Genomic DNA, 67,500 nt, shown 5'->3' with positions numbered 1-67,500 from the left:
CACGTGTGGAAAGTTCTCTTGTTTCAAAGCAATTTTTGTCAATTTAGCGGGTAATACAGCGTAACGATAATTCGTTGCGGGAACGAAGGTATTTATGCTCTTTATGCACTCGAGGTTAATTACGATCAAACGTTATAAATTACAGGGTAGGAGTGGTTTTGGCGTACCTCTGGCTGATTTTCGTCTTTGTCGGGGCTCCCTAAAATGTGCGTCCCTGCGTCATGGACGCACTAGAAGTCAAAAATACCGCACTACACTACTCGTCATAAAAAAACTATACAGATGCGTTTGAGGGCAGATCTTTCTGATGAGGCCGTTTATCGTAAAACCAATTATATGACTGGAAAGGCCGTTGATTTCCGTAACTTATTTAGAAAACAGATTGAGTTTACATGACGTAGTGTCAATACAGTGGAATCTGCAACACAGACAACCCCCAAAATCAAATTCGCAAAATCAAGGTTCCCGCGTTAAAATTGACAAAAAATCAGAACTGCTAAAACATAACATGTTTAGCATATCCTTAGACAGAATATTCAAATCTGCATCACATTCAGTCAGCTTTGTTCACATATCTTGTCTAACAAGGACGCTATGGCATGCTGAGCGGTGTAGGTGTCAATCCTCTCAGCATGCAGGCATAAAAGGCAGTTTTTGAAGCCGTTTTAGCGGGCAATGAGACAAACAATGGTAATGATATAATACCCTGTCTAATTAAAGGAGTAATGTACTATAGACACAGTCACCTTTGACATTTAAAACACAATCAGACCCTTGTTATAAGTTATCTGGCTGTTTTGCTTTACTTGATCTGACTCCTCCGAAAGCGGCGTATGGCTGCCTGAATGGCGGGGTAAAAACGGTCATACACGTAAAAGCCGTGGGAGTTTCAGCCCATGAACGAACAAACAAACAAACAAACAAACTTGACCTGACAAAAGTGTTACTAAAAATTTCACCAACACAAGGCTACCAGCCGAAATTGCAGTAGTATAGACTATGCAGTGACAGTCCGCAATAGTCGATGCAGTCCATCAAAATTATGGTTATTAACTATAGGTCACGGCCAACACATCTCTATAAATAAAAAACAATTATATACACTGCCTTCAGGTACTTAACAAACGAGTGAAATTTTACGTGTATGACAGTTTTTACCCCACCATTTTAGGCAGCCATACGTCGCTTTCGGAGGAAGCATGCTGGGTATTTTCGTGTTTCTATAACCCACCGAACTCTAACATGGATTACAGGATCTTTTCCGTGCGCACTTGGTGTTGTGCTTGCGTGTACACACGAAGGGGGTTAAGTCACTAGCAGGTCTGTACATATGTTGACCTGGGAGATCGGAAAAATCTCCACACTTAACCCACCAGGCTTCCGCGGCCGGGATTCGAACCCACGACCTTCCAATCAAGAGGCCGACGTCTTACCACCCCGCCACAGCGCCCGTCAACATCAAACCAATGTCCACACTCTTCACATACAGCATCCAGGATGTTTATAGTTTGGTGTTTGTCCAAGTCTAGAGATATGCTCTCATCCCATGTGTCACATCATAGACAGATTTATAATATTTTGATACGTTTAACAAAATGCCCTGGTACGAACCTGACTACCTGTGATAAAGCGAACGCGTATGCATCACTGACTACAGATTTAAATTCAATGCGCCACCTCAAAGGGTCAAAGTTGACCCAGGCACAGATCCATCAGAAACGAAACCATTTCTGTAAAAAACTCACATACTTTTTTGCAACAATGTCGGTTCGAATTGATAGAACGTAAACGCTTAAGACTGTTTTTGAATCAAAAAGAATTGCTTGTTCTTGGTTGTTTTCATGGTTTTGTGTTTAGGTTGTTTATATCTTAAAAGAATTGAATGGAATTATTTTTTTAAAATTGATATACTACAGAAATCACAAAATGACACAGCAAAGAGCTAAAAAAAAATTAACAAAATTGACTGACAAGTTAGTTGACTGACTCTCAACTAACTATCCAACGGACTAAATATCCAACAAAGTTACATTTAAGTGACTGACAACTAACTAACTAACTGATTGACTTACGATTACACTGACTAACCCATGTTTCCTTCACTCACTGACTGGCAATTAAATATTGACCAAAATCGTCAAAAGAATAAAACAAAGAGCAAAGACGAAAAAACAAAGGAAGGAACGCGCGTGCGTGTAATCAAGCATCCGGCTTCACTAGAAACCCAGAAAAAGTGTTCCACAAAATTAATAACCGCGGATATTCTCCGAGTTCTGCAAGATGATCGTCCACACTTTCTGACCTTTCAGCACGTGCGTGGTGACAGAAGTAGAGCCTTGCTCGTAAGGGAGCCAGGTGGGTGGCTAGAATAGCATACAGCGATGCCACTTTTGCCGTCTTGTTTGATGTACATTTCTTCCCCCATTGAATCGACGGCCATGCAGTTGGTGAAGAAGACGTACGTTCCAGAAACGGGCGCGGTAAAGTAGCCGCTGTTACGGTTGTAGGCGTTGCCGATGTTGGTGGTGACGACGTTGTAGACTATGGTGCCCTGAGATGCCACGTTGAACGGGTCTGAGGAGTGGTGGGCGTGGAAGGCTACGTTGATGTTCGCGGCGTCTGAAAGCGATGTGAACATTTAACTTTGGAGTGTAAATTGATGAGAGGAATGAATAAGGTTGTGTGGGGGCACAGAGGGCCGGGTGATGGTGTATTATTAGGGTGTGTTTTGGTGTGTGTGTGTGTGTGTGTGTGTGTGTGCGTTTGTGTTTGTGTGTGTGTGTGCGTATGTGTGTGTGTGTGTGTGTGTGTGTGTGTGTTTGTGTGTGTGTGTTTGTGTGTTTGTGTGTGTGTTTGTGTGTGTGTGTTTGTGTGTGTATGTTTGTGTGTTTGTGTGTGTTTGTGTGTGTGTGTTTGTGTGTGTGTGTATGTGTGTATGTTTGTGTGTGTGTGTGTTTGTGTGTGTGTGTTTGTGTGTGTGTGTTTGTGGAGATGAGGGGGGATGATATTGTGTGAGTACAAGAGAGAAAGAAACAGACACAGAGAAAATGTCGAGGAAGATGAAGAGGAAAAAGGGACGGAACAGGAATCAGGAAATGAAAAAAAGGAAAACCGCACACACATGATTAGATAGACAGAGATAACTAAAGCACACTCGCATACATACACATACACACGCACACGCACGCACGCACGTACACACACATACGCACGCACAAACACAGCACACACGCACACACACACACACACACACACACACAGCACACACACACACACACACAGCACACACACACACACACACAGAGCTAAACCATACACACTCACCAAGTTTAGCCTGCATAGCGGTCAGTTTTGCATTGAACGCCGTCATCTGTTGTGACAGTCCAGCTACCACCGTTTGTAAAGCGGATACATCGTCAGATCTTTTCTCTCGCCGTATCTCCATTGCGGTTGCCTCACAACCAGAAAAAAAAGTACTAGCGCCAATAAAACGACTCCCTCAACTGTGCTCATTTTGCAGAATTGGTGGACACAAAAGTCCTACGTATTTTAATCAAGAAGGGCAGGCGAAATTTCCTTGAACTGATCACAAGTTGACTTTCTGTATCTGGACCTTTGTTCCACACACAACCAACTTTGCGTTGCCTTGCCTTGCCTTGCCTTGGCTTGCATTGCCTTGCCTAGCCTTGCCTTGCTTTGCGTTGCCTTGCCAAATAAGCATTGCCTTAAAGACAGTTCGTTTTATGTTTTAAAGCTAATGGTTTATGGTCGTTGTAACGGTAACTAGACTGCAAACGTAAGACTGCTGGCTCGCGATTCGAGTCAGTGGTCAAACAGTCACGCTTACACTGAAGGCTACTAGTGTTAAAGGCGCAACCCTTACCGTGTGAGCAGGTCAGCTCACCATCTCAGATCTGTTTACGTTGGATAACAAAGATCCCTCCAGTGGGACACATACGAAAACTCAACATCCCAACTGCTTTTTTGTGTTACGAATTAAATTCAGAAGAAGAAAAAAAAAACAATAGAGAAGGATGATTCCCGCCTGTTCGACAAAAACATAAAATAAAATAAAATAAAATAAAAAGGAACAACAAACAAATGTAGACTAAGAAGGGTTGATACGGCCTGTGCGCAATAGAGGTCAAATGGAGAAAAAGAAGAAAAAGCTATCATGAATACATCGTGCGCAGAGCCAGAATTTTTAGATGAATTAATTTGGCAGATTGACATCATAGTCAGTTGAGAATTTAATTCATCCCAAAAGTCCCACTCTTCACAAACAGCACCAGTTTGATTGTTGTGTAGGTATCCAAGTGGAGGGATGATCTCATCCGACGTAAAAGTCTGCCAGATCTGAGATGGTGTACAAAAGTGTGTGTGTGTGTGTGTGTGTGTGTTTCTGTGTGTGTGTGTGTGTGTGTGTGTGTGTTTCTGTGTGTGTGTGTGTGTGTGTGTGTGTGTGTGTGTGTGTGTGTGTGTGTGTGTGTGTGTGTCTTCTTCTTCTTCAGCGTTCCGAGATCAGGCCTCAGATTTCCAGTCTAATTTGGGTTATGAAGTTTGTGGTCGTGTCCAGGTCTTGTTTGGTCTGTGTCTGTGTCTGTGCGTGCGTGCGTGGGTGCGTGAGTGTCTGTGTCTGTGTGTGTGTGTCACATGAAATGCTTTACCTTTAACCTGCGTTCTTACTACGTCAAGAAGTTTTCAACTATAAAATCATTGGCTCGGCTTGTCGCCTTGACTTGTCGTTTGAACTTTGATGCAAGATAGGAAACACTAGGAAACCGTGGAATGAGAACGTAGTCTTTTTAACAACGTAAACATATCCGTTGCTGCGGACACAGGTATGGACACCGAAGAGTGTGGAGTTTTAAGAGACTGTAATGTGTCTAAGGACACGAACATATGAGAAAATGTATTACGCACGCACAGACGCACGCATGCATGCACGCACGCACGCACACACACACACACACACACACACCCACACACACTAACCCACTTAAACAAACACACACACACACTACACACACACACACACACACACGCACACACTCACCCACACACACACACGCATACACGTACACACATGCACGAAAACACACTTATACGCGCGCACACGCATGCACACACACACACGCACGCACACACACACTAACACACACACACACACACACACACACACACACACACACACAGATGGTGCACTTTTTCCATCGAAGATGTATTGTAAATATTTATTTTTAACGAAAACACATTCTTCAACTTGTGTCTATAGTTTTGGTATTTCCATTATTGGAGTCAGCAAGGACCCAAAAGCCAGAAAAGGAGTCAAAGCTCTTCAAGCGACCAGTCAACACAAGAGATCCAGAAAAAGATGTTCAGTCTATGAACCAAAAGGCCAGTGCGCACGAACCATAAATTATATAAAGCCAGTAAAGGATTCAGTACAAATCAGAAAGCCAGGGAAGGAGTCAGAACGAATCAGAAAGCCAGAGAAGGATTCAGTACAAATCAGAAAGCCAGAGAAGGATTCAGTACAAATCAGAAAGCCAGAGAAGGATTCAGTACAAATCAGAAAGCCAGAGAAGGATTCAGTACAAATCAGAAAGCCAGAGAAGGATTCAGTACAAATCAGAAAGCCAGAGAAGGATTCAGTACAAATCAGAAAGCCAGAGAAGGATTCAGTACAAATCAGAAAGCCAGAGAAGGAGTCAGTACAAATCAGAAAGCCAGAGAAGGAGTCAGTACAAATCAGAAAGCCAGAGAAGGATTCAGTACAAATCAGAAAGCCAGAGAAGGAGTCAGTACAAATCAGTAAGCCAGAGAAGGATTCAGTACAAATCAGAAAGCCAGGGAAGGATTCAGTACAAATCAGAAAGCCAGAGAAGGATTCAGTACAAATCAGAAAGCCAGAGAAGGAGTCAGAGCAAATCACTACAAAGAATGCGAACCAGAAAGCCAGAGAAAAGGTTCCAGCGTTCACAGTCTAGAAGTCAGCGCGAACCAGAAAGCCAGAGAAGGAATTCCAGTGACCTCCACGGACGTTCTCTGCGTTCTCAAGAAGCTGCACCCTCACGGCCTGTCCTTTCAGCACGTGGACAGTGGCCATACCCGCCCCCTGATGAATCTCAGAACCCTGCGGCTCCCATGAGTAGCACGCGCCCACGACTACACCCCCCAAGGTGATGTACGCTTCCTCGCTCGTTCCGACAACAGCCATGCAGTTTGCAAAGAAGACGTAGGTTCCAGAAACCGGCGCGGTGAAGATGCCGCTTTTGATGTCGTACCCGTCGCCAATGTTGGTGACGACGTTGTCGTAGACTATGGTGCCTTGAGAGGCCACGCTGAATGGGTCTGATGAATGTCTTGCGTGAAAGGCTACGTTGGTTTTGACGGCGTCTGTAGAGACAGAAACGGGGGTTGTTTATTGTTTAAAAGGCGATGGGAGGGGAGATGGGTTGTATCATGTTTTATGATATTCTGACAATGACTGAGTTGCCGAGGGCAGAAGAGGGCGGTTGTCTCCCTACTAAATGTAAGCGTCTGCGTGTTTGTGTGTGTGTGTGTGTGTGAGTGTGTGTGTGTGTGTGTGTGTGTGTGTGTGTGTGTGTAAAGCATATCTCAATTCAATGATCTATTTCTATCAATCGATCGATTAGTTTAATCCTTCGTGTCTGTGAGTCCGGTGAAATGAATAATGTATATATAGAAAACAAGAAGCAAAACTACACTCGGTTTACTTACTGAGTTCGGCTTTTACAGCGGTGAGTTCTGCAATCATGTCCGCCATTTGTTGAGAGTGGCGTTCGACCACCGTCTTCAGAGCTGGGATGTCATCAGACCTTTTCTGCAGTTGTTTCCCTTCGCAAAAAGCCACAGGACCTAGGAAGAGGAGCGTCAGTAGCATTGTTGTCAAATACCAGCTCATTATTGCAGAGTTATATAGTCACAACAAGAAATCTTCTTGTCGCTCGCTTGTCAAATTTCTGAAGGTGAAGTTGGTCGTATTGTGTAATTCCTCCACAGACCCAGGCAGTGTCATCAAAAGGGGTTCTTTTTAAGTAATGATTTGTTGAATCCAGGACCGGGGGCGTTGCCGACCGAAGTCTCTACTTATATCTCCAGCAGCGTTGAAAGTGTTTTGCGTCGCGACAGTACTTAAATGATAGGGAATGCTTCGTGTTGTTGGTTTTTACATTTAGTCAAGTTTTGACTAAATGTTTTAACATAGAGGGGGAATCGAAACGAGGGTCGTGGTGTATGTGTGTGCGTGCGTGTGTGCGTGCGTGTAGAGCGATTCAGACCAAACTACTGGACCGATCTTTATGAAATTTGACATGAGAGTTCCTGGGTATGATATCCCCGAACGTTTTTTTCCTTTTTTTTGATAAATGTCTTTGATGACGTCATATCCGGCTTTTCGTGAAAGTTGAGGCGGCACTGTCACGCTCTCATTTTTCAACCAAATTGGTTGAAATTTTGGTCAAGTAGTCTTCGACGAAGCCCGGACTTCGGTATTGCATTTCAGCTTGGTGGTTTAAAAATTAATTAATGACTTTGGTCATTAAAAATCTGAAAATTGTAAAAAAAAAAAAAAAATTTCTAAAACGATCCAAATTTACGTTCATCTTATTCTCCATCATTTGCTGATTCCAACAACATATACATATGTTATATTCGGATTGAAAACAAGCTCTAAAAATTAAATATATAAAAATTATTATCAAAATTAAAGTTTTCAAATCAATTTAAAAACACTTTCATCTTATTCCTTGTCGGTTCCTGATTCCAAAAACATATAGATATGATATGTTTGGATTAAAAACACGCTCAGAAAGTTAAAACAAAGAGAGGTACAGAAAAGCGTGCTATCCTTCTCAGCGCAAGTACTACCCCGCTCTTCCTGTCAATTTCACTGCCTTTGCCGTGCGCGGTGGACTGACGATGCTACGAGTATACGGTCTTGCTGCGTTGCATTGCGTTCAGTTTCATTCTGTGAGTTCGACAGCTACTTGACTAAATGTTGTATTTTCGCCTTACGCGACTTGTTTCTTCATGTTATTGCGAAAGCGAGGTTGAAGGAACTTTCTTCCCCGTGAATGTCATCTTGTACATTAATTATCACGGATCCGTCCAGTGTTACGAAATAAACTAAGCAAACAAATTATTGCGACATTTTTCGTCCTCCAACTAAAACATTCATTTTGTTTTCATTGAAACGTTATATGCCATTTTAGGCATTCAACTTGGCTGTCTGGCACACATTTCAGATCAAATATGTTTAGTACACATGAATCCTGTGTGGAGACAGGAACATTTTCCCTTCAGCAGATTGACACCAATATCGGGTACTAAATAAATCATGCCATCAACAACAAAATTCCAAAGCTAGGCAATTGGGTTTCAGTGTGTCTTTTTGAATAATGCTTCTTTTTTGCTCATATGAAAGCATGTAGAGTTCTGTCTGGTGGACATGGTTGCATGTCCACATGGGTATAGGAAAGTATCTTTAAGACATGGGATGAATACACTTGTGATATGAGGGGTGTGTTTGTGTGAGCGTATTGTGCCCCATTCCTTTGTCGCTATGCACACAGGTATAATTTTGACAGTGTAACAGTTAACCTTTGTGTTTTGGCTAAGTGCTTGTTATTTCGCAGTCTGTTTCGATATGAAACGAAGAAGATACTTTGCCACTTGTTTTATGAGAATTCCCGAGGGAAACAAGGGACAACACACACACACACACACACACTGCAATCTTTCAAAGAGACAGAGACACACAGAAACAGGCACAAATAGACCCTTAATTAACCAGAATAGTATTCAAGTCACGACAAATTTCATCAAAGACAAATTTACTCACATGTCTATCAATGCCAACAACAGCTGTATGCTTTTTCACAAGCAGAAGACGCTATTATCAAATCTCAATATGAATCTGTTTTTCATAGTGAAAACCACTTAACTATTGTATCATTTGATTGCAGAACAACCCACACTACACGAGTTCTGCTCGGACCAAACTGCAATATCATAGAATAGTACAGGTTAAAAATAAAATCAGCGATGAAAAGAAAGAACACTGAACAAATATAAGGAAAAAGCACTTTGTTTTCAAATGTACAACGATAAATCTGATTTTCTCATTGGTCACATGCTTACCGATTACACTGCCTAAAAGCATATCAATAATCATTTTTCAACAGCAAAAACAAGTGTATATGATACACACAACGATATGCACGTACTTCGATGTAAAAAAGATAATTTAATTCAAAACCTGACATGATCAAAACACACCCGAAACAAATAATTGTCTGAACTCAGATTTGCGTTCAACGTGACAGTAGAAAATGAAAACGAAAACACTATAAGGAAGCAACTTATCACATTATGCATACACACACAACTCAGGTAAAGTTATGCACTAAAACACAGCTTTGTGTTGCTCATTCTGATAAGCATCGCTCCACGGCTATTGCCAGTTGTCTCTCTGACCGGACGCTACAGTCCTACGCGAATCTATCAAAACAAAAATACAGAGTTATCTCCCATATGTTTTTCGCGAGCACTGATCTAAATTTGAGATCAGTGTTCGCGAGACGAAAATGATTGCAGATTGGCCGACTTCGACAGTGATCTCCGTTCTGTTCTTTACAGTTATGATAAAGACATCGTTCTAAGGTCAAAACAAGTCGAAATTTTGGGACTGCTGCCGGAAGGAGACCGTAATATATGGTTTCATCACTGTCAACTGGTTACAGAAAAAATCGTCTGCTCCAGTGAGCGCCGAAACCAAACGGTTGATTATCACGTGACACTTTTGCCATATTTAGAGTTGTTTGCACAGTAAATACAGCCGCGAAAAATAGCTCGCTTGAAACTGTCTTACATATCAATTCCTTTGTAATTTAAAAATTACAAAACACCATGAAAAATCATAATTGACGATCGCGAATCTGCTTATAAATATCAATAATACATTACAAAAAGCTCTAAATATGTAAAAAAAAAAAAAAAAAATCGGTTTCCTTGCCAGACAAGGAAACTCAAGGCATCGGAGAGAATGAGCCGAACTCATTTTGACCTGAGTTCAGGATGAGTGTTGCTTAGAAACTGAGCATAAAATGCACACAGCGCAACACACAGGAAAGACATAGAAACTCTCTCTCTCCTCTCTCTCTCTCTCTCTCTGTCTCTCTCTCTCTCCTCTCTCTCTGTCTCTCTCTCTCTCTCTTCTCCCTCCTTTCCCCTTGACATAAAAACACAGAAAGTTCAAATTCTTAGTCTATAATAAGCTGCCCTTCTGTCCGCGCCCTACGGAATAAGACAGTAGAAACCTATCTGGGTTTTGAATGCGCGCGTGCCTGTGTTCGTAGGCGAACAAAGGGGGGGTGAGGGAGTCAGGGAGGGGTAGAGAAAGGTTTCCTTTACTCATGATTACTATGGAAGGATATTCTTCTACGCAAATAATTTTTTCATGTTTTTTCTCCTCAATTTTTCATTTTCATTACTTTATTGTCCCATCGCTAGCTGTGAGTATTTTCAAGGTATAAAATACAGATCTATATATCATAATTTTACAAATGTTTCGTGTATAGTTCATACTTATTCTTGTTAGTGCTAAAACATCCTATCAATTATTATTAGTTATCGTTAGATTTGACTGTGATATCAACATTTATCAGTCTGAATGTCGAGAATGCTAAAATCATATCAGATCGAGGCGTAAGCCAAGATCTGATATGATTCAGCCTTTCGAGTCATTCAGACTGATAAATGTTGATATCACAGTCAAATCTAACGATAACGATTTTATCGCATTCGATTTCGGAACAGTGGGAATCATAAACCTACCTAAGAAGTCAGACAAACGCAAGGGAGGCTACTGCCTTGTATTTAATGTTGGACTGTTGGGTTGTCTTTTCCTGCTTTCGTAACTTTGCTGCTCTTACTTTTATTTTTCAGTAACTAGTTCTTTTTCTCAGACAAAATAAGGCATTTATAATGAAAAAAGAACAAAAATATACGGTCGAAACAGATCACCAACAAAGGCTAACAAGTTCAGTGGAGTTGCCAGTTCGAAGGAACAGCGAAGAATGTCCCAGTTATTTTAGTCCTCAGTCGTACTCTTTTTGACTGTTCGATTTGGCAATTCTGAACGATGGCAGGAACTGAAGTGCGCCAGGCAGTATCAGCGAAGTCCTCTGGTTCATTTTCTGTGCCCAAGAAAGCTTCCAGGTATTTGTCGGTATCGGCGGACTGCATAATAATGTTGTCGAAGCTCAGTCTCGCTTACGACGCATCCAAAATGGCGTCCTCCGACGGCGCTGTGACTGTGAAAGATGCTGAAAGTTGTTCGGTTGATGTTGTATGGCTACGACTAAGAAAGGTGGACAACGGTTCATGCAGGTGCGAACTGTTTAAATCGGCTGCTCATTTCCTGCCTTTTTGTGAGTGATGTGCGCTGAAACACTGCCAGAGATCTCACAGTTTTCTAAGTACTGCCACTACTGGTACTTTCAAGGTCAGCTTTGTTTATTGCTGTTCCAACTACCTCAGTCGGTAAGATTGTAACATTCTTTTCTACTACTTCTCTGTTAAAGCTTGGTGGGAACAGTTTGATTTTATTCATTGCACAGCTTAATCTTTCCGATTCAATTACTTTTCTTTTATAAATTTGTGATTTTAAAAAAAGGGAGACATTTGTTTCCTTCAGGTGAGATTTTATTCTTCAAAATTAAAATTGATAAACTACTTCCTGCGCGATATCAAATTCGCTGGGAACTTCCTGCGCGATGTCAATTGATATACAGTTCCTAGTTGACCAATGACAACAGCATGTTTTGTCATGTGATCAGTAAAAATGCAATAAAGTGCATTGAAGGTATTCACTTTCTAAAATATCATCAAAGGTTAAGAATGCCACACCACATATTGCACGCACAAACACACGGCCGACCCAAAAAATCCACAGAATCTTAAAATTATAGGATGAAAGTCGCTTGTTCATTTCAATGCTTGTTATTCTCTCAGGTGCCAGGAGAATGGTTCCGAATAACTCTCAATTACTCTATTACACATGTCGTGTGCATTTAGAGCGCTTACTTCCCTTTGTTTATCATATCAATCCACAGACTGACATACGTGGGCCACAGTCTCCCTTCTTCTTCTTCTTCGTTCGTGGGCTGAAACTCCCACGTACACTCGTGTTTTTTGCACGAGTGGAATTTTACGTGTAAGACCGTTTTTTACCCCGCCATTTAGGCAGCCATACGCCGTTTTCGGAGGAAGTATGCTGGGTATTTTTGTGTTTCTATAACCCACCGAACTCTGACATGGATTACAGGATCTTTTTCGTGCGCACTTGGTCTTGTGCTTGCGTGTACACACGGGGGTGTTCGGACACCGAGGAGAGTCTACACACAAAGTTGACTCTGAGAAATAAATCTCTCGCCGAACGTGGGGACGAACTCACGCTGACAGCGGCCAACTGGATACAAATCCAGCACGCTACCGAAAGAGCTACATCCCCGCCCCGAGTCTCCCTTCTTTTCCTGGTCTTCTTTCTCTTGATGGTGACAAGGTGTACTGTCAATGTCCACTGCACTGCCGGTCGCACAGGTCGCTAGTCATCTTCTTGCCTTTCTTTTTGCCTCCCTCGTCCCTCACCTCCAGCCAGTCTCGGGGCTCCTACAATGATAAAATAAAACACACATTACAGTCAAACCTGTAGTGTATATACCGTAAAATCCCCAGCAAACGCCCACCCCGGTTGTTGTTTTAATAGAAACAGGTACCTGATTCTATTGTTGTAGTGGGTTTTTTTTTATTTACAAAATATATACAGTCCAAAAAGAAACCAACAGTGATTTTTAATGTGTCTATATCACTAACCCAAAATCATCACAATCGATGGAAGATCAGGCTATTTCACGAAAATAACTGATATCTGGAGGGTAGAAACATTTAGATTTTGTTTATATTATTGTGACACTGAATTCTTTTTTCAGTGAAAATAAAGTGAGCCCAGCCTCAACATCTGTCAAAGTGTGTGTGTGTGTGTGTTTGTCACTTAGTGTGTGTCTGTGTGTGTTTCTTGTCCCACTGTATTTCTCAGACATGGTTGTATCACTTGTTTTTCTCGTGAAAATGTGATGACACTTTATCTTCAGTGATCGCGCTAGGTATTTTTCAAACCGGTATGACGTCATGAGCTGGCTACAAGGCTCTCACGAAAATCGGTAAGCTTGCCAAGGCAACCAGTAAAAGACAAATGACTTGCAATACATTAAATCAATGTCAGTGATATGCGGACGTCCCCCCCCCCCCCCCCCCTCAAAGCAACTGTTGCACAACGACAGTGACACATCAGCAGCCGCTGAGAGAGAGAGAGAGAGAGAGAGAGAGAGAGAGACTTCCGAAATAAAATAGGAAAGCAAATAGTAACCACGCAACTGGAAGACTTACTCACTAGTTACTCACTGTTACAGTTTCACTTTCGCCTAGTCTTTGTTGTCAAAAAGTTTTCACGCGCAGAGCCAACAGCATTTCTATGACTTAGCGATTTTGAATGGTCTTCGATCGATGAATGTTGAAAATTTCGACAACCTCTTGTGTAAGGCCAACAAAAAAAATAGGTGTGGTTACGGTAACATAGCCCAAAAAAATAGGGTAGGTAGGTAGGCAATCACTTTTTTTTTTTTAACTTTTTTTTCTAATGTGTACACATTAAACCTACTTGACAGGGAAATAAGTGTGCGACTCGGGCGCTTTCGCTTTCACTGCGTTTTTTGCACTCGTTTTTTTGTTTGTTTTTGTGACAAATGTAATAAAAAGTTATAGGATCGGCCCCTAAAAATAGGGTAGGTCGGGTTACCTTAACCACACCTATTTTTTTTTTAGGCCTAACCATTTTTTGGACGTGTTTTTTTGCCGTCCTCACAAAATGAGAAAGTTCTCCCCCTCCCCCTCTGTCCGCAACCACAGAAACTCTTTGCACCATTTTTCCTGAAATCGTTTGACAGTGGAAGATGCCGATGTTGGTTTCTTTGCCGCCGCTTGAGACTCGGGCTCTGCAGATGTACTAGGCCGTGAAGTACTTTCACTTTCAGTTCCTTCATTCAAAGGCCTTTTCTCACCTCTTGGGGGTAGACAAGACAGTAAAGATCGTTGCTTCTTCATCGCAATCGACTCGGCTCACAATAATCAACTGTATGTAGACAAAGATCTAAGCTGGTGTGAGTACGTGATTTCCCGGTATGATGCTATGTCGGCTATAGTTAGACTCCGTCCCTTATAACATAAACTGAAAGATTTTACGATGGACCGGGAACCGAAAGAAATGGCGCGAAAAGTATGATGTCTGATTTTTGACGTCATGTTTGACACCTTGACATCAAGTGTCATCAATGGAGACATAATCGCAACATTGTAGCGCTGTCACAACAAGCCATCCAAATCTCTCTCTCTCTCTCTCTCTCTCTCTCTCTCTCTCTCTCTCTCTCTCTCTCTCTCTCTCCCTCTGTCTCTCTCTCTCTCTCTCTCTCTCTCTCTCTCTCTCTCTCTCTCTCTCTCTCTCTCTCTCTCTCTCTCTCTCTCTCTCTCTCTCTCTCTCTCTCTCTCTCTCTCTCTCTCTCTCTCTCTCTCTCAGTCGTACTCACAAACGATTTTTAATTACTACTTTTTTTTTACCGGTCAAACCAAATAACAATCGGTACGTCTGACCGACATCCACTTTTTTTTCCGGTATTGGCGAATCTTAACCGGTAAAATACCGGAAATTACCGGTAAACGCGATCCCTGATCTTGCAAAGGGGTGTATAACTATACCTAGCAAACGCCCACCCCCTACTTTTACCCAAAATCTGTGCGGAGGGGGGGGGGGGGGTGTGTGTGTGTGTTTACTAGGGATTTTACGGTAATGAGCACCCAAAGGACCAACCCAAGGGTTGTTACAGACAGGTGCTTGCAATGGACAGGTGGTTGCAATGGAAAGACCAATCATTATAAAAGAAAACTTGTCGGAGATCCTTTGGAATGGTTGTGGGCATCTTCGACAGGTGCTTGCTATGGACAGGTGCTTGCTATGGCCGTGTAATGAAATGTCTAACAAAATAATGCAATGTCAGCTTGATTTTTCCCAAGAATGACACTTAAATTAGAATGCTTTCAGTGTACGGGTGAGGTAGGTAGAGTATGTATAATGAAGAAAAAACTTTGCATTCAGCAAATTAATGCAGAAGTTTCAAGTCTGCTGCGTGCATTCTTTTTGGTAGTATTGAAATGACAACAATGAAGTCTGCAGTAACAGTCCAAGGGAAGCAACTGTCTACAGTAAGATTATGTGTGCAAGTTACTCCCCTTCACCTATCATCTGAACAGAGGACAGGAAATGGAAATGGGCAAAAAGGAAGTACAAAATAAAGAAATGGCGGGTTGTTGTTTTTGAACGTCCCTTCAACTGACTGAGCAGAATAAAGAAAAGAGAATTAAGAAATAAATTTAGAGAAAAAACACACAATACCAAACAGAATCTAGAAGAAAAAAAAACTGAAAGCTGTTACTTCTCCTGTCAGCAAAATTCCTTTATTTTTGAAAACAACATTTTTTAAAATGTACTTTTTCATTTTACCTTCTTTGCAGCTGATGCGTAGATCGGTAAATGACTGCTGGATCCTGGAGCCGATAGCAGCAACGATGATCTGAGAGCAGGAGGCGTAGACCGGTCGACCAATCAGGGATAAGCTGCCAACAGGATCTGTCAGCACGTTGTTGCACAGGGGTCGTGGTGGGGGAGAGGCAATCACAGAACCTAAAGGGCACAAACATCCTTAGAGGCAAACACAGGGACCTTTAACTTAGTTTAAGAGTCACTCTTCGTTCAGTATGTGAAGCTACTGCTTCGGGGTTAATTCGGGACTATGCCATGATGAGAATCCTGTTGCTGTTGATGATGATGGTTGAAAGAATGTCGCAGAAAAATGTTAAATTCCACAAGAATAAAAACAATTCTCTCAATACATTGTTTACCAGTGATGGCGCTAGTATTTTTTCAAACCGGTACACAAACTTTTATGATGCGAACTGTCCAGAAAAAAAACCGGTAAGCTGGTCATTGGAACCAGTAAGAGTCTAACTCAGAGTACTGGTTTTGTTGTTTTACCAGTGAAAAAAACCCCGGTAGGTCATACCGGCAGCCAATTTTCCCCCGGTATTTCCTCATTTCAACCGGTAAAATACCGGTAATTACCGGTTAACGCCAATACTGGTTTACAACAGGACAGTAACATCTTACAGATTCTGACCCCCTCTCCCACCCTCCAACGCACACACACACTCACACTTACTCTTGCGTCTGCTTAATCCTCTCTTGTTGCAGGGCTTCTGTTGCAGGACTTGAGGCAGTTGGCCGTGGCCCAGTCAGCGCAGCTGGTACACACGTCTGCACCGTACCTGGCACAGTCCCCATCCAACAGGTCCACACAGTTGCCTGGCAACAGCAGAATGAAGAATAGTTCAATAAAAAACAGTATCACAACACATCAAATCCATGATGGTATCTCAAGATCAAACTGTGCTGAAGGAACATAATATATATTCACAGTTTTGTTACATTATTATATTTATAACAGTACCGCTGTGTTGTTCCTTTACTTTTCCGTCCGTCCTCGTCATTACACTGATACCTTCATGATGTGGCCCCTCTGACCAGAGGACATATTTTTCTGTCCCTTTATCTATTTACATGACCAAAAAATACCTGTCATGATGGACCACCTGCATTGCAAGGACACTCTTGGTGTCCTTTCATTGCAGACACCACAGTAATAGGATTCTTCTTTTTCTTTTCCTTCAGCGTTCCAGAATTGTTGTGCTTACGTGTGAGCTCGTTTGTCCATTTGGGTTCCCCACACTATACTCTGAGAGCATAGTCAGCTTCACTCCGCTTTCGGTGAGTAGGCATGCTATTTTCGTGTTTCCATAACCCACCTAACTCCGACATGGATTACAGGATCTTTTCCGTGCGCAATTGGTCTTGTGCTTGCGTGTACACACGAAGGAGGTTAAGTCACTAGCAGGTCTGCACATCTTTTCTTTCTTTATTTGGTGTTTAACGTCGTTTTCAACCACAAAGGTTATATCGCGACGGGGAAAGGGGGGAGATGGGATAGAGCCACTTGTCAATTGTTTCTTGTTCACAAAAGCACTAATCAAAAATTTGCTCCAGGGGCTTGCAACGTAGTACAATGTATTACCTTACTGGGAGAATGCAAGTTTCCAGTACAAAGGACTTAACATTTCTTACATACTGCTTGACTAAAACTTTACAAAAATTGACTATATTCTATACAAGAAACACTTAACAAAGGTAAAAAGAGAAACAGAATCTGTTAGTCGCCTCTTACGACATGCTGGGGAGCATCGGGTAAATTCTTCCCCCTAACCCGCGGGGGGTGGGGTAGGTCTGCACATAAGTTGACCTGGGAGATCGGAAAAATCTCCACTCTTAACCCACCAGGCGGCAGGGAGGCCGACGTCTTACCACCACGCCACTGCGCCCGTCAAAGTAACAAAAGTAGAAATAGGATTCAAAATGTACCTTTCAAGTTAGCAAACTACTTTCTTCTAAAGTACGGGGTGAAGACCACTATCAAGGCAATTTCAACACAGAGAAACTCTGCAACACAACAGCCTAAAACTATTTCAAAACTTTCATACCAATTAGTTACTGTAATAACATGCAATGATTCATACATAGCTCACACACATGCAGACCTGTTTACCCCCAAAACTTGACAAGAGTAATGGTCAAGTCAAAAAACAGTAATCTGATGACCAAAATAGTAACCCAGTGGTTACAAACAACAACATTAGTAACACAAAGTGACAAACCTTAGTTGAAGCACATTTGAAAATCGTAGTCTGAACTCAAATGTGACCCTCCACCACGGAATTAGTCGCATGTCACCTTTGCATGATGTTCATATTTTTGCATTTTCCTAAAGAGTTTTTTATGCTCTATCCAGAGGTGAAACCCGTTTTAGAAAAGAGCGAAAACTGTTGAGTTATAAGCCTGTGAGTGACTAAGGTGACCCTCACACTGTTACCAGACACTCCCTGGACTTATATTAAGCCTAACGCAGAACCGCGCGAGGTGGCATGCGACTCATTTCGTGGTGGAGGGTCACAAATGGAGTACTCCCCCCCCCCCCCCCCAAATCCTAAAAAATAGTAATAAATTACTCCAAAATAGTAAGGGTAAACAGGTCTGCACATGTCATTCGCAAACTATTCAACCACGACTTAAAACTAATCCACGTGCATCCCGAATCTCTTGCCACAAGCATACTCTGACTCGGCACGTTCATACCCCATTCATTCCTAACACTCACACTTGTGACATACGCCAAGACGGACATACGCCAAGACGGACATACGCCAAAACGGACATCTAAAATCCTAAAGTTCATCAGACCTGATAAGAAAGAGCTTGTTATAAATTGATCTTCCGTGAGGCGCCCCACGCCCTTGCCACCAAGTTCTTCATCCTTTGCCAGCTTCCTGAGGGCAGTACCCATGCGTTTGTGGGCGTGGTTCACGCAGTCACACTTCTTGACCTGCACACCGGGGTACGGGGTACGGGTACAGCTCCACCACAGCTTTGAAGGCGGATGGGTCCCCGTCACACAACATCTCGGTGTAGCGAAAGTCATGCAAACTGACTGACCAACCCCACAACAGCTTGGCGGCTTCCTGCTCCATGGCTTTTAATTTGCTAGAAGCATGATGGTTTTTGCAACACTTTGGAGCATGGGCTGCACGCCAGGAGCTGGAAGGTTCCTGAGCTGGAAGGTTCTTGGCCTCCTGAAGCTTGTAGGCATGGCAGTACTTCGACATAACGTGAAACTTACACAACCAATCCTGTCAGGACATCGATGACTACCCTAACTCCGTAGAGGGATGTGAAGCCCCTCTTCTGCCATGTGCCATCAAAGGAGACACTCATGTCGATGGTCCGTGTTTCCCTTCAGTTCACCTCCTGGTCAACCTCTGCATCATGGGCCTTGCGGATGTTGTTGGCACTTGGGAATAGAGCCTCTTGCCCAGCTCCCACCTCATCTTCTGTAAAAAAAAATCCCATAAACTCTAAATTGATCTTTTCATCATGGAAATATTCACATAAATTACCACCACCCCCCTCCCCCAACTATCTTAAACAGAATACTTGTTCTGATACAAAATGTTTGTGCATGTGTGTGTGCTGGCGCCTGCAAGCGTGTGTGTGTGTATTTTTTTTTTTTTTTTTTTGCTTAACGCCCAGCCGACCACGAAGGGCCATATCAGGGCGGTGCTGCTTTGACATTTAACGTGCGCCACACACAAGACAGAAGTCGCAGCACTGGCTTCATGTCTCACCCAGTTACATTATTCTGACACCGGACCAACCAGTCCTAGCACCAACCCCATAATGCCGGACGCCAGGCGGAGCAGCCACTAGATTGCCAATTTTAAAGTCTTAGGTATGACCCGGCCGGGGTTCGAACCCACGACTGTTGTATAATGGTTATCCCCAAACGGTTCGATACAGATGTTGTATAATGGTTATCTCCAAACGGTTTGAGTTGGGAAAAAGATTGAGCTCGCATCTTGATGGCGTGCAGCGTCCCTGTTCATTTGTCTGGCAGTTGAGTGTTTATTCAAAGCATATACACACACACACACACAGGCCATAACATAACAACGACCTCCCAATCACGGGGCGGACGCCTTACCACTAGGCCAACCGTGCCGGTGTGTGTGTATGTGTGTGGACAGGTAGGTAGTGAATTATTAGTTAAATGTTTATTAGAAGGTGTATTTTGGGGAGTAAATGAGCTCCAAAATAACAGGTATTTTCCAGAGTAAGTGGGAGTAACTGGGATACACCAGACCTGGGAACGCCCTGTTTTGCACTTGGACTACTCTCAAAGAAACTTGGCGTATTTTCAGAAAAATGAGTGCAAGTCTCCACACAGCATTTGAAAAACCATAATACTAGATTGGCTTTAAGATGTGCCTTAGGAAGAAAAGTAGTGTAGGAATTATTTTCATTGTATATTTTGTTCCAACGACCATACTAAAGTCGTATTTTAGGTATTAAGATAGGTATAGGTAGTAGGGACAATGTCGAGTAGGGCTCGCAGCCTTTGTACGTCCCCTCATTGTATTCAGTATCCAAATCTTGCCTGGGAGATCGATAGTTCAATATCTGTTCAGACTCGATGACAATGTGGCTCATGTTGTAAGATACTTTCAGCCAGTATCAAAATCTAACCCTGGACTGATAGTTTAATGTTGAAGAGATAACTGCTGCTATACTATTGGGTAGTATGCTAACGAATAATTCCCCTTGGTTAATTATGTATGTGGACATGCGTATTAATAAAGACCTTCCTTTCCTTCTACCACAATGTCGGCTGTCCTTCTGTATGAATGACTATTATCTGCATCCATCTGGTATATTACATAAAAGAACCCAGACCAACACGTTACATTTGATATCTGTTGAGACTCAATGTGGCGCATGTTGTAAGATACTTTCAGGCAGTATCAAAATCTTACCTCGGACTTCAGGTTACTCTCAATGTGGCGCACAAGAGATACATGCACTCATTTGAAAAAAAAAAAAATTCTCAATAATTTATAGACCAACTGTATAAACCATTAATTTATAGAGCACACTGATAAGATTATCTCTGTTCGTTTTGTTGACCTTCAAGGTCACAGCTCAACATTTTTTATTGGAGAATAACTTAATCAATAACTGAATACCATCAACCTGGCTAAAAAGGGTAGCTTAGTAATATGATTATAATTATACGAACTTCCTTTACGCTACGATGTCACTGTTGGATTTGAGGTCACAGCTTGATGTTGGAGTTTTTTCTCTTTCACAAGACTTGTAGTTGTAATAACAGTGTCACAAGACTTGTAATAGTTGTAATAACAGTGTCACAAGACTTGTAGTAGTTGTAATAACAGCGTTACAAGACTTGTAGTAGTTGTAATAACAGTGTCAAAAATCAGGTCAGGAGAGTGTCCATTTTTTTTCTCTCATTAATTCTAGGGTGTATGACATTGTATCAGACCTGGCGCGTGTTTCTTTCAGGCGAGATATTCTTTTGGCTAGCCGCTCGCGGAGCGAGGAGGCGAGTGTCTATGAAATGGTTTTATGGCTAGCTACGCAAGAATTAAACACCATTGGTTGATACCGAAAAGGTCGTCTGCACTGGTCGGTAAAAAAACATGGACAGCCAATGGGATGGGCAGCTGCGTGGCCGCCATGTTTTCTCGCCAAGCGAGCAAGCCCAAAGCTACCTAGCGTTCGAGGCAAGAATCCTAGCATCACTCGCGACGAGATGTGCCCAAGAAACGGTACTTCCTCGCCCCACTCGCCAGTATGAAACAGGGGACAGGGATCCATGCAAGAGCTAGAGAGTGAAAGTGAAAACATGTCCGACTACAAACTAAAGTATGTACATGTAATACTGTTATAATATCAACTACCTACAAAACATTGTTTCAATTTGTACCAACTTTTAAGTCATAGAAATCAAAAATAAGGATGTTATGATGCATTTTCAAAGTCAAAGAGCTCGAGAGCGAAAGTGAACCCAACCGCCCGACCTCAAACTAAAGCATGTACATGTAATACTGTTCTATATCCAATATCTTCACAACAATGTCTCATTTGGTGCCAACTTTTAAGTCATAGAAACAAAAAAATAAGGGTGTTATGATGCCATCCCCTTGACTGCCTTAGGACGGGTATACCCGCCATGCACTGGTGCATTATTTCCATGATTAGATACTAAAAACAGATTCTTGGTTCAATTTCCTTTAAAAATAACATAGGTTTTACTTTCCTACCTACTGCCTGTTTGGAGCTAGAATTTGTTGTGAATTATTACACCCCGAACTCCAATATTCCCTGGCAGTCAGGAAGTTTTGATTGGCAGCGAAAGGGTTTTTCAGAGATAGAAAGCGAAAGTGAAAGCATGTCCGACTTGCTTTCAGACCCGACCCCACCGCCCGACCTCAAACTAAAGCATTTACATGTAATATATTTATATGTCTACTATATTCACAACACCGTCTCACTTTGTACCAACGTTTAAGTTATAGAAGTCAAAATTAAGGGAGTTGTGATGCATTTTCCAAGAGCTAGAGAGCATCACCTTACTCCCTTCGCCGTCTGCGAAGTTTGTCGGTATGTAGAGCTAGCATTGCTCGTGCATGGTGATTAGAACGGAAATGGACACAGTTATGTTCCTTTAAAGTAATAAAACGATAAATAGTTCTAACCTCATGGTTTCTGCCAAAGTAATTTGTTCTTTGCACCTTATGAATAATAAATGCGAAACTAATTTGACCGAGTTTATTAACAAGGGAGATAACCCAAAAAACTCGAAAAGCCATGAACACAGATCAAGTGCAAGTTTCACAATGTACTCAAGGTAATTCTAATACCCACAGATCCCATTTGTTTGTTCGTTTGTTTGTTTGCTTAACGCCCAGCCGACCACGAAGGGCCATATCAGGGCGGTGCTGCTTTGACATTTAACGTGCGCCACACACAAGACAGAAGTCGCAGCCTTTCTTCTTCTTCTTCTTCTTCTTCTTCCCGTGGGGGACCGGATCCAATTTCTTGGATGTTGAAGGTCCCGCGGTGATGTCCATACACTGTTGGCCCCCATTGCGGTCTGTGCCAGTCGTGTAAGGAAGTTAAAAAGCCAAAGCTGGGGGAGGGGGGGGGGGTGGTATGGGGGGTGCAGGAGGGCAGTGGAGAGGAGCTTGGCTAGGTTTTGGGGTAATTAAAACTTTGTACAATCCATCAACGGCTATGGGAGGGAGGTGGATGGCTGCAGGGCTCTGCTGCCACCGAGTCGTGACATGAACGACTCAAGGGAGGGGGCGGATGTGGTGGAGATCGGGAGCTTGTTCCACTCTGATGTTGTCCGTGGAAAAAAGGAGTGGGACAGTGAAGGGTGGTAGTCCTGTTCTTGATGGATCCTATTCCCTCTCGTTCTCGTGTCTGATGGTTTGAGAAACGCGGTCTTGTCAATGCCGACCATGTCATTTTTAATTTTAAACATCATCGCTAGCCGACTGTTATGTCTTCGTTCTTCGAGGCTCTTCCATCCTAAGTTTGTCAGCATGTTGGTGACGGTGCCAGGCTCTTTTTCCCTGTAGTTATTGTGGACATATCTGGCCGCTCTTTTTTGGATCTTTTGATCAGTTGCTATCCTAGCCTAACTTTGAGCTAGGTAACTTACACGGTCTTTTGACCGTGGCCTATTCTATCAACTTTTTCTAATTCGTAGTGAGAGGCATACTGACATTTTGGGCTATACATAATTAGTCTTTCAGTGCATTGTCCAAGCGATTTTTGAAACTGTTCATTGTCGGCGCTTCTACCACATTCTTGTCCAAGGAGTTCCATGTGTCTATGATTCTGTTCATGAAGAAAGATTGTCGGAGAGCTGTTCTGCATTGTTTCTTCTTGAGCTTGAACTGATGTCCACGGGTATTACACAGGCTATTCAGCTCCAGTGGGTTCTTGCAATCGTAGTATCCATGCACGAATTTGTATGCTTCAATCATGTCTCCCCGGATACGCCTATAGCACATGCTTGGAACTTTCAAGACTCTCAAACGCTCTTTGTAACTCAAGGTCTTCAATCCTGGGATACACTTCGTGGCTCTTCTTAACACACTTTCGATCACCCAGTCACATTATTGGACCAACCAGTCCTAGCACTAACCCCATAATGCCATTCGCCAGGCGGAGCAGCCACTAGATTGCCAATTTTAAAGTCTTAGGTATGACCCAGCCAGGGTTCGAACCCACGACCTCCCGATCACGGGGCGGACGCCTTACCACTAGGCCAACCGTGCCGGTACAGATTCCATAAATTCTTTACTTCAAGAGTTACGAGTTTGAATAAGACACCAGACGTACAATGTATTCCGCAAGATGAACGTCATCGCTTCACTATGCACTGCACGTGTATTTGTTCTGTAACCGGAGCCCTAGAGAGGGTCCGTATCCTCATTATTTGTTCTCAGGGGGAGATTGAAGATTGCCGAGGAGAGCAACTATTTATCTTCTTTTACTCTAGCCCTATGTAATGTAGTTGCACAATCAGTTTAGTCTATCCCTCGCATTGTGTTCAATACATGTGCCTACAATACTAGCCGACCTCGGTATTCAGAGGAAACCCTGTGTGTTTCTTAGTAATCTCGACTGTGTGTTACATAAATATTGTGATGTGTGTTTTGGATATTAGAATTTGCTACATACAGTTTTAACAACACATATTTACAGGACAATAGTCGAGGAGAGGCAGAAGTTACAATACATGACACAAAAGCAAGCTCGCACACTTACGTTCTTTCACCGACACACGCATGCTCACGCTCACCTCTCGTACGTACAGTGATGTTCACCATAACTCATAGAGACAGTTACAAGGTTTTATTTACACTATTATACATGAAAAGCAAGTAAACAAACCCATCAAACAAAGCACCAAACAATCCTTCAATTTTACCTAGCGTTTATCCCCAACTCCGATTAGTAACTATAGCACCTTTTTTTCTAACTAGAGGAATACCCGGCTTCGCCGGTTTTTATCCACCAGTTTGTGCCCGGGGTCCACCTGAATATGCCCACCAAATTTGATGCAGAATATTTACGATATCACAAACAGAACTCTACAAGCCACAGGTGTTGCTTTGCGAGCTATAAAGAGCTATAAATATCTCACAACTTCTAAGGCGCACAACTCTGCAGAGTCTGCTGTGAAGGGCGGCGGTAGTCTCCCTGTCACACCCGCCCCCCGTTTGAATGAACCGAACCATGGATCCTCCAAGCTTAGGTCCCTCCCAGATTCGTGGAATGGGAACAGCACGAAAATGATTCAGTGACCATGATGCCATTCATGATGATGTCATGTCGAGCGACGCCGAATGTAATCGAGTGCCGAATCACCATAATCACCTTTGGAGGCGAAGTTGACACTCACACAGGAATGAGACATTTAGAGCTTATCTCTAAGCCCTTTTTAGTCTGTTGTGGCTTCTCAGAGGAAGGTCAGAACATACAGACTCAGAAAAGCAGCCATACCACATCACAAACAGAACTCTACAGTCCACAGGTGTTTTCTACAGACACACACAAACACACACACACACACACACAGAAGCCGTATATATATATCTATATGTATAAATATATAGAGATAGATGACAGTGTATTTTTCGCGTGGCTATAAATTGATTCGACCTTTGCACTTTTACAGTGAGGACAACTTACGGGTCCAAGGAAAGCGTTCTGGACACTGCGGTGACCTTCTAAAAATAGTAACAGAACGCCGGGAATATCCGAAGATGCCCCCAATACCGGACTGCACCATACGAAGGAAGGGAGGTAAACGCTGAAAACACGGAGAAGCTAAGGAAGAGTTATGGTACTTGATCCCGAAAAAAAAACCAAAATCGGTTTGCGCTGCGCGCTGAGAGCACGTATTTGAAATATCTCATCGACCAGATTTTGTCTGGGGTGTATCTGAATATGGATACGAAATTTGAAGCAGATCCATCGAGAACTTTGGCCGTGCATGGCGAATACACACATACACAGACAGACAGACACACAGACACAAGCCGTATATATATATAGATTCCTGCTCTGTTTCACACACAAGACAGACACGGCAACAACACGTATACTCAACACTTAAAGACGGAATGAACATGCAAACGTTCACAACGCAGAGAGACGAACGAACAAGAAAACGTTCAGCATTTAAATACGACTCTGAGGGACAAAACGAACAAGCAGAACACACAGCATTTTATACCCTCTCAAAGACTCAGTATCCTCTGTGATCGCTGTGGGCTGGCTGTAAGGGAGGGGATGGGCCCGGTATCTACAGGAAAGGCGGGGGTGACTAGAAGGAAGGTGGGGTCGCTGAGTACCTGCAACTCTGAGCTAGTAGGGCTCTCCCGCTACAGTTCATCAAGTTGTTGAAACAGTAACACGTAAGACTAGAGTTCTGAAATGAATTCTCCTACAGACATAATCTAACTCTGATTAGAGTTTCAGTTTAAACGTAAACATAATGACGTACACGTGTCCTGCAGTCATATATATTTTTACTACCCCATACTCATTTACTGACTTCTGGGCTCACTTGCTTAAAGTGCATCTAAACCCCATTTTTCAAACCAAAACCCGTATTACCAATGCTAAAATTGGGGGGGGGGGGGGGGGGGTGAGGAAAATGTCTTTTTTACCCGATCCAAACGAATTAAATTTTAGTCTCAGAATGCACCAGATTGCACAGATTTTAATGTACCATTTAAAAAAAATTCGGGGGAGCATGCCCCCGAACCTCCCTAGAAAAAAGGGATTTCCTCTTTTTTCATCACAAGAGAGTCCCAGACTCCCACCCCTGATAATAATGATAATTAAATAATGCATTATATTTCTAAAGTGTATATATTGTATTCATGATTTAAGTTTAATTTAAGCCTGCTGAAAGCGCTGTACAATCATTGGAAGAAAATACAACAACAACATAACATTATTTATCAACTTATCAAGAGCGACCCTCTATTATATGCACAACACATTCATAGTGTTAGTATTCAAAGGCATTATTAGTCAGCTTGGTTTTGACTAAACAGATTCTCTCTCTCTCTCTCTCTCTCTCTCTCTCTCTCTCTCTCTCTCTCTCTCTCTCTCTCTCTCTCTCTCTCTCTCTCTCTCTCTCTCTCTCTCTCTCTCTCTCTCTCTCTCTCTCTTAGTCCCTCTTTAGGGCGAGGGCCAGATGCAAAAAAGTATACCAATGCTTATTCTGTTACCCTCGTAAAATAAAGAATTGTCATTGTCATTGTCATTCACAACATTGTCTCTCTCTCTCTCTCTCTCTCTCTCTCTCTCTCTCTCTCTCTCTCTCTCTCTCTCTCTCTCTCTCTCTCTCTCTCTCTCTCTCTCTCTTTCTCTCTCTCTCTCTCTCTCACTCACTCTCTCTCACTCTCTCTCTCACTCTCTCTCACTCTCTCTCTCACTCTCTCTCTCTCTCACTCTCTCTCTCTCTCTCTCTCTCTCTCTCTCTCTCTCTCTCTCTCTCTCTCTCTCTCTAACGCATGAGAAATAAATCATAATTTGTTTTGTTTCAGAGCTGACACTGACAGAGAAGTCTTGTCCCTTGATGTGACCTAGACAACGCAATGTCTTGAGGTGACCTACAAGTCTACAGAACTCCTTGCATCAAAGCACCCTGCGCTTAAGCTTTCTACACCTGGTGTCCTGTAAACATGGTTGACCTCGGACACAGGACAGGGTCATCTTCAGGCTGCAACAGTGTGTTTTATACACAAGACAGTAGATCTTCAGGCAACAGAGTGTGTGTGGTTTAAATTGAACGAGAATAGCCCTGACAGCTCTTCTCCGAAGACTGATTGAGTTTGTTGGGACCTAGTGAAGATTCTAGCAGTTGCGGCTGTCGCAGTGACTTCTGGCTAGAGATTTTCAGTGAATTAGCGGAATTTGGTTGAACTTTCAGTAATCTCCTTTAGTTTGACTATTGTTGTCAATGTCAGTATATAATAATTAAATAATTATATGTCACCATTGTCATCTGTACACACTGGATCCAGGCAGTTAGTTCACTTGTGTCATCATCACAATATTAGCAGCGGTCTGGTTTATGACATCAATCAAAGCCACTAACTCGTTTCACTTACGATGTCTTGACATTGTGGTGAACTATTCAGTCTGTTTGTTCTTCATTATACTACAGCAGCAGATGGGGGTCTATTCAGTCTGTTTGTTCTTCATTATACTACAGCAGCAGATGGGGGTCTAGTTCAAATACAGACAGAGAGGAACAGTGCTATTGATATCGTGAACAAAAACACACTAGCACAATCAGAGAAGCATCATCATCAGCTACAACAACAACATCATGGAGACGTCTGACTCTGAAATAAAAGAGGAAGATACAGCATGCGATAACAAGCTTCACAGAAGTAAACCCGCAGACGGCTTTTCTCGGGAGACAGATGCCAAGTTTGAATTTGAGACCCTTGGCAACCCGCATCGGGAAGCCCTAGCAACGGAGGGCTGTTCGCAGGATAGTGACATCAAGCTGGAGGCTGAGACATATTGTAACCATGGTAACCAGCATTGTGAGACGGGTAGCAGACAGTGTTGGTGTCAGAGAGAGTTGACAGCAGAGGACGGGGGCAGACAATCTGACACTGGTGCTGAACTGAGTGTAAAGCAGGAGCGAGACAACAGCACTTATTTTGTAGAACTAGCTGATGCAGCCCACAGGGCCACCACCACTAGCACTGACAGCCACCGGTGTTGTTGCCACGGTGACGGCGGTGGTTGTCACTGCGACAAGAGCGAACTCTGCTCTTGCTGTGATAGTCATGAGGTAAAGAGCGAAGGTCCAAGCACAGATGTGGAACCAAAGGTTGAATCTTCAGAGAACAATTCCTTGGCCTGCTCCCCTCAGGAGACGGAATCGCTTCCCAGAGACAGCTCTCAGCCAGATACCGTGCCAAGCAAGAAAGGAACAATAATCAGGACTCTGATGTCCAAACGCAAAGAAGTGTCAAGAAATACGGAGCCTTGCTCTGCTGAAAACCAGCAACCAATGGGTCCTGCTTCAATTGTCCCTCCATCTGACCGTGAGATCAGGCTCTATTACACACAGCGGCGAGGCCACCTGGTTGGCCTACCTCAGCCTTTGCCAGCAGCAGAGGGAGTCTCCCACCACGAGCGACGTCGACTTAGATCATCAGCAAAGAAAGTTCCACCTCGAAACATTGCAGAAACTCCGCTGACCAAGAAAGAAAGGGGCGGGCATCAGTCTGCACCAGAGACCAGTTCCTGGCAGGCTGGGGGCGCCAAGCCATTGCTGATCCCTCTTCTGCCCAAACCTGCTCACAGAGTGAGTGTGTGTGTGTCTGTGAGCATGCGCCAATGCATGCAGGTGGGTGGGTGCGTGCGTCAGTACGTGCGTCAGTGCGTGCGTGTGGATATATATATATGCATGCGTGTGAGTGAGTGTGTGTACGCATTTCGGTGAGAATCTGTTTGGTTGTTGTGTTTGAATGTATTTTGTGTTGAATGTCCTCCAGCCAAGCAACATTCCTGTGTACTGCACATGGTTGTAATAAAATGTTATGTCTTATGTCTGACAGTCCGGGGGTCAAGCAACAGGCCTGTCACTGTCCGGGGGTCAAGCAACAGGCCTGTCACAGTCCGGGGGTCAAGCAACAGGCCTGTCACAGTCCGGGGGTCAAGCAACAGGCCTGTCACAGTCCGGGGGTCAAGCAACAGGCCTGTCACAGTCCGGGGGTCAAGCAACAGGCCTGTCACAGTCCGGGGGTCAAGCAACAGGCCTGTCCATCCCACTGCTGTTCCTACCCTCACACCTGGCGCCCGGCGGACAGACGGCAGTCGTGCACGCTCGGATGACTGTGCGTCTTAAACGAATGCCGTCTGATCAGCCTGACCAAAAGCATCGGGAGTTGTCGTTGAAGTCCCGGGTGCAATCTCTAAACGCTCTCAGAAAACACGTGCATATGGCGAAGAGAAGGCAGAGACTTGTTAAAAGCAAAGAGGCAAAGAGCCGGGACACTGACACTGAACGTGCTTCACTAATCAATGTGTCACAACCAACCCCGCCAGCGAGCACAGTACTTATGTTACAAGGGGGAGCAACTCTCTCTGGCTCACCAAACAACGCGTCACAACACACCCAGGCAATAAGCACAGTACTTACGTTACAAGGGACAACGACTCTTTCTACCTTATATAACACTTTGTCAAACCCGACACACACACACAGTGCTGTGAGCAATCTAGGATTAAAGGCAGCTGTCAGCCAGGCACCAAATCTCAGATCCATACAGCCCAAAATGATCACAGTAACTACACTACAAGGAGCAGCTACTATCTCTAGCTCACCAAACACCTCGTTGAACCCAACACACAGTACCGTCGGCAATCAAGGAACAGGTGTTGCTGTTGGCCAGGCACCAAAGTTCAGATCAATACAGTCCAAAATGATCACTCAGAATTCACCAAACACGGACAATCCTTCCTTGGAATCACGGCCAGTCAGGCGAGGAGGGCAGAGTTCTTACAGGTGTAAACTCTGCCCCAAGACTTGCCCCAACCAGAAGGGGCTGGCTCAGCACATGGTGATCCACGACCGCCAAGAACCTGTCAGCTGCAACCTTTGCTCAGCTACATTCCCCAACCATCACCTCATGCGCACTCACCTCAGCCTAGTCCACAGCTACAGAAGAAGGAGAAAGTCCCACAGCCGCTCAGGATACACACGCAGCGGAGATCACCACCCAGGTGACGACTCGTCAGCGGATAGCATAGAGCTGGACTCCAGTGATGAAGAAACAGATGCAGGCGACTTGGCGTCAGACGATGAAAGTTGCAGTCAGGTCATTTCGGACCCTGAAGGCTCGACGCTCACTGAAACAGCAAAAAAGACTGGTTCCGCGCTCCCTGATACAGCGAGAAAGACTTATTCGGCAGAGAATCTGTATGTGTGCTGCATGTGTGACGCAGCGTTCCACACACTTGGAGACGTGCAGCGCCATTGCCTGGAGTTCAGACACAACATGGGGGCCAGGTGTGGGCGATGCAGTACACTCTACGCAGCAAAGCATGTCGCAAGGCTGGAAGTGCATCTCCAGCTCTACTGCCAACAGAAAGGCGCTCCGCGTGACGGGGGCCGTGCCTCTACTTGTGTTGCTGGCTCGTTGGACACAGTGGGACAACAGATAGTCGGTCCACGTGAGGGTGTCTCTCTGGGTGATTCTGCCACCTCGGGTGATGGTACAAGTAGATCTTTGGTTTCAGTGGACCGACCGTCAGTGCCTGCGTGCTACTCATCAAACGTCACTGACCCTCTCATGCAACCCACTGGCACTCTCACTCTCAGTCTACCAGAGGGGAACGTCACTGCCAGCGTCGCACCAAAAACTGCGTCAGGACCGATTCAGCAGTTCGGCTCCCTGAGGCCGGAACCGGGTGGCGATAGCTTCCCCAGTGACGTGGTTCTAGAGCGGCAGAGAGATTACAAATGTCCGCACTGCCCCCGGATCTGTCCCAACAAGACTGGGCTAGTTCAGCACATCGCCATCCATAAACGCGGAGGGGCAGTGAAATGCGGTCTCTGTTCAGCCACGTTTATCAGTGACAAATGCAGGAAGAAGCCCTTGAAGAGTGTTCACCGCATTAGCCGGAGATACCTGACTGTCAACGGCATCAGCACGCGATACCTCCTGGGGTCGTCAAGCACGGGAATTGATACTGACAGCACCGAGGCAACGGACTTGGTTGGCTTGGGCCAGGGTGGCGACACAGCTGACGGCCCCACACACTCCGACGTCAGGGAGACGACTGGTAAAGATAGTGACCTTCATATGACCTCCAGTGACCTTGATTTGGCCCCTGTTTCTGGTAAAGAGATTGTCAAAAACAGCAACTCTGATGGGATCCCATTCTCCACAGACACCGGATCAGGCACAAGCAGAGAGAATGCAGAGACTTTTGGGGGCAGCATTCGCCACCAGATGAAATCCACTGGCCGGGTGAGATTCTGCTGCGATCAGTGCCCCTTGAAGTTCCTCAGGGAGTACCGCTACCACCTTCACATGGTGTCTCACCTGCGACACGAGGAGATTGAAAGGTACATCTTCGTCTGTCCCTTCTGCAAGGAAGCCCGCTTCAAGACGGAGCGCGCTGTGGATTATCACGTTGACAACAGATGGTGTGGGGTTGTCAAGGCGATCCTCAAGATGACCAAGCAGATGCCACGAGTGCCGGAGAACATTGAGGTGATGTGTGCAGCGTGTAGGGGCGTGTACTCCAGCCTGAGGGCGTGCAGTGAACACGCCAAGGGCACGGGCTGTAGCAAGCGAGCGTTCCGGTGTGCGTCGTGCACCAAGTCTTTTTTCTACAACAGCAGCCTCCTTGCGCACCGGAGACTGTGCCACCCCGACACCGCTACCGGTACAGCGAGTGCTACAGCAGCCAGCCAGTCCATTGCAGGAGATGAGGATGAGGCAGAGGGAAGTGGTATGGGTTCAAAGCATTAGTCTGACTCTGAGCAGAGTATGATTGAAGAAGAGATGCAGTCCCGTGATTCCTCATCCATGAATGGAGGGGAGGAAGACAGGTTACCGGGAAATGTCACGGCTTCTCATCATCAGCGTACAGAGAGTACAAGTGCGCTTAGAGGAGGAGAGCGGCAGTCCCGTGATTCCACAGGGGATGAAGACAAGCTTCCAGGAAATGTCACAGCTTCACAACAACGGCATGAGGGGAGTACGATGACGCCGAGTGCAAGAGAGACGCAGTCCAGAGAAATCGTCTCGATGCTTTCAGAATCTGTGAGTGTGATGAACACTGCAGGAGAGGAGAAGTCCATGAGTGCGATGCTTTCAGAGTGTGAACGTTACGCAGGACAGACGTCACAAGACAGTGACGGGATGCATGCAGCGTGTGAGGGGGTAGAAGACAATGGGGAAGAGTCGCTGTCAGATGGGGACGGTGGGCTCGTTCTGGAGTGTGAGACGGAGCCTGGTTCTCCTACAGAGAGCTTGTTTTTCTCCGGTACAGCCCAGGACGAAACGGAAATCTGGTCGCGTGCAGGGCAGGAACCTACTCACCAGGACTGTTCATCAGATGAAGGTGGAGAGCCACTCGCCGGGGAAACACAACACAGAGACAATGACCTGCAGGTGTCAAAACCAGGTGTGAAGGGCAGTGCAACAGTGCCAAGGAGAAAACGGCATACAGCTGGAGCTTACTCCAAAGCGTTGGGTAGTTTGGATGAGCATGCTACTGATGTTACTGAGGATGATGATGATCGTAAAAAACAGGATGATGATGATGCTAAATTGAAAGCAGCAAGTCTTCACCAGTGAAGCAGAGAAGGAAAGGCGTGCAGTCGCCATGTGGTCAAAGGCCGAGAGGGGAAGATGACGACTGGCTGCCCGACAGCGAGGATGTAGAACCCGACAAGTCAAAGTCGCAAGGAGGGCATGGCAAGGCAAAAGCTGACCTACGACAGCCAGGGTCAAGGTCACAGAAAGAGCTCCACAAGGCGGGTGCTAACCCTTACACAAGCCACCAGGGCTTGTACAGAGACCAACGCTTTTCGTTTGTGCGCCTGGCTCTGGACCTCTACCCTTCCTGCCGAGACCTCCGCCCGGTATCCGACCTCCCCCCACCATCCAGCCCACATCAGTCACACCCTTCCCCGTCTACCTACTACAAAACCAGCTGGTCGCTCAAACCCCGCTACCCACACAGAATCTTGTTTCAGGTCACAAGCCGTTCAACGAGCTGAACCCTCCAGGTTCGCCAAGACTGCTCGCTACACAAAACACAGGGTTCTCACTCAACCCTCCAGGTTCGCGAAGACTGCTCGCTACACAAAACACAGGGTTCTCACTCAACCCTCCAGGTTCGCGAAGACTGCTCGCTACACAAAACACAGGGTTCTCACTCAACCCTCCAGGTTCGCGAAGACTGCTCGCTACACAAAACACAGGGTTCTCACTCAACCCTCCAGGTTCGCGAAGACTGCTCGCTACACAAAACACAGGGTTCTCACTCAACCCTCCAGGTTCGCGAAGACTGCTCGCTACACAAAACACAGGGTTCTCACTCAACCCTCCAGGTTCGCGAAGCCTGCTCGCTACACAAAACACAGGGTTCTCACTCAACCCTCCAGGTTCGCGAAGACTGCTCGCTACACAAAACACAGGGCTCACACTCAACCCTCCAGGTTCGCGAAGCCTGCTCGCTACACAAAACACAGGGTTCTCACTCAACCCTCCAGGTTCGCGAAGCCTGCTCGCTACACAAAACACAGGGTTCTCACTCAACCCTCCAGGTTCGCGAAGACTGCTTGCTACACAAAACACAGGGTTCTCACTCAACCCTCCAGGTTCGCGAAGCCTGCTCGCTACACAAAACACAGGGTTCTCACTAAACACGCCAGGTTCGCGAAGCCTGCTCGCTACACAAAACACAGGGTTCACACTGAACCCTCCAGGTTCGCGAAGACTGCTCGCTACACACAACACAGGGTTCACACTGAACCCTCCAGGTTCGCGAAGACTGCTCGCTACACAAAACACAGGGCTCACACTGAACCCTCCAGGTTCGCGAAGACTGCTCGCTACGCAAAACACAGGGTTCACACTGAACCCTCCAGGATCGCGAAGCCTGCTCGCTACACAACACACAGGCCTCACACTAAACACGCCGGCTTTGCAAAGCTCTTTTACAGTGCAGAGTCCAGTGACAGTGATCAGGCAGCCAGTTGCACAAAACCCATTTGTAGTGCTTAGCCCTTTGACGGTACAAAGCCCAATGTCGATACAAAGCCCTTTGACGGTACAAAGCCCAATGTCAGTGCAGAGCCAGCCTGTGTTAGAAAGCCCACAGATGGTACAGAACCAACCTCATCCGCGTTCCTTGCTACGCTGGGGGAAGAAATCTAGACCCAAATAACCCTTTTTCTGACTAATGGGAAGCCCCTTCACGCCCGTCTTCGAATGGTACAAGCAGAAAAGCAAAATAATGTGCACAGCCCTGTGTTAGAAGTGTACAACCACTTGAACTGAAAGTATGAACAGTCTTGTTGTATGTATAATATACTGGTTGACCCGCTTTGAGAGACTTGCTAGGAGTGATGGTTGGTCCTTGGTGAGCTGTGGCCTTTACCGATTTAAACTGCTGTAAGATTGTGATTTGTGGCCTTTACTGGTCGACATTGCAGTGATTGACAAAGGACTTGTTGATCCATTGTAAGAGTATGAACAGACTAAGTGTACATAATAACATTGTAAGAGAGTATGTTCTGGCCTTGTTCCATACTTTACCTCGCAAATGTTCTGTTACACTAAACAAAACAACAAATACGAGCATGTACACAGATGATTTTACATTACTTTACTCAATATTTGACTAAATGTATTCGTGTCGAATTGAAATAGTTGTATTAAAAACAGTTTATGATGTCATAGCCGGGTTATTACAGAAAGTAAGGGCATTTTTAATCAAATTCAGTCATTGAAATTTTGATCAAACATTTTATGGCTAAGTCCTTACTTTGGGATTGCATTTCTGGGGTGGGATTTCTTCCGTCCTAGACGGAATTCCCTCCCAGGAAGAATTTGGCAACTTTTTTTTTTTTAATACTTTTTTGTGTGTTCAAGGCACAGTGAGCCTCCCGTAAACCATCACAGATACTGTCAGGCTTTTACACACAGTAAGCCTCCCGTAAACCATCACAGATACTGTCAGGCTTTTACACACAGTAAGCCTCCCGTAAACCATCACAGATACTGTCAGGCTTTTACACACAGTAAGCCTCCCGTGAACCATCACAGATACTGTCAGGCTTTTACACACAGTAAGCCTCCCGTAAACCATCACAGATACTGTCAGGCTTTTACACACAGTAAGCCTCCCGTAAACCATCACAGATACTGTCAGGCTTTTACACACAGTAAGCCTCCCGTGAACCATCACAGATACTGTCAGGCTTTTACACACAGTAAGCCTCCCGTAAACCATCACAGATACTGTCAGGCTTTTACACACAGTAAGCCTCCCGTAAACCATCACAGATACTGTCAGGCTTTTACACACAGTAAGCCTCCCGTGAACCATCACAGATACTGTCAGGCTTTTACACACAGTAAGCCTCCCGTAAACCATCACAGATACTGTCAGGCTTTTACACACAGTAAGCCTCCCGTAAACCATCACAGATACTGTCAGGCTTTTACACACAGTAAGCCTCCCGTAAACCATCACAGATACTGTCAGGCTTTTACACACAGTAAGCCTCCCGTAAACCATCACAGATACTGTCAGGCTTTTACACACAGTAAGCCTCCCGTAAACCATCACAGATACTGTCAGGCTTTTACACACAGTAAGCCTCCCGTAAACCATCACAGATACTGTCAGGCTTTTACACACAGTGAGCCTCCCGTAAACCATCACAGATACTGTCAGGCTTTTACACACAGTAAGCCTCCCGTAAACCATCACAGATACTGTCAGGCTTTTACACACAGTAAGCCTCCCGTAAACCATCACAGATACTGTCAGGCTTTTACACACAGTGAGCCTCCCGTAAACCATCACAGATACTGTCAGGCTTTTACACACAGTACAAACACCCTTCCATTTGAACGCTCACCAAACGGGAACATCCTAGGTGCCCTACGTAAAGAGCGAGCAATTTTCAAAGACTTTATTTTTGCGTGGTTTATCTTACCCCTGAGCCATCGTGAACCCGTGTGATCCAGTTTCCCTGGCCAATGAAAGGAGCAGCGACATAACATTACCTGATTAAGTGTCGGGTCTGGCAGGCCCATTCTTTGTAATTCTCTCAGACATTCGATTTTAATTTGTTTAAAGAAATAGGCTTTTACGCTGAATACGAGTATCCTCCGACTAGAATACACACCAAAAATCAACACTTCGGCTGCTTTCTCTGCAGAGAAGGCAATTTTCGCTGAATCAAAATTTCGTAACCATCAACAATGTCAGCCTGCAAAAAGAAAATTTATAAAATACAACCCCCCCCCCCCCCCCCCCCCCCCCCCCTCTGCTTTTTCAAGGGCTTGAGACCTTCTGTTTTTCAGAGAATCTCTGTAAAACCGGTAGCATTAGAGATTGTTTATGTTTTGTGAAGTGGTTGTTTTAGGAATAGGGACAGAGAACAGTGGTACTAGTAGAGACAGTCTGGAGGTTGTAGACATGCAGGTGTTACCAGGAGTCAGGAGTAGACAGGCTCGTGGTTGTAGGCATGCAGGTGTTACCAGGATTCAGGAGTAGACAGGCTGGTGGTTGTAGGCATGCAGGTGTTGCCAGGATTCAGGAGTAGACAGGCTGGTGGTTGTAGACATGCAGGTGTTGCCAGGATTCAGGAGTAGACAGGCTGGTGGTTGTAGACATGCATGTGTTGCCAGGATTCAGGAGTTGACAGGCTGGTGGTTGTAGACATGCAGGTGTTGCCAGGATTCAGGAGTAGACAGGCTGGTGGTTGTGTACATGGAGGTGTTGCCAGGATTCAGGAGTAGACAGGCTGGTGGTTGTAGGCATGCTCAGGTGTTACCAGGATTCAGGAGTAGACAGGCTGGTGGTTGTAGGCATGCTCAGGTGTTACCAGGATTCAGGTGAAGACAGGCTGGTGGTTGTAGGCATGCAGGTGTTGCCAGGATTCAGGAGTAGACAGGCTGGTGGTTGTAGACATGCATGTGTTGCCAGGATTCAGGAGTTGACAGGCTGGTGGTTGTAGACATGCAGGTGTTGCCAGGATTCAAGTAGACAGGCTGGTGGTTGTAGACATGCAGGTGTTGCCAGGATTCAGGAGTAGACAGGCTGGTGGTTGTAGACATGCAGGTGTTGCCAGGATTCAGGAGTAGACAGGCTGGTGGTTGTAGGCATGCTCAGGTGTTACCAGGATTCAGGAGTAGACAGGCAGGTGGTTGTAGGCATGCAGGTGTTACCAGGATTCAGGAGTAGACAGGCTGGTGGTTGTAGACATGCAGGTGTTGCCAGGATTCAGGAGTAGACAGGCTGGTGGTTGTAGGCATGCTCAGGTGTTACCAGGATTCAGGAATAGACAGGCTGGTGGTTGTAGGCATGCAGGTGTTACCAGGATTCAGGAGTAGACAGGCTGGTGGTTGTAGACATGCAGGTGTTGCCAGGATTGAGGAGTAGACAGGCTGGTGGTTGTAGGCATGCAGGTGTTGCCAGGATTCAGGAATAGACAGGCTGGTGGTTGCCAGGATTCAGGAGTAGACAGGCTGGTTGTTGCCAGGATTCAGGAGTAGACAGGCTGGTGGTTGCCAGGATTCAGGAGTAGACAGGCTGGTGGTTGCCAGGATTCAGGAGTAGACAGGCTGGTGGTTGCCAGGATTCAGGAGTAGACAGGCGCTGTCAGGCTACAGAAGGAGAGATTGCTGGTTGTATGCATGCAGGTGTTGCCAGGAGTAGACAGGCGCTGTCAGGCTGCAGAAGGAGAGATTGCCGGTTGTAGGCATGCAGGTGTTGCCAGGAGTAGACAGGCGCTGTCAGGCTGCAGAAGGAGAGATTGCTGGTTGTAGGCATGCAGGTGTTGCCAGGAGTAGACAGGCGCTGTCAGGCTGCAGAAGGAGAGATTGCTGGTTGTAGGCATGCAGGTGTTGCCAGGAGTAGACAGGCGCTGTCAGGCTGCAGAAGGAGAGATTGCTGGTTGTAGGCATGCAGGTGTTGCCAGGAGTAGACAGGCGCTGTCAGGCTGCAGAAGGAGAGATTGCTGGTTGTAGGCATGTAGGTGTTGCCAGGAGTAGACAGGCGCTGTCAGGCTGCAGAAGGAGAGATTGCTGGTTGTAGGCATGCAGGTGTTGCCAGGAGTAGACAGGCGCTGTCAGGCTGCAGAAGAAGAGATTGCCGGTTGTAGGCATGCAGGTGTTGCCAGGAGTAGACAGGCGCTGTCAGGCTGCAGAAGAAGAGATTGCTGGTTGTAGGCATGCAGGTGTTGCCAGGAGTAGACAGGCTGCAGAAGGAGAGATTGCTGGTTGTAGGCATGCAGGTGTTGCCAGGAGTAGACAGGCGCTGTCAGGCTGCAGAAGAAGAGATTGCTGGTTGTAGGCATGCAGGTGTTGCCAGGAGTAGACAGGCTGCAGAAGGAGAGATTGCTGGTTGTAGGCATGCAGGTGTTGCCAGGAGTAGACAGGCGCTGTCAGGCTGCAGAAGGAGAGATTGCTGGTTGTAGGCATGCAGGTGTTGCCAGGAGTAGACAGGCGCTGTCAGGCTGCAGAAGGAGAGATTGCTGGTTGTAGGCATGCAGGTGTTGCCAGGAGTAGACAGGCTGCAGAAGGAGAGATTGCTGGTTGTATGCACGTGCTTTCAGACGTGTTAAGACATTTGGCTACTTTGTCTTTCTTTTTTATTGTCCTGGATTTCTTTTGCTCCGCCAGCTAGGCTTCATGAGGTATCCCTGACCTCTCGGGGCACCACCACTTGCCATAGGCATAGAACTGCGTGAGGTTGATGCTGCTACGCTCTTTGCCACACAGCCTGCACACAGGGGTTCGAAATTCACTGCCTGACTGCCATCTCTTCTTGTTCCTCCATACCGTCCCGCGGGACATAGGAGTGCAAGAAGCTGGGGGCACAGGCTTTTGTACACCAGATGGAGCGACAAAGGAAAAACAAGCGACTGGAGGAGAGGTGGCAGAGACAGGCTTGGGAAGAAGTGATACTGAAGCAGAGGCGGTAGTGGTAGACACGAGAACTTGCTTGAGGAAAAGAGGTACTGGAGAAGAGGTAGTTTTGGTGGACACAGAGGCTTGCTTGAGAAATGGTACTGGCGTAGAGGTGGTATTTGTAGACACAGAGGCTTGCTTGGGCAGATGTGGTACTGCAGCGGAGTTGCCATGAGTGGTAGTGGTAGACACAGGCGCTTGCTTGAGAAATGGTACTGGCGGAGAGGTGGTATTTGTAGACACAGAGGCTTGCTTGGGCAGATGTACTGCAGCAGAGGTGTCATGAGTAGTAGTGGTAGACACAGGCGCTTGCTTGAGAAATGGTACAGTTGGAGAAGAAGTGGTAGTGACAGACACAAGCGCTTGCTTGCACACAAGTGGTACAGAAGCAGAGGTAGAAGTGGTTGACACGCGCGCTAACTTGATAAGTGGTAATGGAGAAGAGGTGGTATTGGTAATAGTGGTACACACAGGCGTTTGCTTGAGAAATGGTACAGTTGGAGAAGAGGTGGTAGTGGTACACAGGTGCTTGCTTGCACACAGGCGCTTGCTTGAGACGTGGTGCTGCGGCAGAAGTTGAAGTGGCAGACAAAAGTGCTTGCTTGAGAAGTGGTGCTGCGGCAGAAGTTGAAGTGGCAGACAAAAGTGCTTGCTTGAGAAGTGGTGCTGCGGCAGAAGTTGAAGTGGCAGACAAAAGTGCTTGCTTGAGAAGTGGTACTGGAGCAGAGATGGTAATTGTAGACCCACCCACTTGCTTGGCCGGTTACAAGTGGAACCGAAGCAAAGGTGGCATGAGGAGTAGTGGCGGACACACAGGCTTGCTTGTACATCAGTGGAACTCGAGAAGAGGTGATAGTGGAAGACACAGAGACTTCTTTGGGCAAAGGTGGTACATGTAGTGGAGCAGAGTTAGCATAAGTAGTAGTGGTAGACACAGACGCTTGCTTGTACAGAAGTGGTACTGAAGAAGATGTGGCATGAGTAGAATAGTTAGACAGCGAGGCTTGCTTGAGAAGTGGTACTGGAGAAGAGGTGGTATTGGTAGACACCGAGACTTGCTTGGGAGGTGGTGGTACTGCAGCAGATGTGGCATGAGTCGTACTAGTAGTGGCAGACGCAAGCGCGCGCGTGAGAAGTGGTACAGGAGCAGAGGTGGTATTGGTAGACACCGAGACTTGCTTGGGAGGTTGTGGTACTGCAGCAGATGTGGCATGAGTCGTACTAGTAGTGGCAGACGCAAGCGCGCGCGTGAGAAGTGGTACAGGGGCAGAGGTGGTATTGGTAGACACCGAGACTTGCTTGGGAGGTTGTGGTACTGCAGCAGATGTGGCATGAGTCGTACTAGTAGTGGCAGACGCAAGCGCGCGCGTGAGAAGTGGTACAGGGGCAGAGGTGGTATTGGTAGACACCGAGACTTGCTTGGGAGGTTGTGGTACTGCAGCAGATGTGGCATGAGTCGTACTAGTAGTGGCAGACGCAAGCGCGCGCGTGAGAAGTGGTACAGGGGCAGAGGTGACATTAGTAGTAGTAAACTCAGCAGGTTGTTCTTCCAGAAGAACAGGAGGTCAGACAATTAGAATGGGTGGAGCTTTGGGATCATCCTGAGGCACAAATAAACACATCTGGCCATCGGATAGTGCAGGTAATGCTTGCTTGAAAACTTGTTCATAATCAGAAGGTATTTTAAAGTCAGGTTTTTCATTTAGAATACTGTTTGTATGCAGACTAGGATTAAGTGCTACAGGCTCACACATTGCCGGAGAGTTTGGGGTATCATGTTCAGTTACCACACCAACACAAGTGTGCACTTCTCTGAAATCTCTTCTTAACACATTTCCTTCACATGTTGTCACTTCACCTTTTTCAGGAGGTAATGGTTCGTGCTTGATGCTGGGTTCTTCAGCCAACAAATCACATTTATTTGGTTTCACTTCAGTTTCACACGTGCACAGGCTTTGCAATTCCTGCGCCTGCATAGTTGAGTCTACAGAATCTGCAGAGTGGTTCTCTGTTTTGATTAAATGTGAAGTGTCTGGTTCCTGTTTCTTTCTCTTTTTTGATGTTGAATGATGCCATATGCTGACAAAATCTGCAATGCAAAATTTAACTCATTAATTGCAATGTGAACATTAATGCTCGTACGTGCACACAAACAATGATACAGTTAAGCGTGTGTGTGTAAATGTGAGTGTGTGTGTATGTATAGTAGCACTGTAGTATGCATGCACTTAAGAGAGAGAGAGAGAGGGTGCTAACATTCGCCCGACCGGGTTATCGACTACACACGGAAGACATTGTGGGGCCGTGCGGACCCATGCTTATCAAAGAAGGAAAAATATGTAGACCCATGCTTTCCAAAGAAGCAAAAACGTGCATCCTCTTCCGTAGACGCCGTGGTTACATTTCCGCGAGAAGTAATTAAATTAAATTATTAATTTAATTATTACCGTGCGGACTAAAGCTTCTCAAAAAAGGAAAAACGTGAATACCCTCCTGTAGACGTCGTGGGGCCGTGTGGACCCACATTGTTATGTATTAATTTCGCTCCACACGACTTGCTTATTAACTCCAAAATTAAACAGATCGTAGAAAATGATGTTTAGAGCCAATTTGTACCTGAAGGTTTGTGACTTCTCTCCCTAGTCTTTATGTAAGTTCCTCCAGATTGAGAAACATGGGTCCGCACGGCCCCACGATGTCTTCCGTGTGTTGTCTAAATTTGACCTTTGTTTTTTTATTACTTCTCGCTGAAATGTAACGATCTTTTAGGACATAAGAGCTTTTTAGGTGTCTGATGCATTCTTAAAAGCTCATCATGTTTGTGTGTGTGTGTGTGTGTGTGTGTGTGTGTGTGTGTGTGTGTGTGTGTGTGTGTGAGAGACAAGGATATATGTTGCAATGGTACAGTATACCTATAATATCTTGATGCACGCTTTGACTAGCTGAAGAGTGAAGGGAATTTGCAGGGGTTATTTTGTTAGGTGCCAATGGCACATGAGTAAACTGTACCCTGTGCAGATTCGCTGCTGCTGGACATTTTATTTATTTTTGTTTTAGATTTTGTTTCTGTGTGCACATGGCATGAGGGGGGAGGGGGCACACATGATCACCCGTACACATATTAACCTTCCTCGCCATCGTGGGTCCGTGTGGACCCAGAAGGGTGTTTAATTGCAAATATCTCTTAAACCAGTTTGGTTTCGGCGTTCACTGGAGCAGACGATTTTTTCTGTAACCAGTTGACAGTGATGAAACCATATATTACGGTATCCTTCTGGCAGCAGTCCCAAAATATCGACTTGTTTTGACCTTAGAACGATGTCTTTATCATAACTGTGAAGAACAGAACGGAGATCACTGTCGAAGTCGGCCATTCACTGATGATCTGCAATCATTTTCGTCTCGCGAACAGTGATCTCAAATTTAGATCAGTGCTCGCGAAAACCATATGGGAGATAACTCTGTATTTTTGTTTTGATAGATTCGCGTAGGACTGTAGCGTACGTCCGGTCAGGGAGAGAATGAGCCGAACTCATTTTGACCTGAGTTCAGGATGGGTACTGGTAGTGATGCCTGGTGAGCGAGTGGCACACTGTGACTTGCGTGACTTAGTTGATGCAGTCTCTTTGCAGCTGAATCTTAATAGCGTGGGTACTGAACAAAACTGACTTTACGAGGTTCAGGATAAGACCCTGATGTGGCACTTCCTGCGAAACGTAGATTGATGGCAGTCGCTGAGATACAGACTTTTTTGCTCGAACTCGATGCAGATCGCCGAAGTTGCGTGAGTGTGTGTGTGTGTTATAGTTTTGTTTTAAAGAACATTAATGGCTGTAAAGGAAACTGTTCACTTGGCCCCCTCTGATGAACATAATAACTTCAATGAACTGAATCAACATGAGATTCATGGTACATGTACAGTCCGTGAATCTATCATCATCATCATCATCATCATCATCATCATCATCAGTCATCATCATCAGTCATCATCATCATTATGTTAGCATTCTTTCTTCTTCTTCAGCGTTCCAGAATTGTCTGGTTACGTGTGAGCTCGTTTGCCCCATTTGGGTTCCCCACACTTTTCTCTGAGAGCATAGTCAGCTCACTCCGCTTTCGTTGAGTAAGCATGCTGGGTATTTTCGTGTTTCGATCCATAACCCACCGAACTCCGACATGGATTACAGGATATTTTCCGTGCGCACTGGGTCTTGTGCTTGCGTGTATACACGAAGGGGGTTAAGTCACTAGCAGGTCTGCACATAAGTTGACCTGGGAGATCGGAAAAATCCTCACTCTTAACCTGCCGGGCGGCAGCGACCGGGATTCGAACTCACGACCTCCCGATTAGGAGGCCGACGTCTTACCACCGCGCTACTGCGCCCGTCATGTTACCATTGATCCGCGGTACCATCGTTAGTTTAACGACACGCATCCTCTTTTTAACCGTAGCCATAAAGTTATTAGCATGACTTTGTGTTGTTCATAATGATTATGAATATCAAAGTCTCGGTTTTTTTCCCGATGTGTTGCTCAGTTGTGCTTTTTCTTTTTTTTCTAAATCACTTCATTAATGTCAAATCAGTTTTGGCGGAGTCAAGTTCTGGACAGGTTTGTTAAAAAAGACATGGCCTTAAACCCTTTCCCTTGACAAAAAAAGGGGAAAAAATCCATTTCTCAACGCATATGATAAAGGGACATGCACACGTACCATCAAAAACTAATCGAGACTGTGTGTTTCCCAAGCAGCTGACAGTAAAATAGTGGATTTGTGCTCCGTGCTAGCTTTAGTAACTATCGTGAGGCAAGACGTTGAAAAAGACGAGGAGTGAAAATGGAATCATTGTGTCAGTTGGTTAAAACAATATTTTATTTATGTCTTACATGTTCATGAAATATATATGATCATAAAGTGAAAGCAACAACAAGCCTACGGCTTATTTATGGTGTTATGGTGGTTTCTTCAAATGCAAAACTTGCAATCAGAAATAAGAACACGGCAGACAGGTCCGAACACAATATGCAAAAAACAGCCAGTTTAACACAAAATATCATCCAAATTTAGAAGATAAACAACAACAACAAAAGAGAAGAAAAAAAAGAAAACAATTCAACACACACACACACACACACATCTAACCAAAAGTATGCGTAAAGGATAGTAATCAAACATTAAAGTCACAGTAAGCCTCCCGTAAACCATCACAGATACAGTCAGGCTTTTACACACAGTACAAACACCCTTTCATTTAAACACTCACCGATTGAGAACATCCTAGGTGCCCTCCGTAAAAAGCGAACAATTTTCAAAGAATTTATTTTTACGTGGTTTATCTTACCCCTGAGCCATCGTGAACCCGTGTGATCCAGTTTCCCTTTTTCACAATGTAGTCGTCAGTTTGTCATTTGAATGCGACTCGATGTGAGCTTATCTACAATAGCACGTTTTTATGCACGAAACAAACGGCTGTGGTTCACAAGAACTCTAGCGATGGCTTTTGACTGTTGAGAGGAACAGCGATATGCATAAACCGTCGTCTGCTACGACCCTTGCGTGACCCTGCTTCCGGGCTTTTCTTTTTTCAAACTTTCACAACTTCGAATTGTACTGATCTTGTCTTGATGAAAAAAGAATTATTTTATGATTAAAGAATGTTTGTGTAACAAGCTGTCAATTTATTATTTAGATTTTAAAAGTTAGGTCTAGCGCAAAAACGCACCACGGTCCAAAAACATTCTGATAATGATCGATCCACGGCTATGGCCAGTTTACATCGATAGAATGAGACCCGAAGGGAAGTAACTCATTTTTGACCTGAGTTCAGGATGGGTCCAAAAAGTGTTCGAGACAATCTGCAAAATTAATTCTTTAAAAATTGCTCGCTCTTTACGTAGGGCACCTAGGATGTTCCCGTTTGGTGAGCGTTCTAATGGAAGGGTGTTTGTACTGTGTGTAAAAGCCTGACAGTATCTGTGATGGTTTACGGGAGGCTTACTGTCCGGGCGTGATTTCCGGTATTGAATATATTCATAACAGCCGTCCAGCACCAAAACGAGGCGCCATTGTTGAAGAGGACCAAGTCCACGAAAATAAATTCTTTGAAAATGTCTCACGCTCGACAGAAAGCATCCAGGATGTTCCCGTTCGGTGAGCGTTCAAATGGAAGTATGCTTGTACTGTATGTAGACGCTCGGGGAGCTCTGTGATGGTTTACGGGAGGCTTACTGTGCCTTTAATCAGAGCAAGAAAAAACAATTTAAGAACAAATATTCAGACTGGGGGTGGGGAGTAGGGGAGACAGACACAGACAGACAGACAGACAGACAGACAGACAGAGAGAGAGACAGACAGACAGACAGACAGACAGAGAGAGAGAGACTGAGAGACAGACAGAGACGGAGAGAGAGAGAGAAAAAAAAACTCGAAAACTGCATTACGGAATGATAATAGCATTAGGTCCATATTGTCCTTTCTTACAACTAGTCCTCAGTAAAATACACACATGAAACGACGAAGGAGAGGGAGAGATTCTGTCAGTTGTAGTTTGACCCATGCAATATTGGGCGCCACGTGTCATTCAATAATTCTATGTATTTAGACATTCTATGTAAATAGAATGAATTTGGCAGGAAACTGTTGCCCTGGTCCAGTCTAAGAGGTCTACAAGCAGCATTAGAACGGAATAGGTGTGTGTGTGTGTGTGTGTGTGTGTGTGTGTGCCAGTGTTTCGTTTCTTTGTGTGTGTGTGTGTGTGTGCCAGTGTTTCGTTTCTTTGTGTGTTTGTGTGTGTGTGTGTGTGTGTGTGCGCGTGTGCGTGTGTGTGTTTTGTGTGTGTGTGTGTGCGCGTGTTTGTGATTGTGTGCGTGTGTGTGTGTGTGTGTTTTGTGTCGTGTGTGTGTGTGTGTGTGCCAGTGTTTCGTTTCTGTGTGTGTGTGTGCGCGCGCGCGTGTGTGTTGTGTGTGTGTGCGCGCGCGTGTGTGTTGTGTGTGTGTGTGTGTGTGTGCGCGCGCGCGTGTGTGTGTGTGTGTGTGTGTTGTGTGTGTGTGTGTGTGCGCGCGCGCGTGTGTGTGTTTTGTGTGTGTGTGTGCGCGCGCGCGTGTGTGTGTGTTTTGTGTGTGTGTGTGTGTGTGTGTGTGTTGGGTTTATAGGTTTCACTCTGTCTGGTTTTTTTCTCAGTCATGATTTGGAAAGGTCGCTTGTTGCAGAGTGCTTCTTATGGAAAGCCGTTTGGCTCATAACTATTACAGCTGTAATTTAAAATAAATACACCTGTATTTAATGATAAATACAGCTGTATTTATTTCTTAAACGTATACAATAAGTATCATTATTAATTACAGGTGTATTTTTTTTTTATTAATTACAGGTGTATTTTTTATTAAATACAGGTGTATTTATTATAAATTACAGGTGTATTTATTTTTAAATACAGGTGTAATTATTATTAAATACAGGTGTATTTATTTTTAAATACAGGTGTATTTATTATTAAATACAGGTGCATTTATTATTAAATACACCTGTATTTATTATAAAATACAGGTGTAATTAATGATAAATACACCTGTATTTAAAAATAAATACACCTGTATTTAAAAATAAATACACCTGTATTTAATAATAAATACACCTGTATTTAAAAATAAATACACCTGTATTTAAAAATAATTACACCTGTATTTAAAAATAAATACACCTGTATTTAAAATTAAATACACCTGTATTTAATAATAAATACACCTGTATTAATCAGTTATTAGTCACGTGGTTAAGCGACTTAAAAACTTGGACTGGGAATCCACATGAAAAACACTAAGCTTATACGCGTCTTCATCGCCTCGCTTTGCCGCCTTTTGACAGACTGAACAGCTCAAGATGGCGGGGGTGGCAAATGTCCCTGATGTTTTGGAAGGTTTGCGAGTGCAGTTTTAATTAACGCTGTTGCCCAGGCTCGCACAGCAGGGTAAGTTAATTGTTTTATCAGACGAATTCGGTTCTTGTGACGATCTACACCGAGTCAGTGGGGCATCCACATCCAGAAGTTGAACTTGAAGGGAGGCCTGTACGCGTTTTTGACCAAAGATGCAAAATATTGGAATTCGGTGCGAGAGACTAGCTGCTATATCGTGTTATCGGTAATCTTGAACTTTAGCGTGTTAAATTCATAGCTCTTAATTCAGAGGCATTTAAGTCTCCAAATTTGTAGAACCTGTACTTGTAATCATAACAAGTCATTTTAGATCCCTTTGAAGTTACGGAATGAACTCCGATGATGAACTGTACGAATGCATTTGACCCATCAAAGAAGGAATTATCCGTGTGACCAGACAAGGGAGACAAATCTTTCCGTTTCGTGTAGATGATGTCCCATGGTTGACAACGTACACCATTTTCGGTGCATTTTCGTCACGCTAAAGTTCAAGATTACCTTGTTATCTGTGTGTGTGTGTGTGTGTAATCCGTTGTAAAGTGTATATTATGATTATTTGGTGGCGGCGGCAGTGGTACGTATATAATCTCATATGGAAAGCCGTTTGGCTCATAACAAACCTTGATTGATATGGGTTAAAGCTGTGGTCTATTTATGACTTTCCGGGGCTACGAGTTTGAAAAATAGGGACAAAATCATGTACAGATTTCTGTACAGCAAACACTACCCGAAACCCCACCTATACGGCGTGTATGACCTTGAGAGCTTCAGTCAACGCTTGAATTTTGCAGTGGTAACATCTGGTTTGCTCTCGCAGAGCTGAGCATATTTGTTGTCAAGAAGGATCGAGCAGAAAAAATAAACGACTTGGCAGGGATTCGAACTCAAGGCATCGGGGCCTCGAAATGTCAGGGCCGATGTCTTAACCGCTAGGCCACTTCACCAGTATTGTCAAAGATAAAAAAATTGATAATTTTATATCATTCTACGCTTGAATTATCATTTATGCGTTGCAAAAACGTAAAAATTGACATTAAAATTTGCCTTTATTTGCAAACATGTTTTACAGAATCGCAGTACATGTTTACACCGTCATGCTACACGACATTCGCGCCATGCAAATAGCTGCGATATCTCTATTTACAACATGCAAGAAAATGACAAGAACAGTAATTGAATCTCTCCAAAGCCAGTTGAAACCAGACATCTAAGAAATAGTTATACATGTATTCACTTCTGAACAACCGGCACGGTTGGCCTAGTGGTAAGGCGTCCGCCCCGTGATCGGGAGGTCGTGGGTTCGAACCCCGGCCGGGTCATACCTAAGACTTTAAAATTGGCAATCTAGTGGTTGCTCCGCCTGGCGTCTGGCATTATGGGGTTAATGCTAGGACTGGTTGGTCCGGTGTCAGAATAATGTGACTGGGTGAGACATGAAGCCTGTGCTGCGACTTCTGTCTTGTGTGTGGCGCACGTTATATGTCAAAGCAGCTCCGCCCTGATATGGCCCTTCGTGGTCGGCTGGGCGTTAAGCAAACAAACAAACAAACTTCTGAACAATGGGCGGATAGAGATATAAATCATGCTGCTTCAAGAATAACATAACATGAATTCATATCAATGTTTTTCCTTCATTTTCTCAATTGGCGCAGTAGCCTAGTGGTTAGGACATGAGACACGAAGTCGAGAGTTCGAATCTTCGCCGGGGCGTTTATTTTTTCCCCTTGATCTCTCTTGAAGATAAAATATGAGAGAGCAAACCGGCTGTTATCCCTGAAAAATTCAAGCGTTGACTGAAGCTCTCAAGGTCATACACGCCGTATAGGTGGGGTTTCGGGTAGCGTTTGCTGTACAGAATTCTGTACATGATTGTATCCCTATTTTTCAACCTCGTAGCCCAGGAAAGTCATAAATAGACCACAGCTTTAATCTCCAGAGCTGTGTACCAGGGAAAACCATGTTATAAAGTAGACTTTTTATTAAATTTAACTTGAGACATTTAAGCTGTACAAATTAATTTCATTCACAAATACTAGTTTCATAAATATCCTTGGCCTGCAGAGATAGAATAACAAATACTTGCACATTTTGTTTGTCTTAGTGTTCAGTAAATATACAAAGGTTTTAAAGTAAAGCACCTTCATAACATGGAAACCGGAAGTTGTGACATGAATTTGAATACTGCTAACACTACCAAGAAAATAATATATATATATTCTATGTTGTTTTGTTGCAAGTCTGCATCATTAACAACCTGGAGTATTACTGGAAAAAAAATTATTACTAAAGAAAATATGTATACTCTCGATACTCTCCATGCACATGATTTTTGTGCAGACGAGAATTTTTGCAATTCAATAAAAGGGCGACCACCCAGTAAAGTCTTGGTTCAATTATGTTCTTTTTATGGGTTAGTTGTTAGCAACAATGTAACCGACAAACTTCAAACAGAATTTTGGTGCTTTCCTCTAACATATATTATATATTTGAAAAACATCAATGTTTACCTGTGTCAAGTTTCTTTTTTGGGAGAGTATACATTCAAGTTGCCATTTAATACATGTTTTAAGGACTGAAAATACATGTCACAAAATGGGAAACGGCCCAGGAGAATAACTTGTATGTAAAGCAGCAAATGATAAACACATGGTTTTACCCCTGAAAGCTCCAAAGATTTGGGAAAATGAATCTCGTTTGCCTTCACATATCAAACTGAACGTCAAGCAGCTCAAAAAAAGTCTCAAGAAAAGTTACGCTTTCAAAATAGCATTTCATTCTGTGTCGCAAAGCATGCTTAACATTTCTACGCTTCTACAAATGAACACAAGCATGCAATAATTCCCTCTCTTTTGAGTCCTGGTACTTGTATGCTTATTAAGAAAGCGGGATGATGTTTCCTTTATTTCAGAATTTCTTTTTTGTCTTGTTTCAGATGGAAAGTGCGGAGAAACCACCATCTCAGATTTCGTGTTTTTCATGTCTGGGAGCCGGTCCACAGTACCAGGAGGGTACCAGAGTCCTCTGACCGTGGTGTTTGTGGACACACCCGAAAAGCCACTCCCCAGAGTGTCAACTTGTGCCCTCAGAATGCAGGTGTCTGCCCGACAGGTCAAGAACTGAGGCAGAAGCTGTCCCAGGCTGTTCTTGAAGGGGGTGGATTTTATTTATTGTAAAAACTTTCCTTCAATGGTGCGTTTAGTTTCTGCTTGGTAGCCGTAGCTGTTGGTGTTTCTATCTGTACACACCCTTGGGGGGGGGGGGGGGGGGGGGTGTTAACGTTGAACTTTGAAATCTTAAAATTATTAAGACAAGGTGTGTGTGGTTTTTTTCTCTCCGTAAAATAAGCTTTATTTTAGGTGCCTGTACCGTACATCATTTCTTACTTGCTATTAAATGCAAGAGAGAGACTTTCGAAGATTTGATGTTTGTGTTTCGCATTATTTTTGCTTGGTAGCCGTAGGTGTTGGTGTTTCTTTCTGTACACACCCTGCGAAAAAATGTTTGTTCTGCAATTTTGAAGAGAATTCACAAATGTATTCAAACTGAATTATTTGAGGTCATGCTGCAAAGGGAAAAAAAACCATGACCCTGATTTAACCGGTTTCCTATACTCCTTTACATACCTTGTTTTTGTTTTGATTGTTTTCTTTGCTTTTTGCAGGGGGGGGGGTGTTTAACGTTGAACTTTGAAATCTTAAAATTATTAAGACAAGGTGTGTGTGGGTTTTTTCTCTCAGTAAAATAAGCTTTATTTTGGGTGCCTGTACCGTACATCATTTCTTACTTGCTATTAAATGCAAGAGAGAGACTTTCGAAGATTTGATGTTTGTGTTTTGCATTATTTAAATTGCCGTTGTGTTTCAAGAGTGTGTTCTGTTCTTATTTGTTTTTTTTGCACCACTGTTTGTCATTATGTTGCCTGCTTTTCGTGTTCCGTGTAACGCTGTCCATGGAAAACATGTAAAGCATTGTATTTCTCTCGACTATTGATCAAGTAAACTAAGCACTTCACATCATATCAGGTATCAGTTACCTAATGTACAGAATAAATGGTTCAACCCCCCTACTACACGAATAACACGTTGCCAGCAAAATATCAAAAGCACTCGGACTAGCGTTACAGTGTCCCATACAAAACTTGGCAATATACACCATAAACCGGATACAAACAAATCAATTGCACGCTAACAACTTTGTTATACTGTCTCATAATGGTATACAAATTAATAAACTCAAAAGCGTTTGTAACAGTTATGATAATGTGATATTCGTGCCCTGTGTAACGATAGTCTGTTTTTATGTTTTACCAAATTAACCAAAACTGGCGTTGTCTACTGCTTTTCCTTTTATAGTTTTACACTCCTCTGTAGTGAAGGTCACTGCTCACACAAGGGCGGGGATGTAGCTCAGTCCTGTTGGCCGCTGTCAGCGCGAGTTCGTCCCCACGTTCGGCGAGAGATTTATTATTGCTCACAGTCAACTTTGTGTGCAGACTCTCCTCGGTGTCCGAACACCCCCGTGTGTACACGCAAGCACAAGACCAAGTGCGCACGAAAAAAGATCCTGTAATCCATGTCAGAGTTCGGTGGGTTATAGAAACACGAAAATACCCAGCATGCTTCCTCCGAAAGCGGCGTATGGCTGCCTAAATGGCGGGGTAAAAACGGTCATACACGTAAAAGCCGTGGGAGTTTCAGCCCATGAACGAACAAACGGCTCACACAATTTCAGTTTTCTTGTTTAGTTTATAAATTTCAGCCTCAATTCCTCGTCTCTGTAACCAGTATTAAATAGTGACTGTTTTGCTAACTGTTCAGCTGTCACCTGCCAAGTAGAACCGATGTATTCTTTATGATGTGATAAAATTAAAGTATTCATTCCACTTTGTGATGGATGAACTCGCAACTGCCAAGTATTACCAGTCTTATGATGGGATAAAAATTAAGTATTCATTCCATTTTGTGATAGGTTAACTCTCAACTGCCAAGTAATACCAGTCTAATGATGTGATAAAAATATTCATTCCATTGTGTGATGGGTTAACTCTCACCTGCCAAGTATTACCAGTGTGTCTTGTGATGTGATAAACATAAAGTATGCATTCCATTTTGTGATGATTTTCCTTATTTAAAGTGGATTTTCTGCATGACACTTGTTTGATTAAAATTAATTGTATTTGTGGCAGACAACTTGAGTTATGTTTTGTGTTTTTGTAAAAACAACTTGTTTTTTTTAATATGACTGGAAATGAGACTAGCAGCCATGAATCCATAACTACATTTTGCTGTCCATCATAGACATCTCACTCGCACATGTTCATTGCCTCACCATACAGGAATCAAAATCCATACAAACAATTTGTATTATCCAATATTCAAACTTGTCATACACATTTATTCATACACAAGAATTATGTGTCATACACATTCAAGCAATCAAGATCCAATAAATGTATATAATTGATGTTCTTAAAAAGACTACACACACACCTAAATATATAGGTGATCTTTGAAATGGGACATTTACATGCAAAATTCAGAATGCAAACAGAGCTTTGGCTTGCAAATTTAATAGTCATTAACCAGCACATAATATGAATAATTTTTGAGTCACTTGAGAAAAAGTGACTATGTAATCGGTCAGTGTTAGTCTGTCCGGACGGCCGGCCGTCCGTAGACACCACCTTAACGTTGGACTTTTCTCGGAAACTATCAAAGCGATCGGGCTCATATTTTGTTTAGTCGTGACCTCCAATGACCTCTACACTTTAACGATGGTTTCGTTGACCTTTGACCTTTTTCAAGGTCACAGGTCAGCGTCAAAGGAAAAATTAGACATTTTATATCTTTGACAAAGTTCATCGGATGTGATTGAAACTTTGTAGGATTATTCTTTACATCAAAGTATTTACATCTGTAGCCTTTTACGAACGTTATCAGAAAAACAAGGGAGATAACTAGCCTTTTCTGTTCGGCAACACACAACTTAACGTTGGGCTTTTCTCGGAAACTATAAAAGTGACCGGGCTCAAATTTTATATGAACGTGACTCATTGTGTTGTGAATAGCAATTTCTTCCTGTCCATCTGATGCCTCATATAATATTCAGAACTGCGAAAGTGACTCGATCGAGCGTTTGCTCTTCTTGTTGAAATTGTTGTGATACTGATTCAATTTTTCACATAAAATCAGAATTTCATTTATTTTAGTTTCCTGATACAAATGATTCGTCTAGCTTACCTTGAATAAACATACCAATACGTCAAAAAGTAGGACATCTGAGCTCAAAGATTAATAGTTTGGTTTGAAAAATCTCTAAATACACATAATTACAAAAACAAAACAAAATTCCGTGATAGAACATGTACTGATCTTGCAACTAAAGTAAAAAGGGGACTCGGGTGTGCTGTTAAAATTGTTGGCACATTTTAGTATCTAAAACTCACCTTTGATTTTAGGGGGTGCCTATTCTTTCTTTATTTGGTGTTTAACATTGTTTTCAACCACGAAGGTTATATCGCGACGGGGGAAAGGGGGGAGATGGGATAGAGCCACTTGTCAATTGTTTCTTGTTCACAAAAGCACTTAATCAAAAATTTGCTCCAGGGGCTTGCAACGTAGTACAATATATTACCTTACTGGGAGAATGCAAGTTTCCAGTACAAAGGACATAACATTTCTTACATACTGCTTGAGTAAAATCTTTACAAAAATTGACTATATTCTGTACAAGAAACACTTAACAAGGGTAAAAGGAGAAACAGAATCAGTTAGTCGCCTCTTACGACATGCTGGGGAGCATCGGGTAAATTCTTCCCCCAAACCCGCGGGGGGTACCTATGCGACTGACCACAATGTTTACTTTCATCAGGCACAAAGTTCTTCAGCAGAAGAATGATTAATATTCTAGCAACAAACATGCAATAAATTCATACATGATTATTGATGTTCAAAAAATGCTCTACACTACTTCACCAAACTAAATGGAGAACTGAAAATGTTTAAAACACTTTCTTTCTTTATTTGGTGTTTTCAACCACGAAGGTTATATCGCCACGTGGAAGGGGGGGGGGGGGGGGGGGGGGGGGGGGGGGGGGGGGGGGGGGGGAGATGGGATAGAGCCACTTGTTAATTGTTTCTTGTTCACAAAAGCACTAATCAAAAAATTGCTCCAGGGGAAAACACTAACCATAAACAATAAACACCACTATGAGGTTTGATAGGTAACTTAAAGGGACCTTGACCTTCAATGAACGTTGCAAAAAGCTTATGTTCTGATGAATATGGGTGAATGAGGCACCATTGAATATAAAAAGAAAAATAACTGATTTGACTCTAGTTAAACTATGGCGCTCATGGCATCATACCAAAGTTTGAACGAGTATCCCTTTCACTGTTCTGTACAGCTGTGAAAACACAGTGAGACATAATAATAATGAACATAAATTAATCACCCCTTCTCGCCAGAGCTCACGGCAATACACAATAGCAAAACAAATCAGAGCATTCACACACCGACACACACAAAGTCGTTAAAGGTTTATTGGCTGCGGCAATAATAGCCGCAAGAATAATCCTTTAGTTCGTTCAAAGTACCCAAGCATGTCCTGTATACAAAAGTAAGGCGATTGAGATTTTATTTTGTTTTTTTTACACAAGCCAGAGAACACCAGTGCTTGTGAGAGCAAAATGTTTGCCCGTAGGGAAGTGAACCTTCCTTATCTTTCGCACCAGAGAGCTGTTCAAAAGGGGTATTGTGCAAGTTGGCTATTAAACCATTGTAATTCGGAAAATGTCTTTAACCTTCGCCGGCACTCGTGGGTCCGTGCGGACCCAGAAGGGTGTTTGATTGCAAATATCTTTTAAACGAGTTGGAATTTTTTAATGAGCTTTTAGAAATGCCTCAGACACCTAACAAGCTATCATCTCCTAAAAGCTCATTAAATTTCAGTGATAATTAATTAATTAATTAATGGTCAAATTTAGACTACACACGGAAGCATTTGTGGGGACGTGCGGACCCATACTTCTCAAAGAAGGAAAAGCGTGTATACCCTTCCGAGGCACTCGTGGGTCCGTGCGGACCCAGAAGGGTGTTTGATTGCAAATGAGACAGTGACAAAAGGTCAGGTGTCATGTCTACTGTCCCGAATGACACACGATTGCTGACATTTCACCATTGCCAAAAGAATAAACAAATAAGAAATAGGTAGAAAATGAATGTGAAAACTGACTTTGATTGTTGATCAGTATTTTCTATACCACTAACAAATAATCTACTTACACATAGCTGTTTGGCAAATGTATGTTGCATGGGACACACTGACATGAAAGTGGAAGATGTTTTTCCCTCTAGAGAAACTACATATCAAGTTACACTTTTTGTGCTCTTCCATTCCAGTTGGCAATCAATTGTTAACGCATGTTATTAGAAAAAATAGAACGAAAACAGATTAGATAGAATGAAAAAATGTACTGGTGATGTCATTTGGGACATACTGACATGAAAACGTCACCTTTTGTCATTGTCTCAAATATCTCTTAAACGAGTTGGAATTTTTTAATGAGCTTTTAGAAATGCCTCAGACACCTACAAAGCTTTCATCTCCTAAAAGCTCATTAAATTTCAGTGATAATTAATTAATTAATTAATTAATGGTCAAATTTAGACTACACACGGAAGCATTCGTGGGGACGTGCGGACCCATACTTCTCAAAGAAGGAAAAGCGTGTATACCCTTCCGAGGCACTCGTGGGTCCATGCGGACCCATACTTCTCAAAGAAGGACAATTGTGCAAACCCTTCCGTGGCACTCGTGGGGCCATGCAGACCCATAATATTTTACCAAATACCGTGTGCAGTCTAAATTTGACCATTAATTAATTAATTAATTATCACTGAAATTTAATGAGCTTTTAGGAGATGATAGCTTTTTAGGTGTCTGAGGCATTTCTAAAAGCTCATTAAAAAATTCCAACTCGTTTAAGAGATATTTGCATCAAACACCCTTCTGTGTCCGCACGGACCCACGAGTGCCACGGAAGGATATGCATATTTTTCTTTCTTTGAGAAGCATGGGTCTGCACGGCCCCACGTAAGGATATGCACATTTTTCCTTCTTTGAGAAGCATGGGTCTGCACGGCCCCACGAATGCGTCCGTGTGTAGTCGATAACGAGTGCCGGCGAAGGTTAATGGCTGAATAACAATGAGTTCCTTTATACGTTGGATTGGGCAAGCCATATATATATATATATATATATATATAAATATATCTAGCATCAATAAACCTAAAAATACACTAAGGTCTTTTTCAAAAACAATAGTCTGTTTTAAAAACTTTCAGCAATTTTCAACCTTATAAATCTATACTATAGATACATCAAAAGAAATTTGGTCAGACATGGGATTCAGAAAAAGTGATAATTAAGGGAAAAAAAAGTGGGGGTCTGGGGGCCGCAGAAGGCCCCCAGTAGGGTCCAGGGGCAACGCCCCTGGTCGGGGTCTGGGGGCTTCACCCCCAGAAGCTGAAGGTTTTTAGTATTTTAGACACACAAAAATGGCCCTGAAATGCATATTTCAGCTTAATCATAGCCCCCCCCCCCCCCCCTCCCTTTCTCTTCCTTCCCATGTTTCTCAAATTAATTTTACGCTAAAGACTCAAAATAAGGAGGAGAAAGAGAGAGAGAGAGAAAGAGAGGCGGGGATGGGGGGGGGGGTGGTGGCGTGTGACGGTGTGGTTTCAATGTTCTTACCTTGTCGGTGCCAAACGACTCCAGTGACTGATTACACGACTGGGTTTTCAGGATAGTCAGGTGCTTGTTGCTTTTCAAGTGGCTTTTGAGGGCAGTCTTTCCATTGGAACCGTAGTTGATAACATTAACATCGTTGCACAAAGTGCACTAAGCTTTTCCCGGCAAGTTGATTTTAGCAAAAGCATCGCCAACTTTCAGTTTCACGTCTTGTGTCTTCTGGCCTTTCTCGTATTTCCAGCTCAATGATACAACTTCATCGAGCCAGTCGAATCTCAGAGATTTTTCTTGTACTTCTGCTGGTCAATTTCCCGGGATAGAACGGTTTCGTCTCGCTTTAGCTTCCTCATCATTTTGGCAAGTGGCTCGAAGCGATGTAAAAATGGCGCCGAATCATTCTCATACGGTATGCTTTAGCTTATACTGAATCCCCGATAGCTACGTTGAAACGGTGACTGTAGGAGACAAAGACACAGAGCGCGTTCCCATACGGATCGACCAGCAACAGTCTGACCGTTTTAGGAACCAACCGTTCAAGAATAGTATGGAATGGAGCGTCGCGATCAGCGGACCGGCCGAAAAACTTGGGTCTTTACCTACATATATCCCAACATTTTCTCAGCGGATTTGCACGAATCTCAAGAATGATCCCTGGAGCCTAAAAATTTACGGAATTCCGTAATTTTACGGAAGAATCCCATGTCTGTTTGGTGCAATTAAACAGGTAACCTAATGGCAAATCATTGTGTAAAACTTTCTTTACAACTTTCTTTCACAAAGTGTACATATTTTTTTTTTTTTTTTAGCAATATTGTTTTCGTGGTGCAGTACCTGTGTTTAAAAATAATAAAATACACAGCGGACATAATTTCGCTTTATTTGAATGACTTTCCACTTTACAAAGATTGGTTTAGAATTAGAGCGCAGATTTAAACCAATTTGAAAAAAACAGTTGCTTATACCTTCTACCATGCTTGGTACTTTGAACAAACTTTATGATTGTTTTTGAGGCTTTCATTGTTGCAGCCCAATGCTGCTCAGTGCAAATTAACTTTTTTGAAGGCGAAGTGTCTGCACCCAGACACATCCTTACTCTGAGGTCTCAAAGCAAACCCGCAAATTGAGGCACACCTCCCAACGCCATGCAAGATATTGCAGATTTATTGCACGATTACGTGGCTGGAGCGGATAGGGCAAGTAGCCTAATAAGTTTACAATTTAAAACGAATGCTTCTTTCATTGACAAAAGCAGTAATCATGTGTCAAAACACTGGATCGGCTTTGGAATGCGCTTGTAAATAAAAGTAGACAATGAATTTTTCTTGTGATTCCACTGACCAATCTGCTTGTAGTCTGGACAATCAAGCGTACAAAATATGGCAAAATCGTATGGGTTCACAGGTCTGCTATACACTTCAGGTTTGGGGTGTCCACAAGCTAACTTTTTTTTTACTCGAGCATGTTGGCAACGAACTGGAGAACAACATCTGACCATGTTGATTGGTGGGTGGCCCACTCCGAGGGTCAATGCGCTCCGTTAGTTGCACGAGCTGTTCCTCAGAGAGGGGGCAAGCCGTGGCAGGCACATCCTAACGACTGTCTGGCAAAGGATGGTCCTCGATTATCGATTGAAGGCTTCTCCCTTTCCAGAAGTCCTGTACTGCTGTGGATGTGCTGGCTCGTCTCTCCAGCATCCCCCTGAAGAAGAGCTGCAGGGGAGTTCTGTTGCGCTCTGTCCTCAGGGGTTGGTGGTTCTTCTGTTCCACAATCCACTGTAGGGACCGGTTCGGCAGAAAAACATAGTGGAGGGCCCACAAGTGAATGGGATTGTCCATGTTCAGTATCCCCAGACCACCTTCTGCCTGTGGTGTTCTCATTGCAGTAAACAGGTCATGGTAAGGGTTCACCACATCTTTCCAGACGTCGAGCCAGAGACGCTCGATCCTTTGGTTATGGTCACTGCGGCCTTGCATCGCACTGCCTCTCCCTTCTCCCCTGTGTTCATTCATGAGGGCGACGACATCCAGATTCTCGCCACCATGGTCCATGCGGAGTCCAAAGCGTTGGGTTCCACCCAAAAACAGATCCCGAACGGTCTCTGACCTGTTGTTTCGGTGGCATGGAGGAAGGTAGTGGCCCGGCTAAAGCCATCGATTGCCCCATGAATCACCATTTTCCACCTGCAATATAACAAACAGAGATCCGTTTCCATATGTGATTTCACCACACAAATTCTGATTAAAGAGTTATTGGGAAATAAGTACAGGTAACATGCTCAGTAAATATTAAAAAGTAATGGTCAAAGTGCTTTTTCATGACCGAGAATCAAGACCATTATTTTTAATATATATCATTGAGAAAAGGTGTGTAACCCATTTAATCCACCTTTCTTCAATTTTGCAAAGAAATAAATCAAGAAAAGCAATTGCTTTATATGACTTTTCTTCGTCATGTCCATAAGCCTTAAGGGTCTTGTAGGTCTTAAAAGGAGGATTCCACTAACTGCTGGGACTCTAAAATTTGATAAAAATAAGCAAAATTTTGGTAATGTCAGCTGGTTAATAACACATACAATTCAGTGAAATTTAATAAAAATAACTGAGAAAACCGCAATGTAAAGCTTTTACAAACTTGACCCCACTGTGACCCCAAAATGTGACAGGGATCAACCAAACTAGGGTCACGTAGGTAGATGATCAAATCCTTCAAGTGTTCAAAGTTTCAAAGCTCAAGCTTCAAAAACACCTGAGATAACATCAATGTTAAGATATTTTGATTCGAACATGACCCCCTGTGACCCCAAAACTTGACGAAGGTCAATCTTCTTCTTCTTCAGCGTTCGACGATGGCTGTGTCTAGATTCTTTGGCCCGTGATGTTGACGAAGTGGGCTGTGACGAAGGTCAATCAACCTTATGTCGTCTTCTTCTTCTTATGCACTCGTGGTTTGCACGAGTGGAATTTTACGTGTATGACCGTTTTTACCCCACCATTTAGGCAGCCATACGCCGCTTTCGGAGGAAGCATGCTGGGTATTTTCTTGTTTCTATAACCCACCGAACTCTGACATGGATTACAGGATCTTTTTCGTGCGCACTTGGTCTTGTGCTTGTGTGTACACACGGGGGTGTTCGGACACCGAGGAGAGTCTGCACACAAAGTTGACTCCGAGAAATAAATCTCCCGCCGAACGTGGGGACGAACTCACGCTGACAGCAGGCAACTGGATACAAATCTAGCGCGCTACCGACTGAGCTACATCCCCGCCCACAATCTTATGTCAAGTTGGTAGATTATCAAAACCTAGAAGTGTGCGTACTATTAAAGCTCTAGCTAAAAACACATCTGAGATAACATCAACGTTAAGTTTTTATTAAACGAACATGACCCCGCTGTGACCCCAAAATTTGATGAGGGTCAACGAAACTGGGGTCACTTCGTGAAATCATCAAACCCTAAAAGTGTGCAAAGTTTCAGAGGTCTAGCTGTATAAACTTCTGAGATAACAGCTCAACGTTACATTTTTTGTCCTTGGACAGACAGACAGCCTGCCCACAGCACACATAATTATTTTGATCAAGTATTATTCACTCAGCCAGTCTACCTGCACAAGCATGTGATTAATCCATGGTTGAAGAGTTCTGTGAAAATTGCGCAATTCTGCAAACTCTTTATAGCAGTTAATTTAATTTCGAATAAAATAAAGTACATAGTTGTTCTGCTAAGACGATAAGGCAAATATTTTTGCGTTCTTTTCATGTTTAAGTATCTCGGGAAAAAAAGTTCTATTTATGAAGTGAAATATAATTGACCTACAGATTACTGTCTTTTTGAGTCACTTGAGAAAAAGTGACTCTATGTAATCGGTCAGTGTTAGTCTGTCCGGCCGTCCGGCCGGACCGTCCGGCCGCCGTCCGTAGACACCACCTTAACGTTGGACTTTTCTCGGAAACTATCAAAGCGATCGGGCTCATATTTTGTTTAGTCGTGACCTCCAATGACCTCTACACTTTAACGATGGTTTCGTTGACCGTTGACCTTTTTCAAGGTCACAGGTCAGCGTCAAAGGAAAAATTAGACATTTTATATCTTTGACAAAGTTCATCGGATGTGATTGAAACTTTGTAGGATTATTCTTTACATCAAAGTATTTACATCTGTAGCCTTTTACGAACGTTATCAGAAAAACAAGGGAGATAACTAGCCTTTTCTGTTCGGCAACACACAACTTAACGTTGGGCTTTTCTCGGAAACTATAAAAGTGACCGGGCTCAAATTTTATGTGAACGTGACTCATTGTGTTGTGAATAGCAATTTCTTCCTGTCCATCTGATGCCTCATATAATATTCAGAACTGCGAAAGTGACTCGATCGAGCGTTTGCTCTTCTTGTTATTTGTACAAATGCAAAATGGGAACAACTCTATTTTCTACACAAAATATGAGAGTTACTTGCCTTGAGACCTTGTGTCTGGTACAACGTAGATTTTGATTTAGAAAACAACCAAAGTCATGGATCTTATATTGGATTTTATATGTTCAAACCTGAAATGAATAGTGTAAATGCAGTATGTATGAGCTCTTTCCTCTTTCGAATATTTGAGCATTCAGATCTTTTCAGTCACCAAGCAGTGACCACACAGTGTGGTTTCTCAACCTATGAGCTATCGAGGATTCAGACTGGTTGCTGGGTGGTTATTTGTTAGGACTAGGTAGCTTGGTATTCACCGAAAAGTATTCCCCCCTCTGCTTATTTCTCTGTTAACTTGAAGGGGTGTTTATTGTTTAAAAAACACCAAGCAACCAAATTTAAATAACCACCCAGTAGAAATGGTAAGGTATAACCAGAATATGTTTTGTATTCCGTGGGAAATCATCAATGGACCAGTCTTTCATTACATATCCAGAAAATGACAAAATAAAAAGAAAAGAAAAGCAAATACTTGCACACGACTCACCTTCGTTACCCACCTACCCCTTAGAAGACGCCCTTCCTTTTACGATCCCAAACAAGACATTTTCAAGACCCTGTTTCATAGCTGCCAACCCCTGTGAAGCCCAAAGAGTAGCATTTTGGAACTTTCACCCAATGTCAGAGTTGCAATTGGTGTTTATAAGCGTAGCACTCGCATAATCTTAAATTTGAATCGCAAGCCCGCATTTAAAATGCCATCAAAAACGTTTGTAAGATTCTGAGAGCTCTACGACATTACAACCGTCTAAACATAGTTCAATGTCACACGCTTTCCTTCTTTGCCACTACTAAAGCAAACGTATGCAAGATTGTATGTTACACGCTTTAGGAGCATGGCAAGAACGGATTCAAACTCAAAATCGTCACTCCAAAAAAACATAAAATGCACACACGACTTTTATTTCTCCTGCTGTTATCGTTTCTTCTCTTTACAGATTCTTCAACGCTCAGAATACTGAAAACGGCACCCTAGACGACAGTACTGTTTCCATACGCGAATTTAACTTCCCTTGGAAAGTGGTTCGCTCAGGAGGCCTGTTTGTCTGACACTATAAGGACAGAGTTCTGAACATAGATGACAAAGATTCCGGAATGAACAAACATTTTGCGGATGCAGACACAGAAAGACGTCATGAAGAATGCGATGCTTCAAAAGATACAGACTGTGACGATGACTGTGACGTCATTCCCATATAACGAGACGTCATTCACAGTTGTTCGGTCACTTCCGTCAAAAAGTAGATTTAGACAATCAACGTAATCTCGTGTGGAAGAAAACGTCTGTCACACAACCCAAGTCGGAATAGCAGGTATTATTACCTATACACGCAAAGTCTGTCAAATTCTTCGGCAAAAATCGTTGAAAATGATTTGCCCGCATCGGCGTGGAACTTGCACCATAATCTTCACCACCCTTACGTTTCCCCGTTTTTATCCTGTCTCCCTCCGTTTCCACTTCTAACACCGTCACTGTGCACAGCTTACAACTTAACAAGTGCATTGCATATTCTAATCAAATTCACAATTGGCGCATAGAGTCACCGGAAATGCGAATGCTTGCAATAAAATTCACGATTTGCTAAGCAAGTCACGTGGACAATATCGAGTCATAACGGAGTGGTTCCCAGCCATCGGTACTCGACTAGTTATGCAATGTTCATTGTTGATTGTCAAGCAATAAGTGAACATTTTGCACGCTTGTCATTTTTTTTTTTTTTTTAGCGTAGCAGCTCAGGGCTTAGAGTAGCAGCGTAGCAATTCCTGCAAAATCGGAGCATGCTGCGCCAAAATCGTAGCAATTGGCAGGTATGCTGTTCTCTAAGATATTCTGCTCATAACCTCTGTAAGTTTACCCCCATTATAAGACATTATTATCTCAGGGTTATGTAGGTCTTAAAAGAAAGATTCCAGCGTCATAAAATAATGTTTAAGAGAATTCCTTATGCCACCTGTATCAATCCACTCAAATTCCATGTTCAAACTGGCACAACCCCCAACATCCTCCCCACCACCGGACACACACTCACATTCACCAAATTTTGAAAAGGATTTTTTTGTGCCCAGTGTATGTATTTGTAGCTGTACTCACGATATCAACTTGTGGTATCCGTCTAGATGCCAGAGAGCGTTTGGTCCTGATACTTGGTACAGACGACGTCTCGTGGGCCTCAACGCCAAAGCTCTGACAGCTACTCCACCAGGATCAACCCGCTGGATGGCTCCCCGTACTCTGTGCCTTTGTGGAGCGTGTAAGAATACAACTTATTACACTAACGTGACATACCACTCATGTCATAACAATACCATTCACTCTACATTGCATGTGTAAAGAGGTCTTGTCTGACAAGGACCTCCAATACCGAAACAAGCGTCCTTCTTTGAACACTCGGAAGAATTTTAAGAACGTAAACACCACACCAGTGACATTTCCTTGCTTTGACATAAAAGATTACACGAGGCATTCGGAGATATCCAGGTTCAATTTTTAAGCTTCTTCAATCTGGGCGCTTCGACAAAGGGACATTTACAGCAATGAACATGCAACAGTATGTACAGGGTCCCCACTGGTTTTTAGAAACAAAATTCCATGACTTTTCCATGAGCCTCAATAACATTTTCCATGACTAGATCCACAGGTCGCCATTTCGAACACGCAAACTTTTTACGTCTTGTCACTGCCAGTTTTGACACTGGCTTGCTTTGCACTGAATTTGAGTCAGTTTCTACGCAGTGTCTCTTTGACAAGCAAGTCAAGCATTTGCTACGCAGTCAGATTATCGGTAATGTTTGCTGGTCCTGTCATTTCCACTAAACTGGACCAGCCCACTGTTTGTATCCATCTGCACTTTCGTAAATTCCGTTTCATAACCGTCACTAACACTGTGACTTGACGAACTGTCATTTTTTTTCACCGCGATACACAGTTCATTGCGAAGATCTTCCTTGGTAATTCGTTCCAATTCCGCATACTTTTTGTTGTCAGAAAACACTCGAAAGAAAGCTGGCGTGCTAAGGTTAATTTTTTTTTTCTTTCTTATTTATGTTAAATTCCATGACTTGAATTGAAATTCCATGACTTGAATTGAAATTCCATGACTTTCCAGGCCTGGAAAATTAAAAATCAAATTCCATGACTTTCCATGACCTGTACGAACCCTGTATGTAGGATAAACAGAATACTACATGGCTTCCTGTTTGATACCAGTTTTTACACTAGTGTTTTGAAATATTGTTCGCAGTTTAATATTTAAAAGCACAACTTGTGTAAAACTGGTATTTCATAGGAAACCATATAGTATTCTCTATGTGGACACAATGTCACAGGCTTACCCACTAAAGTTCTTTAGGAGCTTCTGACATATTTGCCTTAAAACAACATGCAAAATAACTTGTGGAATTCAAAGCACCATGCCGCATTAGTGGCCCAATTAGAGCTGCAGACTATTACGCTTTCGATGTAGCATGCTACTTGTAAAACAGAAATGCTACTTCGTTATACAGACACTCTACAATGTTCATTTGTTCCTGCTGCTGTTTTCTTGTCTGAACACAGTTATTGCAACATTTGTGTCTTGACATATAAACATGTAGGTGCAGTGGATTATAAGATGATGCAATACTTAAAGATAAACCCATTTGCTACACTATAAATTCAAGATTGCTACACATGAAGCTTCATAGGGGCTGACAGCTCTGCATCATACCCTGCACATAAATCTTACTGACTGAGTTGATGAGTATTTACACATTGCACACCTCCCACATTGAAGTAAACATTGAATATCTTCAGTTAATCGAAGTACACTTAAAGATGAAGTTCTCTCCATAGGAATACTGTGCATCACCCTTGCATGTAAGTGAACTCAAAGTACTATGTGAACAGAACAGAACCAATTCTGGTCTGTTTGCAACCGCATGAACGCAGGAAGAGATCATTGTCAGATTGAATTACAATTGGACGCTTCCTTTTTGAAACTTTTCAGTTGTGTCATTGTGGATTGACGCCCCGGGCCCCAGATCCTGCGTTTAACTTTATCCTCGACGAACAAAACAACAGGCACCAATTGGGTGGCCGCCTCACCTGTGATTGTGTTGACCAGGTTGGCAACCGAGCCAGACAGGGTAGAATTGCTGGTACCGGTTGTCATCGATCCCGATGTTGAGGCGATGGCCTCACGATCACCCGAAACAGCTTCTTGCAGACGTTGGTTGTCTTTCTGGAGCGAGACAATGGCCACTTGCCGCTCCCCCAGCCTGCGTAGTTCTGCCAATACCGCGGCCAAAGCAGTGGCGCTTTCTTCCCCTCCTGCTGTGGCTAACTCAAACCCACCGGGTTGTCGCTGCGAGCTGTCTGGTTGCTGGCCCTCGGCCGACCTGCAGCGGCTCGGGTCACTTCGGCTACCCGCCTTGACGCTGCCCTCCTGGGAGGCATATTCCTGTGCATAAAAAACAGGATATGTGAACACAGCCTTATTTGTCAGATTACTGAGAATTACACATAAGCCTTGAACTTGTCTGCTGCTCCTTGCAGGAGTTAACAACTCCTTCACTGTTCAGCCTGTAAAAGGTGTTTAATATCCCATACTTCTGAAGTTGTCACCAGATTTTGGGAGTCTGAATACACAACCAAGAAATTGATTAAAATCTGGCCCAAAGTACTTCAAACCAATTGTGTTTTCTGTGTCAAACTCAAATCCTGGCACCCAGTACCCCCACCAAACGAGTTTGGAATCTCTGAGGCTCAATACATTTATGACAAACAGAACACCAACAGGAAATTACATCATGGTTCTCTGAACTGTCACACACCAACATAATACCTGGCTACAAAATCCACATACTAACTAATGTTGGAATCTCTGAGGCCCTATAGCTTAATTTGACAAAAAGAACAACAGCGAACCATGTTTTCTGATTCTCTGAAAAATCAGCCCCACCATGAAATATTACCTAGCCCACTGTCAGTCAGTCCGCAGATCATCAAGTGGATTATCGACTTCCTGGTGGGTCGATCTCAGTACGTGGCAGTAGACGGGGTCATCTCAGACAGCCTCGAGATCAGTACAGGGAGTCCACAAGGCTGCTGTTTGTCTCCGACAATCTTCACCCTGTACACCAACAACTGTAGAGCCACCAATGGCAAACTTTCGAAGTTTGCTGATGACTCAGCTCTGGTAGGCCTGATACAGAATGATGATGACACAGTGTACAAACAGGAGGTGGACAAACTAGTAGAGTGGTGTGACCAGAACAGCCTAGACCTCAATGTGGGCAAAACAAAAGAGATGATCACAGACTTTACAATACAATACAATACAATACAATAACTTTATTAATCTCTAAAAGAGAAATTACATTGCTGAGCGTTTGTGTCCGTAATAATAACATACATAAAACATTCAAAAATAAACTTTGTTCTTTGTCCTGAGAAAATATAGCACATTGGTTATCACATAAGAAAGTATATTAAAAATAAATTAACATGCATTCACCATCAACAATGCACACAAGAAAGTCAGCACCTTGCCGGTTATCACATATTGTCTAGGAGAGTAGAATGCAAAACAAAATCAACAATACTGAAACAATACAGCACACTGACCCCGTGCATCAGAGCGACAACACCAGCATCTACCGCCCCACCTGAGAATTGAAGATGTGAATTGCAGATGGAATGAACGAATTTCTGTAGCGTGTGGATCTTGCGGTTGGTTGTCTGAATCTGTTTGCTCCTGTCTGTCCGTCTACTGTCAAATTCCGGTCTGAGTGGGTGCGAGTCGTCAGCCAAAATCTTCTGTACCTTGTCAGTCAGTCGTCGTTCATGTGTTGATGTGAAATTGTCCTGCTTCCTCCCAACCACCCCACTTGCTTTCCTGATGAATTTATCTAATCTATCCCTGTCTTGCTTGTTGATGTTGCCACCACCCCACACACACGGAGCCAAAGTACAACACACTATTGC

The 67,500-nt window shown here is 43.7% G+C and overlaps 5 protein-coding genes and 2 long non-coding RNA genes across 9 annotated transcripts; 3 read left to right on the top strand and 4 right to left on the bottom strand.

Moving 5' to 3' along the window:
* Nucleotides 1-403: 403 nt before the first annotated feature.
* On the bottom strand, nt 404-3,445 carry LOC138946817 (uncharacterized). Its single transcript, XM_070318219.1, has 3 exons — nt 3,325-3,445; nt 2,378-2,619; nt 404-418 (listed from the first exon to the last, which is right to left on the bottom strand). Exons 1-3 carry the CDS (start codon nt 3,443-3,445, stop codon nt 404-406), a joined length of 378 nt encoding a protein of 125 aa, XP_070174320.1.
* A 1,757-nt stretch (nt 3,446-5,202) lies between these two features.
* Nucleotides 5,203-7,168, bottom strand: LOC138946639 (complement C1q tumor necrosis factor-related protein 3-like). Its single transcript, XM_070318077.1, has 2 exons — nt 6,745-7,168; nt 5,203-6,399 (listed from the first exon to the last, which is right to left on the bottom strand). The coding sequence occupies exons 1-2, from the start codon at nt 6,926-6,928 to the stop codon at nt 5,987-5,989; spliced, it is 597 nt and encodes a 198-aa protein (XP_070174178.1). The 5' UTR covers nt 6,929-7,168; the 3' UTR covers nt 5,203-5,986.
* A 1,673-nt stretch (nt 7,169-8,841) lies between these two features.
* On the bottom strand, nt 8,842-19,752 carry LOC138947020 (uncharacterized). 3 transcript variants are annotated; one of them, XR_011449518.1, is made up of 4 exons: nt 18,918-19,154; nt 16,353-16,495; nt 15,638-15,817; nt 8,842-12,696 (listed from the first exon to the last, which is right to left on the bottom strand). XR_011449518.1 is itself a non-coding variant. In XM_070318452.1 (4 exons), the coding sequence occupies exons 1-4, from the start codon at nt 18,717-18,719 to the stop codon at nt 12,672-12,674; spliced, it is 669 nt and encodes a 222-aa protein (XP_070174553.1). In that variant the 5' UTR covers nt 18,720-19,752; the 3' UTR covers nt 8,842-12,671. The 3 variants fall into 3 exon arrangements, 1 of the variants encoding a protein (XP_070174553.1); XR_011449517.1 differs by having other exon boundaries at nt 18,482-19,153; XM_070318452.1 differs by having other exon boundaries at nt 18,399-19,752.
* An 8,270-nt stretch (nt 19,753-28,022) lies between these two features.
* Nucleotides 28,023-32,223, top strand: LOC138946815 (uncharacterized). The gene is made up of 2 exons (XM_070318216.1): nt 28,023-29,018; nt 29,272-32,223. The coding sequence occupies exons 1-2, from the start codon at nt 28,023-28,025 to the stop codon at nt 32,194-32,196; spliced, it is 3,921 nt and encodes a 1,306-aa protein (XP_070174317.1). The 3' UTR covers nt 32,197-32,223.
* On the top strand, nt 32,215-33,027 carry LOC138946814 (uncharacterized). The gene has a single exon (XM_070318215.1). It carries the CDS (start codon nt 32,215-32,217, stop codon nt 33,025-33,027), a length of 813 nt encoding a protein of 270 aa, XP_070174316.1.
* A 5,599-nt stretch (nt 33,028-38,626) lies between these two features.
* On the top strand, nt 38,627-44,324 carry LOC138947019 (uncharacterized). The gene is made up of 2 exons (XR_011449516.1): nt 38,627-39,829; nt 39,893-44,324. It is a non-coding gene; the product is annotated as an uncharacterized lncRNA (long non-coding RNA).
* A 12,696-nt stretch (nt 44,325-57,020) lies between these two features.
* Nucleotides 57,021-65,840, bottom strand: LOC138947018 (uncharacterized). Its single transcript, XR_011449515.1, has 3 exons — nt 65,620-65,840; nt 63,628-63,774; nt 57,021-59,246 (listed from the first exon to the last, which is right to left on the bottom strand). It is a non-coding gene; the product is annotated as an uncharacterized lncRNA (long non-coding RNA).
* Nucleotides 65,841-67,500: the final 1,660 nt, after the last annotated feature.

This window comes from Littorina saxatilis, linkage group LG14, assembly GCF_037325665.1.
Source record: "Littorina saxatilis isolate snail1 linkage group LG14, US_GU_Lsax_2.0, whole genome shotgun sequence".
Taxonomy (NCBI): Eukaryota; Metazoa; Mollusca; class Gastropoda; order Littorinimorpha; family Littorinidae; genus Littorina; species Littorina saxatilis.
This window is presented reverse-complemented; position numbering and strand designations above follow the sequence as displayed.

Coding starts and splice junctions, on each gene's coding strand:
- LOC138947020 (XM_070318452.1), bottom strand. CDS start 18,719: ATGACTTTCGCTACACCGAGATGTTGTGTGACGGGGACCCATCCGCCT. Junction 16,496..18,398: donor TCTTGGCGTATGTCACAAGT/GTGAGTGTTAGG, acceptor TGCTGTTGCCAG/GCAACTGTGTGGACCTGTTG. Junction 12,697..15,637: donor ACGCATCAGCTGCAAAGAAG/GTAAAATGAAAA, acceptor TTATCATTGTAG/GAGCCCCGAGACTGGCTGGA.
- LOC138946817 (XM_070318219.1), bottom strand. CDS start 3,445: ATGGAGATACGGCGAGAGAAAAGATCTGACGATGTATCCGCTTTACAA. Junction 2,620..3,324: donor CGCTATGCAGGCTAAACTTG/GTGAGTGTGTAT, acceptor CATCGCTTTCAG/ACGCCGCGAACATCAACGTA.
- LOC138946639 (XM_070318077.1), bottom strand. CDS start 6,928: ATGAGCTGGTATTTGACAACAATGCTACTGACGCTCCTCTTCCTAGGT. Junction 6,400..6,744: donor CGCTGTAAAAGCCGAACTCA/GTAAGTAAACCG, acceptor CTGTCTCTACAG/ACGCCGTCAAAACCAACGTA.
- LOC138946814 (XM_070318215.1), top strand. CDS start 32,215: ATGATTGAAGAAGAGATGCAGTCCCGTGATTCCTCATCCATGAATGGA.
- LOC138946815 (XM_070318216.1), top strand. CDS start 28,023: ATGGAGACGTCTGACTCTGAAATAAAAGAGGAAGATACAGCATGCGAT. Junction 29,019..29,271: donor TGCCCAAACCTGCTCACAGA/GTGAGTGTGTGT, acceptor TATGTCTGACAG/TCCGGGGGTCAAGCAACAGG.